The following is a 72,089-nucleotide window of genomic DNA, read 5'->3' on the forward strand; positions in this document are numbered from 1 at the left end:
ATCATATTGTGGTAAATAATTATATGTTCTTTTATTTCTTAAATATTTTTTTCACTCTGCTTTAAACCCCTGTTTTCAATCTTCTAATGCCTAATACAGCTGCATGGTGGTTAAACTGCCCTTCTGCCCCGCCTGTTTTTGGTTTCTATTTATTTAGGTTGGAAAAAAAATTATGGAATGCAGGAAGAAAGTTACGAAGGTGAAGGAAAAACTGTCATTTAAAAATTATTCAAGTTGGATCCTGTGACTTTTCTAAAAAATATTAACAAATATTCCAATTAAACTAATACTAAACTTAAATATTATATCTTAGCTAGAGTATATATAAATGTTAAAAAATTGTTTGCTTAGTGGTATTACGATTAAATGAATCATATTTCTTTTTATATTTTAAAATGAACTAAAATAAGTTTTAGTTCGATTTTTTTTTTTTTGTATAAATATATGTGGTCAAGTGATATGTTTCTATTTTATCTGCAAGATGATGTTATATAAGTTTTAGCCCTTGGCATCATTGCCTTTGCTGCTTGCGGTCTTGAGCCACTCATTCGACTTACCAGGGTTTTGTTCCTTCAAGTAAAGTTTCCTTTAATTTTTAATTATTCATTTATCCCAGATCTGATTGATTAATATGATTAACACTTTTTCTGATTATGAAAAAAATATTTTCAGAGAACCGACAACATTTGGAAGAAAAGTAGTTCGCGATGTATTATGACATCTTATTTTCAGCCATTGTTGTTATGGACTACGGCAATGCTCATATGCATGTTTGTTCTCAAGCATAGACTCAAGAGTTTGAACAAATAAAATAAAAGATTTTGTTTCGATATAGATATTCGAGATCGAGATGTGGATCTTGTTGGTGTGCCTTTGTTGCTTCTAAATATCTTGGAAACTCACTTCTCCTTAATTGATGTCACCTGTTCAACTTTCTGGAAGTCGTACACTCTCCTTCAAGTTGTACAGCTCGTCCACTCCAACAGAGGGGGTACCTGCAAGGATACTTCGACGCTCAAGTCAGACCTGGGTTATGGAACCTCAGTTTTTAAGGAAAATGATTTTATTATCACCGTAAAGTATTTTTTAGTATTCAATGGAACGTACCTGGCCTCCTGGTGCCTTCTTGTATTTAACCTTAATAAAATCTGCAACAGACTTACCTTAAACAGATTTGCCTTAAAATTCTATCAGTTGCCCGTAATTAGCGTTATTAATATCTTTAATCAGATATTTTTGACTATTTCGTCTTCTTGTGGACTATTGTTCCAATTACTTAAATGTTGGGCCGATTGGCCCAACATCGTTTAACTTGGTTGAGTGTTAAACCTGGTTTGACTTGGTTAAGTGAGTCTAGCTTGACTTTTAACGTGCGCTGAACTTGTTTGATTTGGTTGACGAGCGCTTCTAGCTCAGTAGATAGAGCGATCGTTATTGGATGCGAATACTAGCGCTTTATAACTCAATGGATAGAGCGATCATTATCGTATGCAAATGCTCACTGTTCGGCTTAGGTATCTTACTATACATAATGTCCCCCAAGTCTGAGTTAACCGTTCGGTTTGTATGGGTAGGTTGACTATAGGACTTCAGAGTGATGGTCGTCATGGGGAGTCTCTACTGCGCACCGTTTCATTTTGACGCTTTGTTTGCCAAACAAACCTTTAGGTTTTCCCGCTTTTGAGGCAATTGCAAAGTCTCAAAAACAGAGCCGTTAGATCATCTTGATCCTACGGTGCACATCGCTTTATGTCAGTTTCCCCTCATTAATGCGAAAGGATATTTGAAAAAACCTGATTGACTCAACCGTCACTTATCATTTCTGCATCAACTTCTTTCTTCTCCAAATTCTCTAGCTCTCTCTCTCGCGATTTGTCAGGTAACCATGGATCCTTGCCCTATTTTACATTGCCATCCAGAATCTGCGGAAGAAAAGGGGCGAAGTAGCAACGCCGAGGCGCCGAGAGATTCCTCTGCCGGAGTTCATCGTGAAATCACCACCATACTTAGCAGTGAAAGTGCTTTTTTATATGGTAATGTCGTCGTCGAGAACCCGAAAAACCCCTCTCCGTCGTCTCCCAATGTTATTGGCTATGATTGGGCTTCCCATGACGTAAGTGACTTTCATAGTCTGTTTAATAGCAAACCTGTATTATAGGATATGGTAGAGAGTAGTTGTATCCTGAGGACCTTAGGTTACAAATGTTGTATAAAACTGAATGCTTGTCGGGATAGTGAAAGGGTTTTTCATGGTAAAGAGAACTCTGCTGACGATTTTTCTACGTCTACTCTTGCCCGTTTTACGATATGTATGTGAGATTACCCTTTAGCGTGTTTCAGATAGATGTGCTGAAAATCCTAAATGTTGCCCCCACTCAGTTACACCCAAGTAGCCGGGGGTAAATCCAAGTCTTTGCCGCTATGTGCCAAGCTTTGGCCATTAAATCGACTTCATCTTTGTTTTTTCACTTCTTTAGAGCTCGCCCGGTCGCAAGGAGAGGTTGGTTTTCTTTGATTTTTGAACCTGGCAATGCCATTTTGGAATTGTATTCCCAATCTTTTAGAGGTTTTAAGGATAAGTTTTTTAGAGTAACAATCACTGAGTCGAGTCGCCCCTTCTTTTTTAACGAGGATAACAGCCCTAGGTTCCCTCTTTACTGGACCCAAGATCCTCTTAAATTGACTTCTTGATCGGAAAATAAAATGACCATTGATGAATGGACGCTTTAAATGTTTTGACTGCGCTGCCATGCCCCTTTTCTTCCCAGAAGATTATAAACTGCCTTGAGCATGATGATTTTGACTCAAGGGTATTTGGTATGTTCTTCTCACTGATGTCCTTAGTTGTTATCGAATCGTGATTGATTTGTGGATAATGTCTCTTATTTGCAGATATCATGGGAAGAAAAGGCCATGTTCGCGACTGGTTTAGGATTATGAGTGAATCCAAGCCGGGTAGCGTTCGCGATGTTCAGAGGGCCGCTAAGGGTGTTTCGGGGGAAAAGGCCACCAATTCTCCGCAGATCGATCGGTCATCCTCTCCGGACGTGACGGTCATCGAAGAGCGTCCATTTGTAAGGAAGCGTAAGGGAAAACAGGCAGTTCAGAAGCCAAGTAGTTCAAAGAAAATTAAAGACTCCCAAGAGCCGAGCGAACGCCCTATTCCAGGCGATATGTGGAGTTCAGCTTTTAATTTGGGTCACCAAATTGTCTTCAATATGGACGAATCTAAGAAAAAGGTAGTCGAAGGTATGACCGAACAACAAATGGTTGATATCGCCATGTAATTTGCGTGTCAAACGGCTATGGCAACCTGGCATCTGGCGTACGCTTCGGATAGAGGCGTTCTGAGGACTGAGTTGCAAAAAGTCCAAACACAACTGAAGGAAGTTGTAGCTACTCATTCTCAGTGCGAGCAGAGATAAAGCTAGTCCGAGGAACTGCTGACTGAGGTGCACATGCTGATTGGGAATATGTAGAGGACCGACGCTGAACTGAAGAAAGAGCACGATCAATTTGCGGATGAGTTGGAAATGCTGAGGAAGGAAGCCTTTGATCATAAGAGAGTTATTACTTCATTGAGGGAAGAAAGGGACACCCTGCTCCTGACGACCGCTGCAGATAATGGAGGAGATGGGTAAGGCTATTGTTTTAGAGTATACCCGAGGTTTCAAGAAAGCCTTGAGACAAGAGTCTCATTTCCTCAATATATCCACTGAAGGTGTCGATTTCGACCCAAGAAAAGATGTCTATCAGGGGCATTTGGTATCTCTGAGTGAGATTCCTGAAGGTGCTCTTCTAGAATCTAAACCTGCTGAAACTGAAGAAAATGTTGTCGCGGAAACACCTATTATTAGGGAAATCAGGAAGGAGGATCCTGTTGTTCCTTCTACCAACGTTGTTGATGTTGTACATGTTGAATAGAGTAGGCTTTTGAATGTTTGAACCCTATGCTTTTGCTATCTACTTTTGTATTTACTTAAGGTACTTGGTACTTATTGCTTCAATGACTTTTGTGTTGTCGATTTTGTATGTTTAAAGCATTTATTTGATGATTATTGGTTGTCGAATGCTATTATTTTTTCGGTATGATTGTGACCACCTGGTAGAGTTTGTACCCTTCACTTGGTTCCATAATAGTTGCCTTTATGTTGGCCTGACCTAGGTGTTCTTGGGCGAACGTAACCTAGACTAGGGAGGGTCCCCTAGGTTTGATGTTCTAGGTGTTCTAGGGTGAACATCTATTAGAGGGAGTGTATCCCTATATTCAATGCGTCTGGGTGTTCTAGGGCGAACATCTACCAGAGGGAGTGTGTCCCTATACGCGATAAGCTGGGTGTCTGAGGGCGAACATCTACCAGGTCTGGGAGTGTTTCCTTGGTTGGGTGCCTCAGCCTGAACGGTTCTCTAGCGTCCGTTCTTGTAGTTTGTATACACGGCATGATTATCTACAATATTAGTAATTAAATCACGTTTCAACAGTTTTAGGAGTCTTGTAGACTGAAAACCACCTGATTGTGCTTATCTTGAAGATAATATATATGACGGACGGCAAATGGATAAAAATTTATTACTGTAAACGGAGAAACAGTGTTTGATAGGAATAAATATGCGAAAACAAATTTCAACTGTAATAAAATTTAAGATGTGTCGCATTCCAGGTGTTTGGGATGGCTTGTCCATTAAGGAGTTTGAGGCGATAAGCTTCATTCATTAAATCATCTGTAACGTGGAACGATCCTTCCCAATTGGCTGCCAGCTTTCCATGAGCTCGGTTCTTTCTTGCTTTCCCTCTTTTTCGCCACACGAGGTCGCCTTCTTTGAAGGCTTTGGGTCTTATCTTGGTATTGTAGCGTCGGGAAAGCACTCTTTTCTGGGCCGCCGTGCGAATTGTGGCAACCTCTCAACGTTCGGGTAGCATGTCGAGGTTTATCTGCAACTGTTCGACGTTGAGGTTCATATTTTGGATGCCTCGCCTTAACGACGGCTCTCCAACTTCTACTGGAAGCATGGCGTTCGTGCTGTATGTGAGGTTGAATGAAGTTTCTCCAGTGGATCCATGCGGGGTGCACCTGTACGCCCATAATACTTTCGGGAGCTCCTCTACCCATAAGCTTTTAGCTTCACCGAGCCGTTTTTTTAATTCTGTGAGTACAACTTTGTTGGCAGCTTCAGCCTGCCCATTTGTTTATGGGTGTTCTACGGAGCTGGTGACATGTTTAATTTCCAAGCTCTTAAGGAAATCTTCCAGTTTCTTTTCGATGAATTGTCGGCCGTTATTAGTGATGATTTTCTGAGGCAGACCGAATCGGCATATCAAGTGCCAGATAAAATTATGTACATGTTGAGCGCTTATGACCACTAATGCTTCAGCCTCGATCCACTTTGTGAAGTAATCGATCGTCATCAGGAGGAACTTCGGGATCGAGATGCGGACCTTGCTGGTGTGCCTTTGCTGCTTCTAAATATCTCGGAAACTCACTTCTCCTTAATTGATGTCACCTGTTCACCTTTCTGGAAGTTGTACACTCTCCTTCAAGTTGTACAGCATGTCCACTCCAACAAAGGAGGGGGGGGGAGTACCTGCGAAGATACTCCAAAGCTCAAGTCAGGCATGGGTTATGGAACCTCAGTTCTTAAGGAAAATGATTTTATTATCACCGTAAAGTATTTTTTAGTATTCAATGGAACGTACCTGGCCTCCTGGTGCCTTCCTATATTTAACCTTAATAAAATCTGCAACAGACTTACCTTAAACAGATTTACCTTAAAATCCAGTTAGTTGCCCGTAATTAGCGTTATTAATATCTTTAATCAGATATTTTTGACTATTTCATCTTCTGGTGGACTATTGTTCCAATTACTTAAATGTTGGGTCGATTGGCCCAACATCGTTTAACTTGGCTGAGTGTTAAACCTGGTTTGATTTGGTTAAGTGAGTCTGGCTTGACTTTTAACGTGCATTGAACCTGTTTGATTTGGTTGACGAGCGCTTTTAGCTCAGTAGATAGAGTGATCGTTATTGGATGCGGATACTAGCGCTTTATAACTCAATGGATAGAGTGATCGTTATCGTATGCGGACGCTCACTGTTCGGCTTAGGTATCTTACTATACAGATTTTATATAAGAGTTTTGGGATTGAACCAGAGTTTGCAGAACATAATTGTAACATAGGCCTAAGCCTAACAAGAGTCTCTGGTGTCAAACAAACTTCAAAAATTTAACACACAATAATCTCGAAATTGTTGCACATCCTGTTTAAAAAAGCACACTTAACTTTTGTACTGCTGTCAAACACACATTATTGTCCTATCAGCTAACAATAAGTGTTCTCTGGATCAACTTATAAACAAGGAGAAATTGAAGTCGTTGTGATTGCCACTAGTGTGTAAACATTCTTTGGAAAGACAACACACTTAGTGGATAGCTGATAACAGTTGAAAAAATGTTATTTTCATGCTTAAATTTGATACTAAAAGAAACCTTTAACACTTAGAAACTAGCTTGAAATCATGCTTTTGGTTATATTTTTAGAAATAAGAGAGCTGGACAGGTTTATGCTTGATTTTAGTGTTTTATGCAGGTTTTAAGGTGAATTTGGTGAAATAAGTGAAGAAGGATAGGAATGGAATCAGAAAAGACATTAAAAAGTGCAAAAGGAGAAGTCGTAACCACCGCTCAACGGCAGTTTACCGCTGAGCGGCACTCAGAAACCTACGTTGGCTCCGCTGAGGGGTGAAAAGGCCGTTAAGGGGAAGAAACGAACTCGCGCACTTACCGCTGAGCGGTACTATTTTGGGCTTGGGCCTAATTTTCTGTAATTTTACGAATAGTATATAAGCTTTAGGGTTTCCTAGGGTTTGTATCTTTGGCTGGGACGAAGCAAACACTCTCTTTTCCACCCCTTTGAAGGAAGATCTTGGATGCTCAGGCTACCTCTCTACCTTTCTAGGGTTTTATCTTTCATTCTTTCATTATTGTTCATCTAGATTCACCATGAATATGGTGAACTAAACCTTGTATTGTTGTTGGGGGATCAATGTAATCTTGTGAAACTCTCATATATGGAATTTGTGTTTAAACATCTTATTTGAGATACATGCTTTCTTTCATCAGTAGTTAGGGTTTTTCCTCTTTGCTTAATGCTTGCATTGTTTAACTCATTCATTGTCATGATCATTGATTTTGTCGATATGGGAACGTACGGGGAAGTCTAGATCCGAGGAATTTCTCCCAATAGCATATTGGTTGCCTTTAAGCTCCTGCACTTCAAAACTAATTACTAGGAATGCTAGGAATTGTATGAACTCGTAATTAAGGATAGGCCTTCTTGACAAGGTAATTTAGAGAGTGGCATTAACATTGATGAAAAGATTGATGAATTCCTAAAGTATATGAGAGTGGATAAGATGAAATTGATAACCCCAACAACATACTCATCCATATCATTCATTACGTGTTTGTTTTACTCTTTTTGCCATTGATCAAATTCATGCATACATGTTTAATTACTGTCTTTCGCATTAAAAACCTACAATCAATCGTTCACAAGTCTTAAATAATCAACAAATCAGATAACTAACTAGGCCGTGAGTCCTTTGGGAAAACGATACTTGGTCTTACCTAGTTTTATTACTTGATACGATTCGGTCACACTTGCCGATTGTTAAACATGTTTGTGGCGCCGTTTTCGGTGTTCATAAATTTGTCATCAATAGCACCAACCAAGTTGGACATTTCCAGAAGGTTCTTCCTGCAATTGGGAACTAAACCTATCGCACAAGCTTAAATCCAACAATGTCCATTCTCACTTGCATTACAAACTCAAACCGCCATCACAGAAAAATCTTAAGTCACGTCTCTTTGTTCGCGATTCAACCTCCACGCACAGAACCAATCACGACCTCCATGAGCAAACCAATTGGAACTTTTGTGTCTTCTCCTTCCACAAGAAAATAGAGAAAACCCTGAACCATAAGAACCCTAGCGCAAAGAAAAACCCTAGCCTCAGCTTGAATAACCCGACATTCACGATTTCTAATATAAATTTCGCATAAATCTAATTTTACTTGATTGAAGATAAAACTAAAGAACCCTAATTTTGCTTGATTGATAAACCCCTCTTCTGAGTTTCATAAAAAAGTAGAAGCCTAGCATACAGTTACCATAAAAGGTGACATCGAACGTGACACACCATTAGCCATCTCAGCCCAAATGTAACGTTGTTGCTTTTGGAGGACTAAAAATTACAGTTTCCTTAAGGACAAGGATCAAAGTGTACCAAAGTTTGAAAGAGTGACTAAATCTAAAATCGCATGATAGTTGAAGGACTAAAAACATTTTAATCCTAAAAAAGTTATATATATATATATATATATATATATATATATATATATATATATAAATATATATATATATATATATATATAAATTTGAAGGAGTTAAACATGAAATTAAAATAAATGGTAAAATAATTATATTAAAGAAAAAAAAAGACATGATAATATATTGAAGAATAAGGTAAATAGAAAATATAAAATATTGTTTTTTAGTTATACAAATTAAAAAATAGTACAAATATGGAATAATGTAATTTTTTTTTATTACTTTAGGTTCTTCGCACTTCAAATAACAATTTCAAACTTTCTTCCCGTCCATGAGAATTATAAATCTTCTATCCACAGTTACTTATCATAATAGTTGTAATTAAGTTTAAAAAAACTGAATTTTAAAATAAAAACTAATTATAATCAACTAAACCTATGTTTCCAAAATGAACAACATAGGATAGAAAAGAAAGAAAGGTAAAAAGGAAATTTCATCAAATAATTAAAACATATTATATTATAATCATATAATCATATATAGTTGACTCTAGACTCAATTATTCGGATTCATGCTTTGACATATATACTTAATGTAAGTGTACACTCGTAGTAGTATTTATACTCTAAAGAGTTCTAAACAGAGAGATTATCATCCTACTACTAACAAAGTTAATATTTCCATACCTAAACCAAAAGGCTAGGCAAAAAACCTCTTGTCATTCTCTCCTAGGCTCCATTAATCTCTATATGAGTTGAATAGCTAGTAGAATATCATAATATCCACTTTCAGAATTTACATATGTTAAAGCATATAACAACCATCAAGACTTATATTTCTCCTTGAAATTCTATGAACGACCAAACAACATCCACATATTAAATTTGTCATATTCAGATCAACACATTCATTATAATCCTCAAAGCATCAAAAGAAGATAGATCAAATCCAAAACCACCAAAGATTTCAGCCAAGAATCATGAAATCTAAACTGATGCTCAATGGTAAGAATGGCGCTCAACACCATTCTTTGTCGCTTAGCGAGAAAGACTTAAAATAGTTCCAGACCTGTAATGAAAAGTGGAGCTTAGCGGTGTCATGTCGTCATTCAACGCCAAACCAGTCGCAAATGGTCGTTCAACAGGAAAAAGTTACGTTCAACAGCTTGAAGTTAAAATGCTTACACACCTAAAACACCAAGCCAACGCTCAGTGCCACACTTATCTCGTTTAGTGCTATATCAAAAAATCTCCACTTTAAATCTATGATTTGTGAAGCTAGAGGCGTGTTTAAATGATCAAATTGGTATTTTGGACTCAGTGATTGATTCAAAAACAATTATTAATGTTAGGATGAACATCAATTTGATCAAATGGTCACTTCCTCAGTTTTCTTAATTATTAAAGTCCAAGCACACACAACAGTCAAATCAACTCATCAATACATCATACAATTCAGGACCGAAACAACAATCAAGTTCAATATAGCGGATTCAACCAAAATTCTCTAATTCACACACACTAGAGTAATTATCGAAGATCAAAGTCCGTCGGTAATAGTTACGAAAAAGGATTTATCGATGGATGTTTGGTCGTCGATAAGCTGTCGAAAATATCGTATTACCGACGGATTATGACTGTTTCTGACAGAATTTGTCCATCGATAATACCTATTATTTTTTTGTAGTTATAGATGACCAATAATTGCAAAGTGACCCTAAAACAGCTCTACAAGCACAAAATATTCTATATTACGAACCTAAAAATCATGACTAGGGTATGCCTTAAAATCGTTGATCAATAGAGAGTTTGATAGAAGACACATGTAATTTCAAATAACTCACTTGCATGGAAAAACACATAAATTGAGAAAAAAAAAGTAAAAATCAACTTACTATTTTGTAGAAATTGATCGGTTGAAGTAGAAGATCTTGTCTCAAGGATCACTCAGGTGATCTTTGATCTTCGAACAAATGAATAGAGTCAAAAATCTTAGAGAAAGGGTAGGGAGCTTTTAGAGACAGTGATGGTATGTTTTAAGTAATGAAACTCATTAATAAAAAAATTCTATTTATTATATTTGAACCTTTAATATTAAAATAAGTGAATCTCGTTAATTAAAATATTTTATGTATTTTTTCTAGGCTCTTACACATGTGTCAATAATATGTTGAAGTTTGAAAAATTATTAAAAGGAGTAATTGAAAAAAATATTTTAGTTGAGTTCGAAATGTTTTGCTAACCTTTTGTACCACCTATAATGTTTTTATTTTATTTTATTTGTATTTCATATTTTGTATTCTTTATAGATGTATATTAGAAGGAATTTGAAAACATTAATATGTTCAAGGGTTTTCAGCTTAAGTGTGAGTGCTAGTCTCAAACACAAACTAGCCATGAAAAATTTGATTAAAAAATAAGTTAGTTTTGTGGATCATTCCAGAGAATGGACATGATAAATAAAGTAAATAATTAAAAAACAAAAAAATAAATATCAAATTTAATTGATCAAGAGATTTAAAAAATTGTAAGAAAAGAAAAAGAAAAATAAAACGTTTTCTTTTGGACAAAATTCTTCATATGCATTCTAAATATGTGGGTAATAGTGTTTTTTTTTTCATGGATTTCACACAATTAGAAAGTAATGCGCATTATGCTGGTAGAAAACGTTTTTCACGAATTTTACTTTTCATGGGTAATTTTCAATGTATATTTTTTCTAAGAAAATGTCACAACATCTCAATGGATAGGTTTTCAAGGATTTATTTTGTAGAAAACGTCACAATCGTTTTCAAGGATATTTCTCATTAGTTTTGCCTAATAAATTCTTACACCTATTTGCCAAAAAAAATGTGGAAAACATATACAACTTTTTTTGAAAAAAAAATCAAATAACCTACTTACTACTAGAAGTGAGAATGTCTTTGTCAAAACAACAGTAAAATGTCAAGAAGTAAAGTTCTTACACATGAACTTTGTTGAGTATGTATCAAGAGTCTTATAGTGTAGAATTTGCATCCAAGTGCTAGTTCATGATAGATTTATCCAATTCGGATGTTTTTGAAAGATATAATCTTTAGTCCATGTTGTAGTAAATGTTTTTTTTTATATAGTTTCTTGATCCTTTGTTGAATCATGGAAGAATTATAATTATAAAATTTCTTAATTCTTTGCGGTGGTATATATAACCAATGTGTAACATCCCAAAATATAGTAATTACCATATATTAGAATTAATTACAATTAACAGTTAAAACATGCAGTTTTAATACTAAGCACAAAGATTCCAAAACCGAACGTTCTCACGTACAGAAGTAAAATACCATACAGCAGTATTTCCAGAGTTAAAAGACGAACGGTTTTACAAACTTTAACCGAACGTCCAAAAGCTAACATAAAACGAAAGCTACAACTAACGAGCGCTCTAGGGCTCGGCTTTAACCTCTACTTCAACCAGATTGGCGTCCTCCAAATTTTCTTCTTCCAGCGCTTCTTCAAGCAACGCCTCCCCGTCTGCTCACATTCAAACGGATGATCATTGCATAGACAAGACGAACGTTCACGGACGAACGACAACACAAGGAAAGAGACACAGGGTAAGCTTAAGTAGTTTAATTCATACAACCCATATAACAATTTCACATAAGCAATTAACATACGAGACATACAATCAATACATCAAAGCATAAAATAATTCATCCAAACTCTCATAAGACCGACCGTCCGGACTGTATGAATCCATGTAACTACAGACGTTCTTGCACTTGGGTGGTGTGGTAACTGGAAACACGCATCAGCTGCCACCCAAGGTTAACCCTATCAGTCCAAAGTACTCAAGAGGACTAGGGCCTCCTGCCATTCCCACACATGACCTACTCCCCTCTACTTGAGGACGAGCACTCACGGAATATCAGAATGAACAGCCATCAGTAATTTTACCATGGTCATACTATACAACTCATCATATTCAAATTAGAGAGACGTTCCTCCTTGGAACGCTCGTTCAAATTCCAAACTCATAGTTTCGTCTCATATATGGTTCGCACATTATATACTTCCCTCAACGTCACATTTTCATTCTTAGTTCCACTTCCCTAAAAAGAAGAGCGTTCAGACCCCTTCATAATGAGGATGAACGTCATCATGATACCGAGAGACACTCGTTTCTGACAGAAGAAAAACGAACGTCTTTCCGAGAACGAACGTTGTGACCACTTGAATCAACTACATGGACTGACTCTAGAACGATTTAACTGATACTTAGAATAATTTACTTTCAAGGACATTAGATCGAATCCAAGTGAATAAAACATCATAAGACTTTTGGATATTAAAACGGATACGAATTTATAAGAGGTACTACCCGCCAGTCAATGACCGGACGCGGTAGCGGATATCAAATTACTGTTTGGACGAACGCTATTTCCATTCAGGACGAACGCTATTTAAATTCAGGACGAACGCTACTATCGCTCATTGTAGTTTACGGAAAGGACGAGCGTTCGGTCTGAGACGAGAGCCCATTTGGACGAACGCTCAGTAGATGACCGAACACTAAGTAAAACGAACGCTCGATATAAGACCGAGCGTTACAAATCTGAGTTCAATTATTTAAAAATCGCTGGACAGCACTAGGATGAGCCGAACGCTCAAACCTAGACTTTCACAAGAGGACGCTCGTTCTTAAGCCGAATCCTTTCCAAATGAAAGAACTCTTATTCTAAATCAATTTCCAGGAAAAGTCGAACGGTAGAAGACCGTTCGATGACGAGCGTGCATATCAAAGTAAGGACTATTATATTTTCCAGATTTTTCATCTACAATAACTTCACATTTTTCATACGATTCATATTATCATACATAACTTACAGAAATCATCCATTTTCCAATTCATACGTTTCAGACTCAACATACCGTTCATACAATATCACTCATACACAACCAGTACAACAGGGTTCGTTCAATCACAGTTAAACATCATGCATTTCATATATTCAGTACAATTCATGCTTTCACACACATTATACAGTATCAATTAAATTACTAAAGCTTCCCTTACCTGGATCAGTAGTGAACGAACGTCCAAACGTGAAAATCCGTGTTCGCCCAACTATCACTTCTATCCTCAGACTACTCAACTCTTGGAACTAAAATCAAACCAGAAATCAACATTTGATTCAGAGACAGAGAATGCATGTAACCATACTTGGTTTTTGCATGAACCCTAATAATGAACAGCTAAGGGACGAACGTACCAGAATTCAAAACTGGAACTTGTTCGGTTTGATGGAAAGCTTACGGCGTCTGGATTGCTTCTGTGGTCTCTGAAATTGGATCGGAGAAGAAGAAGGTATAAGATATGGTAGAGAGAAGATGGAGTTTCTAGAGAGAAGGCAGAGAATTTGGAAGCAAAAGTTCGGGGAAGAAGATGAAGCATGCAGAGAAATGGGAGAGGGTTTTCCAGAAAAGTAATTTCTCTCCCCACGCAGGACGAACGTCCATTCGCCTGGTGCCACTTGGATTCCACTAACGTTTTCGAACGTTCTAAAGTGACACTTGGCAGCTGCATGCAGAATGAGTGTGAGTGCGTTTTAATTGCACTGCACGTGTGACGAGGGTGCATTAAATGGCGTCAAGAACGAGAGGTGGGGGGTTCGTTTCTTAATTAAAATTTCTGGACAGGATTTGAGAGTAATAATTACGTGATTTGACAGGTGGCAGTGGTTAAATTTTCGAGACCTCACATTCTCCCTAACTAAAAAAAAATTTTCGTCCTCGAAAATTAAAGCTTACCAGGAAATAGGTGAGGGTACAAGTCCTTCATGGCGTCTTCTATTTCCCAAGTACTGTCGCCCGTCTTCTCATCCCAAACTATCTTCACAAGACGGACGGCTTTTCCCTTGTAATATTTAGTACGAACGTCTTCAACACAAACTGGCTTCATCTCGAACGTTCGGTCTTGACGAAGACGAACGTCCTCGAGTTCCAATATGTGCGAGGGATTGGCTATGTATTTCCGAAGTTGGGAAACGTGAAATACAGGATGAAGGTTGGATAATTGAGGAGGTAAAGCTAGCTCGTACGCTACTGGGCCAATCTTCCTTAGTATTTGATAGGGTCCGACAAACTTCGGGGATAACTTCTTTGGTCGCATGGCTCTGCCGACTCCTGTGGTTGGATTAAGCCTAAGGAACACGTGATCACCAGTTTGAAACTCTAACGGTCTCCTCCTCCTGTCGGCATATGATTTCTGCCTGCTCCTTGACGTCTTCAATCTCTCTTGAATTAACTTCACCTTTTCCGTCGTTTGTTGTATGAGTTCGGGTCCAGTCATTACGTTCTCTCCTTCTTGAAACCAGCAAAGTGGTGTGCGACACTTACGTCCATAAAGAGCCTCGAAAGGAGCCATACCAATGCTGGACTGGAAACTGTTGTTGTAGGTGAACTCTACTAACGGCAGTACCTCATCCCAGGCGCCCATGTGATCTAGGACGCACGTCCTCAGTAGGTCCTCGAGCGTCTGGATGGTCCTCTCAGATTGACCGTCCGTCTGCGGATGATACGCTGAACTCATTTGTAACTTGCTCCCCAATTCACCTTGCAGAGATTGCCAGAACCGAGAGGTGAATCTCGTGTCTCGATCAGAAACTATGCTTGAAGGCACTCCATGTAGACGAACGATCTCTCTGATGTAAAGCTTAGCCAAGTTAGTCATGGACATCTTCAAGTTAACGGCCAGGAAGTGAGCGCTCTTAGTTAATCTATCCACGATCACCCAAATTGAGTCATGGTTTCTGACCGTACGTGGGAGGTGAGTCACAAAATCCATGGAGATGCTATCCCACTTCCACTCTGGAATCTCCAACTGCTGGAGTAGGCCGCCTGGTCGTTGGTGTTCCGCCTTAGCTCTTTGACAAGTCAAGCATGACGCTACAAAACGAGCGACATCACTTTTCATTCCAGGCCACCAGAACGAACTCCGAAGATCTTGGTACATCTTAGTCATACCAGGGTGTATGCTAAGACGACTATGATGTGCTTCCTCCAATATGATTCGCTTCAGTTCGCCATCATTAGGGACGCACGTTCTTCCCAGGTAACGCAACATGCCGTCCGTTCCCGCATTGAACTGCTTAGCTTGATCTGTACCGAGCGCGTTTAAGATCTTCACCAGCTCATCATCCTCACGTTGCTTCATCCAGATTCGGTCGAACACATCACTTGTTATTCTCAAGGTGCAGCATTTAATACTGTTCGGCTCCAACTCGAACTGCAACCTTAGGTCTCTAAAGCTTTCCACCAGATTGAGTTCTTTCACCATCATAGCTGAAACATGAACCGACTTCCTGCTCAGGGCGTCCGCTACTACATTAGCCTTTCCCGGATGGTAAAGTAACTCAAAATCATAATCTTTTAGAAACTCAAGCCACCTCCTTTGCCTCATGTTTAACTCCTTTTGATCGAAGAGATACTTGAGACTCTTGTGGTCACTGAAAACCTGAAAGGTCGCTCCGTACAGATGATGTCTCCAAATCTTTAGTGCAAACACGACTGCTGCCAACTCTAAGTCGTGTGTGGGGTAATTCTTCTCGTGAATTTTTAGTTGTCGAGAGGCGTACGCCACTGCTCGTCTCTCTTGCATCAGTACACAGCCCAAACCTTGATGAGAGGCATCACAGTAGACTTCGAATGGTTTGGCAGTGTCTGGAATCACTAAAACCGGAGCGCTCGTCAACTTCCACTTAAGCTCCTGGAAACTCTCTTCACACCGATCGGTCCAAGCGAACGGGTGATCCTTGCGCGTGAGCTGTGTTAGTGGTGCTACTATCTTGGAAAAACCTTCAATAAAACGCCTATAGTAGCCTGCAAGACCAACGAAGCTACGCACTTCAGTAACCGAACGCGGACTCGCCCACTCCAAAATCGCTCGTACCTTTGACGGGTCCACAGAAATTCCTTCGGCTGACACAACATGCCCCAAGAACTGCACGCTCTTCATCCAAAATTCACACTTCGACAGCTTGGCGTACAATTCCTTCTCCTTCAACACTCCAAGTACGACCCGCAAATGTTCCTCATGTTCTTCATGGCTCTTGGAGTAAATCAGGATGTCATCAATGAAGACCACTACGAACTTGTCCAGGTAGTGTCGGAATATCCGATTCATGTAATCCATGAAGATCGCTGGTGCGTTCGTTACTCCGAACGGCATTACCACATACTCATAATGCCCGTAACGAGACCTAAAGGCTGTCTTATGAATGTCACCTTCCTTCACCCGTATTTGATGATAGCCCGATCGTAAGTCAATCTTTGAGAATACGCTCGCTCACTGCAACTGATCCAGTAGATCGTCAATACGCGGAAGTGGATACTTGTTCTTGATAGTAAGCTTATTTAGCTGTCGGTAGTCAATGCAAAGCCTGTAACTGCCATCCTTCTTCTTTACTAACAACACAGGCGCTCCCCACGGCGATACGCTCGGCCTGATGAACTACTTGTCCATTAATTCTTCTATCTGCTTCTTGAGCTCAACCAACTCAGCGGGCGACATTCTATATGGTTGAACCGAGATTGGCGCTGCCGTCGTCACCAGGTCGATTGTAAATTCAACCTCACGAACAGGAGGCAGTCCCGGTATCTCGTCTGGAAAGACTTCAGGAAACTCTTCTATGACCGATTGTCTTCCATACGACTCATCCTGTGACGATCGTCCCCACTTCACTCCTTCCATCTCCTCATCTGAGTGCGTCATTATCAGGAAGCAGTAGGCGCCCTCTACTATATCCTCCTTCAGCTGACCGAGCGTCACTGATAACTCCTCTTCCCCTTCATCTGGAAAGACTAACTCCTTCTTACCATAGTCTATGAGAATGCGATTGGTGGCCAACCAATCCATCCCCAAAATTACCTCTAAGCCTTGAAGAGGCAAGCATATGAGATTGACTTTGAATCTACGCCCCTCAACTTCTATAGTACATCTAAAGCAACCAGTAGATGTTCTAATCCCACCAGCCGCTGGGGTTGACACCACCAAGTCGAACTGTAATTCACTCTCCACTAACCCCAGCCTCTCAACGCACGCCTTCGAGATGAAGGAATGTGTTGCCCCCGAATCATATAACACGCAGCAAGGTTTTCCAAACAGCAAACAATTACCGATGATGAGTGTACCTGAACTAGCAGCTTCAGCACCCGTGATAGCATACACTCGCCCAACTGCCTGTGCACGTCCTCCCCTACCTTGCTGTGTTCTTCCAGCGTTCGGCGGTCTTGCTACCGCACGGCCTCCCATATTACACTCCTGATCCGAGTGTCCGCTCCTTCTGCACTTAGTGCAGTATTTTCCACCATTCAGTTGAGGACAAGCCCACCTAAAGTGCAGTCCTCCACACTGGAAGCATGTCAAACTCCTTGGCTGTCCAGATTGGCCGACAGTAGCCAAGGCTTGGGATCCACCAGAAGATTGACCTGGACGAATGTACGGGGGTCGTCTTACAGTAGAGTTATTCCTTGCTAACACCGGCCCCCTGCTCAACTGTTGCTTCTTCTGTTGCTCGGCCTCGGCAACGTTCTTCTCCAGTACCTTTGCCCTCTCAACCATAGCAGGAAATGATCTAATGCACAAGCTGGATATCAATACCTTCAAGTCGCTCCTCAGCCCGTTTTCAAACTTCCTGCATTGCCATTCTTCGCTCGTAGCCATGGTGTTAAAACGGACCAAATGCTTGAATCTATTAGTATATTCTGATACCGACATTCCCCCTTGCACCAATTGTAGAAACTCCACTTCTTTAGCATAACGTACGCTGTCCGGGAAATACTCTTCGTAGAATTTCGTCCTGAAAACTGCCCAATTCACGGGACTATGAGCGTCCGTCAAGATCGCCTTCATGCTCGTCCACCAGTGACTTGCTTCACCAGTCAGCAAGTATTCAGTAAATGCCAAACGGCTGTCATCCGGACATCTCTTAGCATTGTAAATCCGCTCCATATCCCTGAGCCACTGATCCGCTTCATCCGGAAGACCTTTCCCACTGAACTTGGCCGGATGGTGTTGGAGAAAGCTTTCTAAACTCCATTCAGCAGTAGGCGGGGCAGCGTTAGAAGAGGACGCTCCTGCCGCGCCCCTGGTTGCAGCCAATATCTCCATTAACTGCCGCTGCGTCGCCTCAGAGTTGGATCGAGAGGCTTCCAGACTCTACATAGCTGCCTGATTTTGCTGCATCAGTGTAGCGTTCTGCTCCATAAGGGTGGTATTTTGCTGTTGAAGCCTGTCGATCACCGTCTCCAACAACCTAGCGCTGTTGGACGTATCCGGTTCATTGGGTTGAGGTGGCGGAGGAAGTCTAGGTGCCATGTATTCTCTGGACACAGAGAAAACGAACGTTAGTAATGTTCAAAGAGTTGAGAATTAACTCATTCAAACACATATTAAGCACACAGCAAAAACGTAGTGCACTCATAATCCTACAGTGTCCTTCAAAAGAACAAAACTGCTCTGATACCACTAATGTAACATCCCAAAATATAGTAATTACCATAGATTAGAATTAATTACAATTAAACGTTAAAACATGCAGTTTTAATACTAAGCACAAAGATTCCAAAACCGAACGTTCTCACGTACAGAAGTAAAATACCATACAGCAGTATTTCCAGAGTTAAAAGACGAACGGTTTTACAAACTTTAACCGAACGTCCAAAAGCTAACATAAAACGAAAGCTACAACTAACGAGCGCTCTAGGGCTCGGCTTTAACCTCTATTTCAACCAGATTGGCGTCCTCCAAATTTTCTTCTTCCAGCGCTTCTTCAAGCAACGCCTCCCCGTCTGCTCACATCCAAACGGATGATCATTGCATAGACAAGACGAACGTTCACGGACGAACGACAACACAAGGAAAGAGACACAGGGTAAGCTTAAGTAGTTTAATTCATACAACCCATATAACAATTTCACATAAGCAATTAACATACGAGACATACAATCAATACATCAAAGCATAAAATAATTCATCCAAACTCTCATAAGACCGACCGTCCGGACTGTATGAATCCATGTAACTACAGGCGTTCTTGCACTTGGGTGGTGTGGTAACTGGAAACACGCATCAGCTGCCACCCAAGGTTAACCCTATCAGTCCAAAGTACTCAAGAGGACTAGGGCCTCCTGCCATTCCCACACATGACCTACTCCCCTCTACTTGAGGACGAGCACTCACGGAATATCAGGATGAACAGCCATCAGCAATTTTACCATGGTCATACTATACAACTCATCATATTCAAATTAGAGAGACGTTCCTCCTTGGAACGCTCGTTCAAATTCCAAACTCATAGTTTCGTCTCATATATGGTTCGCACATTATATACTTCCCTCAACGTCACATTTTCATTCTTAGTTCTACTTCCCTAAAAAGACGAGCGTTCAGACCCCTTCATAATGAGGACGAACGTCATCATGATACCGAGAGACACTCGTTTCTGACAGAAGAAAAACGAACGTCTTTCCGAGATCGAACGTTGTGACCACTTGAATCAACTACATGGACTGACTCTAGAACGATTTAACTGATACTTAGAGTAATTTACTTTCAAGGACATTAGATCGAATCCAAGTGAATAAAACATCATAAGACTTTTGGATATTAAAACGGATACGAATTTATAAGAGGTACTACCCGCCAGTCAATGACCGGACGCGGTAGCGGATATCAAATTACTGTTTGGACGAACGCTAATTAAATTTATGGACGAACGCTATTTCCATTCAGGACGAACGCTATTTAAATTCAGGACGAACGCTACTATCGCTCGTTGTAGTTTACGGAAAGGACGAGCGTTCGGTCTGAGACCGAACGCCACTTAGGACGAACGCTCGATACAAGACCGAGAGCCCATTTGGACGAACGCTCAGTAGATGACCGAACACTAAGTAAAACGAACGCTCGATATAAGACCGAGCGTTACAAATCTGAGTTCAATTATTTAAAAATCGCTGGACACCACTAGGATGAGCCGAACGCTCAAACCTAGACTTTCACAAGAGGACGCTCGTTCTTAAGTCGAATCCTTTCCAAATGAAAGAACTCTTATTCTAAATCAATTTCCAGGAAAAGTCGAACGGTAGAAGACCGTTCGATGACGAGCGTGCATTATCAAAGTAAGGACTATTATATTTTCCAGATTTTTCATCTACAATAACTTCACATTTTTCATACGATTCATATTATCATACATAACTTACAGAAATCATCCATTTTCCAATTCATACGTTTCAGACTCAACATACCGTTCATACAATATCACTCATACACAACCAGTACAACAGGGTTCGTTCAATCACAGTTAAACATCATGCATTTCATATATTCAGTACAATTCATGCTTTCACACACATTATACAGTATCAATTAAATTACTAAAGCTTCCCTTACCTGGATCAGTAGTGAACGAACGTCCAAACGTGAAAATCCGTGTTCGCCCAACTATCACTTCTATCCTCAGACTACTCAACTCTTGGAACTAAAATCAAACCAGAAATCAACATTTGATTCAGAGACAGAGAATGCATGTAACCATACTTGGTTTTTGCATGAACCCTAATAATGAACAGCTAAGGGACGAACGTACCAGAATTCAAAACTGGAACTTGTTCGGTTTGATGGAAAGCTTACGGCGTCTGGATTGCTTCTGTGGTCTCTGAAATTGGATCGGAGAAGAAGAAGGTATAAGATATGGTAGAGAGAAGATGGAGTTTCTAGAGAGAAGGCAGAGAATTTGGAAGCAAAAGTTCGGGGAAGAAGATGAAGCATGCAGAGAAATGGGAGAGGGTTTTCCAGAAAAGTAATTTCTCTCCCCACGCAGGACGAACGTCCATTCGCCTGGTGCCACTTGGATTCCACTAACGTTTTCGAACGTTCTAAAGTGACACTTGGCAGCTGCATGCAGAATGAGTGTGAGTGCGTTTTAATTGCACTGCACGTGTGACGAGGGTGCATTAAATGGCGTCAAGAACGAGAGGTGAGGGGTTCGTTTCTTAATTAAAATTTCTGGACAGGATTTGAGAGTAATAATTACGTGATTTGACAGGTGGCAGTGGTTAAATTTTCGAGACCTCACACAATGAAAATATATAAAATATTTTTGTAATTATATAAGTATTTATTAACATTCTATTTAACTTTCCTTTTATTAACTAATCTATGTAATTTATTATGATATAATTATAAATTAAAAAAATCTCATAAAACCGAGATAGGAGATTATATAATTTAAGATTTTTGTAAAGATTGTACACATATATTAATTTTGCACTGTCATTTCTTGTGCAAAATTTATAGTTTGTTAGAATTTGATATTTTTGTTGGCTTATATGTAATAGTATGTTACACTATTAACAGCAACAAAATTATGTCTGAATACTTAAGCAAATAATGTTGATTTCTTTTCCGGCTAATTTCCTTTTGAAATTATGAAGGTGGGTTGGTTTTTAATAAATTTACATGTGCTTAGCGCGATTTCGTTGCGTGATTTATGATGTAGAGTTTTGTAAATACAAAATGATTTCTTTGTAAATATTGAAGTCATTAAAGTCAATGACGACTTTAATTAAGATTAACTATACTTAATCAAATTCATGCACGAGTTAAATGACTTTTTCTAAAATTCAAAAACCGAAGTCATGGAGACATGAGATGACTTTACTCAAAATTCAAAAATACTAAAATGATTTCGTACCAAAAATAACTATTTCAGTGTAATTTTTGTTTACCTGAAATCATGTGTACGTCTGACGACTTTTTAGTATAAGCAGATTTATCAACTAGTGTTGTTGCATTTTATTTACGTTTTCATATTTTTACTTCTTTTTTTAATTTTAATTTTTAGAAATCGTGAAGTAACTACATGACTTCTAATTTGTTTTCTAATATTGTTTTTATCTTTGTTTTAATAAATTTTCTATTTTGTTAATATTTACGACAGTTCGATTAACAAAAATTTTAGTTTTTTGATATATTTTAAATTTTATATATAATTAATTTTTTTAATTTTGAGATATTTATTTAAATAATTTTATTTATTTTTTATTTTTTATTTTTTATTTTAAATTAATTCTTTGAATAATTTTATTAATATAATTTTTAAAATGAAAATAAATTAGAATTGCATAAATTTAAGAATCATATTACTTAACCAAATTAAAATTAAAATACTTGTTTAAAAGAATTAAGAAAAAATAAAATTTAAAATAAATGAAATTAGAAAAGCTAAATTATTTAAATAAATATTTCAAAATTGAAAAAATATGATTACATAAAAATTGAAAAAATATGATTACATAAAAATTGAAAAAGCATTAAAAAATAAGAAATTATTAATTAAATTAAATTAAAAAATTAAAAAAGCATAAAAGAAAAAAAATAGAAGTCAGATTTAAATAGAAAAGAAAATAAATGATGTAATAATTTCATGATTTCAAGAAGTAAATAAAAAGTAAAAGTATGAACATTTGAAAACTCTATAAATATAAAGTCGTTAATTAGCAGTAAGTACGAACTTCAATACAAATAAAAATTAAACTAAAGTCATTAGAGAGAATTTTTAACTTTGAAAAAAAAAATAAACAAGAATTATACTTAAATCGTCATTCTTGTATAATTTTGGTAATAATTTTGGTAAAAGTAGTCTTATATGCTTCCATGAATTAAGTGATTTGAATTTTGGAAAAAATCGTGCAACTCTTGTATGACTTTATTAAACGTTGATTGAGTGTAATTAATTGTAATTGAAGTAGTTGTTAACCTAAGTACTTTAATATTTACAAAGAAAATATTATATACTTGCACGATTTCACATACATATTAAAAATTGTCTAGTATAATGACAATTTTTTTTATAAGAAAGACATGTGAAATAGACACAACTTGTCTGTGTGTGATTTTTTGAAAAAGCAATCGAAATACGTAATTTGAAAAGGGAACTGAGAGAGATTAGTAAAAAAAAGAATAATGTTCCTATAAGAAAATATTTGAGTTTGTTTTGATGCATTGTGTTGGATGATTTTACAGCATTAAATAGAAAAATTGAAAGAAGGGGAAAGGGTGGTTGAAATGAAACATATCATATAATACCCAGCGAGAAGCGAGGTGGTACAGTGAGGAAGGAAACAATGATTGCATGTGGATATGACAGTTGGAAGGACAGAAATGAATGATGATGAAGTAGGGCACGTAAGAGAGATAATGTGGTAATATTAGATGATAATGAGTTGGGAGATGTATTTGAGAGAATGAGATAAGAAGAAAATAAAAGATGAAATGAAGTAGTAGAGTAGAGGGAGCGTGCAGAGATAGATGTCAGGGCTAGTTAGGTCTTACACTGCTTCACTGACCTCTTCTCAGTGAACTCAATTGACATCGCAGCAACCCTAACCCCACATGCTGCACCCGCACCACCACCACCACCACCACCACCACCACCACCACCACCACCACCACCACCACCACCACCACCACCACCACCACCACCACCACCACCACCACCACCTCCACCTCCCTACTTCCTCCACCTCGACACGACCATCATTCCCTCGTGTCATACTTTATTCCTTTGCATCAGGGAATGTCCAGACTTCCCTCTCAACTTAGTACATAAGCAACATATCTACCTACTCTCTAACTAATTCTTCTACCTCTATATGTTTTTTATATTCATTCCATCAAAATCTTCATCACTACAAAATCTCTACACCAATTCTCTTAATTAGATCCAATCCAATGGATCAACTCACCAAGACCACAACCCAAAAAAACATACTCCTAAAATCATCTATGTTAATATCACTCTTTTTAATTTTCTCTTTATATATATCTTTAGATTTTTGATAAATCAGAAACTGTTTAGATATAAATAATGTTGTTTTATTATTAGTATATCGTTACATTAAATTTGATATATTATTTAAAAATCGTTTATATAGATTTTCCTTTTCCTAAATATTAAGCATATTATTTTGGAGATAAGCATATTAGTTTGTTGAAAGTTTAATTTATAATTTATTCAAATCATTAAGATAATATATCATATCTTCAAAACGTCTTATCCCATATAAAAGTTATTTTTAACCTTTAAAATTGAGTCGAGTTATTTCATATGAAAACAATCTTTTGAGTAATTATAAAGTAATGATCGACACGCTTTAGAAAAAAAGGCTAAACCATACAAAAAACAAAACAAGCCATGATGAATGATGAATCAAATATAGGGTTTAATTTTTTTTTTAAATACAAAAAATCTATTTAAAGTAAACCTTTATTGACCTTAACCTAATTTCGACGTATATCATTCATACTAGATAAATACTTTGCACTTAATACATTTATGTAGATTACTTTTAAAGTTGATTGCAAAAGAGGGATATATATTCCATATGGACGATGATTATTCTGAATTTTCCGAGTTCCAAGTAGGGCACTGATGAAGAATTGAGGGTAAAAAACAAGGAAGTGATAAATTTGAAAAGGTGGTTCATAGCATTGATATCAAGGGTGTAAAAGTTGAGAAAACGACGAGAATGGTGAGTTTTTTTCTTTAGAAATGTACAGATATGAAATGAATAAATCAGAGGGAGAGCAGCGTCTTGTCACAACAGCATGTTACTGTAGGGCATGGGTTGTCTCTGCCAAAGGCAGTTTCTTTCAAAGCAGACTAATGTATGTATAGAGAGAGACAGGATATGGACAAGAGTTGCAAACCCACGCACACAGACACTATAGCCAAAGGGGCGTGCTGTAATCATTCTCTACAGTTCAAGATCATTCAGATTCAAATTCCTCTTTCTTTTATTACTGCCAATCTCTGCAACATAACTATCACTCTTTTACACTAATAAAATTTTATTAATATCACTTCTTAAACTTTTTCATATAAGCTCTTTATCATGTAAAATAGTATTTTCGTATATTAAACTGTATTTTTATCTTTATCATAAATTCTTAAACAGTGTTGATTCACTTTATAGTTGATGTTTTAAACTAGTTAGGTTTAAGAAAAAATAATCAAAAACACCACTCTCTTTTAGATAAATTTCTTTTATTGTTTACTTGTAATAATACATGTCTGTATAATATTAATAGCCTAAGAATATAATCTCCTTTTTTTTAAATAGATTTGAATATATCTACTATTTTTTATATTTTTTAGATTCGATAAAAAAAAGTATTTCGCCATATTGTACTTCCCTCGAACAGGAACTTCATTCTCATCACATGTGTGTCGATAAAAGTATGTATCACATTTATTTATTGATATATATATATATATATATATATATATATATATATATATATATATAATATCTGAAGTTTATTTTTCATATATAATAAAACAACCTGAATGAACTTTTTTTATGTGTGTTACACCTACTTTATATATAAATAAAAAAAATAAAATAATTGCATATTTATTGAGTATAAATCAGACGATAAAATTGAGAGAACGAAGCAGTATGGTTCCTATTAAAATCCGTTACTACATACTGAGATATATTGTTATAGTTACACTAAAATTAATTATGTACATGCCATGAGTTCATATTAAATATAAGAATTAGTTGGTAGTTCGAAAAGCATAATGGCCACCTATAAGCAGTGGCATAAAGAAATGATGCATGTTTGCCACTGCATGCCCTTTCTACAACTCATTTAGGGCTTAAACCAGAAAAGGAAAAGGCACGATCATTTAAAATTCATACATATGTGTATTTTTTCGGTCAGTCAAAGATAAAGAGATATAATTTAAGATTCATACATGATTAACAAAACAATTAATACAAGGGTTATATATAGAACATATAATTATATTAATCATATTATTATTACTACGTTACGTACACTTTATGACATCATCGCCACGTAACCCTCACGCTAGCAATACCATTTCACATAAAATTACCTCCTTTTGCCTACAATTATTTTAACCTTCTCTACATCAATTAAAAATATTAAATAGGAAAAAAACATTTAATATTTTTAAGTAATTCTAAATTACTATTATTTCAAATAATTTTATTTATTACCATTTATTTTCATTTTAAAATTGAAGGTCTGTTAAAATTTCAAAACTTATAATAAAGAGGTAATCCGAAAAGTCCAATTCTCTCAGTATTGTTTGAAATTTGTCTTAAGTAATTCTCTCAGTATTGTTGTTTTCTTTTCCCGAACTTTTTTTTACTAATTTTACTTATTTTCATCAGACAAATCTCACATTAAAGGTACTTTCGAAATATACAGTGATATATATATATATATATATACATATATATATATATATATATATGACTTTTACACTTTAAAGTCATTATCATTCCGGAACATAAGTCAATGAAAAAGAGTTTTTCTACGTCTTTGATTTACTTTTATCAATATTAGATTACTGAAATTACGTTATTAGTATTTTTTTTAAAATTATCAAAACAAAATTAAAGGTTTACAATAACGTATATATGATAGATATTATAACTACAATGTAATGGCATATATATTTATTTTCTATAATTTTTTTAATCGAATATATACTTATAGTTAAATTTTTGTACTATAAAAGTACTGATAAAAACAAACTAATTAATACATTTTATTGAAAATAAAAATGCTTTCATTTTCATGTTTAAGAGATTTTCCGAAGGTCAAACATTTTTAGCTATGCTTAACTTTCTTTCACAGTACTATTGAAGTTGTAAATTTTACCAAAACATTTTAGATATATATATTTTTAATTATTTTTGATAGTTATACTTCTTTTCTCTATTCCTTTTCTCTCTTTTTTTCTTCCTCAATTTTTTCACCTAAAAAATACACTGAGACAAACATTATCTTCAATTCCTTTTTTTTTTGTGCGTGCTCACACTACTGGAAAATTGGGATTTACAGACGGCATTTTACCGAAGGCCTTAAGGCCCTCGGTACAGAGGTAATTACCGAAGGCTTATAAGCCGTCGGTAAGGACCTCATTAAGTTAAGTCAGAAATTAGGTTCGTCGTGCCCCAAAATCATTTTCATCAGCCTCGTCGTGTTGTGCGTATCCTCCATCTCTTCACACGGTTGCCGAAGGTTGGTTCACGGTCTGTCACTTTATCGGTGAGTAACCGGCAGTGGTTGGTCACGGTGGTCAGTGGTGCGTCCATCGGTGTTGGTTCACGGTGCGTGGTGGTTTTCGGGAATTTTTAAGCTCAAAATGTAGCTTTTGATCTAGATGTTTTAGAATATATCAACTTATAATTTGTGGGTCTATATACATTTTTAAGATTAGTTTCGATCTATTAATTATCATACTTTTTAAAACTTTAATATAATTAGAAATCACTTTTAAGATAAAATTTTGAAATTTAATATTATTACATTATTAATGTTAATAACAATTTTGTTATACGAGAGATTATTAATTTTAATCCTTTTATCAACAATCATGAATAAAACAGGCAACCTGTGGACAACTACAATCATAGTATTATATTTTAGAAAAAATGTTGTTTGTGATATTTGTCATGGGATAAAGCTGTACATTTTCCTTTAGTATTAATGCATATCAAATTGTAAAATATGATAATTGAGAAGTTGTGTTGTGTGTGTAAGATATATATTACTATTAATGATTAAAATTAAAACATTCTCATCATACGACTTTTTTAAACAGTCACAAAAAATATTCAAATATTATAAGTTCAAACTTATTTTTTTCACTTTTTTACGTGTAAGACTAGACACCAAAGACTCTTGAAGTAGCCAAATGATAAAGACATTAGAATTTGAATTTGTATGGTGTTTGTTAAAGTTTATCTCTAAGTGAAAGCGCAAATAAATATATATTTTGTCTTTGGAATACCGTAAATGATTTTTTTGTCACTAAGTGAAAGCGCAAATAAATATTTTCACTTTCGATGTTAATTGACGTCGTAAATCGTCAACGTCTTTTTTTGTCATTTTTTTGATGTTAATCAACTTTTTTTTTTTAATAAATAGTGATCTATTTGTACAGTTTTACAAGACCTGAAAAACAAAAAATTCACAAATATAGTCCAGTTTTGATATTTTATATATCTAGAACTGAAGTATGAACTATAAATAAAAAATATCATAAGTGAATAATGTTAAATTTTTTGTTTTGATAGCTAAGCTTATTGGTTTTTGTTGGAATTTTTTTTACCACTCCTTAGAACTCTTATTCCAGGAAAAAATTATTTGAAAGGTCAATTGCGATAAATCTTTAAACGACCATAATATATGCTCTGGTTGGCCAATTTGGTTTTAATATATATGAATTTGAGGTAGACAAAAATGTCCAATTACGTGGCAGCCGCGGAGCCGGTTGTTCTTTCTAGATTTTTAAAAAAATGTCCTTTTCTATTTTTTGTCAATTTGTTTTTTGTTTTTTTTCAAAATTTTCAAAAATATTATACTTTGAATTTTGATCTAAAATTTTAGTGGATCTCTCATGATATTTTGGTGCTTTGAACAAATTTTCAAGTCATTTGAAATTGTTTTGAATATACTCTCATATTTAACCTAAGTTTGGATGTATAACATATAGTATGAACAATAAACAAATTCAATAATACAACAAACAAGTTCAACAATATAAATACCAACAAGTTCAACCTTCTTGAAAACGAAAACGAAAATTAACCTTCTTGAAGGTGAGTTTGTTGGAATCAAGTGTTGTCACCAGGGAGGGAGAAAGGGGAACATGCCTATGCTCCAAAGAGTACCTATGCACGAGAGCAATCAGTAAAAACGAACGAAAATCATACCTAAAGTAGTTAATCAACTTGCATTTGTATAAAATGAAAGAAAGATTACATGTGTTGGTCACCAAAAGCTTCACCGAGAAATGTTTGAGCAAAGAAGAGGGTCTCGCGCAAATATAAAGTGAATGAATTTTCAACCCCCGCCCAAATTTTTAATGAATTCATTAACATATAATGTTTGGAAAGTGATATTGCGACGTCTTATAACCTTTTGATGTTTGAAACTAGTGCATTCAACATTATATGTGAGTACATTTTTACATTCGCGCCAAAGATTTTCGCAAAATTTATCCAATACGATGTCAAAATTCTCAATTTCTGATGTCTAATAACTAACTTACAAAAATTTCACCGATCATTTTTAATGTTGACTTTTTTGTTTTCTGACGTTGAATGCGAGACATTGAAGCCTTATTTTGCACTAGGGATTATGAAAAACACATAAAAGTTAACTTTTTTCTTTATTGGCTTAATTTGTTTCTTATTCTCATATTTGTTAACTAGGTTCAATTTCATCCTCTTATTTTTTTTGTTCAATCAAGTGGTTCTTTTCTTAACAAGAGACCCAATTTTGTCATTTCTATTAGATTAAAAGAGATCCAATTTTGTCATTTCTATTAGATTAAAGTTAATGTTGTGTGTGTACATGTCACCTGTCAATTCATGATATTTTTAATTTTAATTTTTTAACTTTTGATAATATTTTGAAATAAAAAAATAGTTACATGACAGATCCGTATTGTGCCACATGTATTGTGCCACATGTCAGTGTCACGTATTAGTCATTATCACGTAATAATATCTTATATTCAATTTAGTCTTTATATTTTATATTTTAACACAATTCCATCCTTCTACTTTTATATTTTGACTCAATTAGATCCCAAATTTATTTTTCAATTTAAATTAAAAAGATACTTATTTTAAAAAAATATAAATATAACGTGGCACTTGTAATTTTTAATGTGACAAATGTAAGTGATAACTTTTCCACATTTTCATTTATAATATTTTTAAAAATTTATAAGTTTAGAATATGAATTTTTTATTACAATTAAGGGCAAAAAAATAAAATTATTTTGAGTATTTAGGTAGAGTGATTTGATGTATAACTTCTAAAAAAATATTTTAATATAAATAAGTTATAATTAACCTTAATTATTAATTGGTATCAGATTGAAGAAAATCACTCTATTTTAAAGAAAATGAAAACTAAATTAGATAAAAAATTTAAATATAGAAACTGAATTTAATACATACTACTGTGACGTGACACTAATACGATACTAACATGTGATATTTAAATTATCATGTGACATTATCACTCTTGCAGAACACCACATTGATGTAGGTGACATTTTTTTTAATTAAAAAATAAAAGAAATACAATAAAGTGTCACATGACATATATAAATATGGCGTTAGCGTCAGTCTAGCTGAAGGACCAAATATAAATGAAATTGAACCAACCTATTAAATAGGAGAAGCAAAGGATATATTAAGCAAAAAAAATATTCTATAAAAGATTCATGAAATAAAAAAATAGTTTAGTATGCGATAAGATAGATTTAACATTTTATTTTTGAGAATGGAACATAAAACTTGGAAAATAAGAGTAGGAATAATGGGCTTGTGTTTAACTTCTTTTTTTTTCTTTCAAAAACAAATAAAGAACATGTAAAAGATTGGAAGATGAACAAAAGTGGTAAGTAAATCAAGAGACATAGAGAAAATACAAAGAATCTTAATAATTTTTTTATTCTTTATTATATTTAATTTATGTTTTACTATTTATTCATATTAAATGACCTGCTTTATAAAAAGTTAAAAATTTATCTAATTTAATTCTAATATATTCATATTATACATATACAAAATTTTAAAATTTTGGACGGACAATGTCGTTTCTATATTAAAAATGATCCACCTAAACAAATGTGAATTTAAGTTACATGTTGAATAAAAATGATAAGTATTCATTTGGTTTGGAGGTGGTGTCCTAATTTTTAATATGGATTTGTTCATAACTTATTATGTCTGAATTTTGTTGGTGTATCACTACAAAAATTATATTTTATACAAGGGGTTTTTTTCCGACGGTTGGAAAAACCTCCAAAAAAATTCTCACGGTTTCAATAACAAATCGAAATTATGTTTTAACCTTTTTTTAAATTAAAAAATTTCAACGGTTTTTATGAATAACCGCAACAAAGTTATTTATTTATTTTTTTAAAATTTTCAGTCTCTTGAAACACTATTTTCTCCATCTTCTCCACCGTTCCTGTAATGCCTCGTTTTCCATCTTCTCCACTGTGGCTGTCGTTCCCCAACATTATTCTCTCCTTCGTCACACCTTTGCATCTTCTCCACTATAACTCTCGTTTCCAACCCTAATTTCGCCTTCACCGCTAGTTCATTTGGGATTTTGCATCTTTCGAAAACATACCCAACCCTAGTTTTGTCTTCACCGCTGGTTCATTTGGCATTTTGCGTCTTCTGAAAACACAGAAAGGGTGAAAAAACATCGTTTAGATCCTAATATTAGTGTTCCCCACTTCTCTTTTCCATCCAGAAATCTTGTTGCACAAGTGAGGAAAACATGGTTGCCTTGGACACTTCTTTCGTCATTCTCTGGTATGCCATCCCTTCCCAGGTGCTTTTTGTTTGTTCTTGTAGTGTTTGATCCATTTTTTAGATTCATAAACGTGATTTTTGTGTGTTGAGTTGGGTGCATTGTGAGACCTGAATGGATTTTGACATTTTGGGGTATTTTGGTGATATTTTAATGATATTTTAAGCCGTAAGGTGTTTGTAAAATTGCTCCAGTGAAAAATCACATTTAACCTAAACATCTGACACATTTCTTATTTTATCTTCTTGATGCTTTACGAATCATCATTTCAATGATTTATTTATGCAAGTGCAACACTATCTCATTTCTCTCTGAATCATGGACACATTTTACTTCTTTGTATCAAGCTTTGTGTTTAGTGTTAATAAAGATGATGATTAACAGGTTGGTGTAGTTGTCTACGAAATATATAACTTTGGTAAATTTGAATTAATGCTTAATTTTCCAAATTAATATGGAATCCAGGAGAGTGAATCCCTTCGAAGTCAGGTCAGTGTCACTAAGTTCACATGCAGGGCTATATCATACTATTTACTATTGAAAAATGGAAACACTCCATTGTTGCATATACGATTTCGTTTCAGTAACAAATTGAATTTACATAACAGTTGAATTTGGTTGTTGAATATTCCCTTCGAGCTCACATGCTGCTGAAAATTTGGCCTATATGACATGTGTCACATACTCTGCCGAAATATTAAATTTAAAAATTATATTTTGCGGCTTCAACATGACTCTGTCACAACACTAATACCCCACATGTGAGTATTGTTGTGTTAGTTTAGAAATGGTATTATATTATCTTGTTTCTTCTTTTTGGCATGACACAATATGCATTTTGTCTCCTGGAAATCTAAACAGCGAACTTTGTCTCTAATATTTTATGAATCAAGTTAACATTCTAAAGGTCATCATCCTACATGTATGTTCTATAGGACCTTTTATCTGTATTTGTTACCTCTTTACCAGTGGCAGTTTTTTAACATTTTCAAATATTTCTTTCACGAGTCTTTTTTCTTGTATTTGTGATACATTTGTTCATAGGTGCCTCTTTCCTCAGTGACATCAACAACTAATATCTTGAAGAGCCTCTACCTTGACAAGTCAATAATTGATGGCTTGAAGAGACTCTATCGTCAGAAGTTGAAGCCGTTAGAAGACACTTACTGTTTTGATGATATTGTATCACCATTACTAGTGAGAAAGTTATTTTATTTATGTTGTTGCTACGTTTTGAATGTATACAAAGATACAATTAATTTCTTTTGTTGGTTGTAATTTTTTACATTATGTAGATAGATAGTGACTTTGATGCCAAACCAATGGTTATGCTTTTGGGTTAGTACTCAACTGGTAAAACAACATTTATCAAACATCTACTTAAAAGTAGTTATCCAGGCACGTGATTCTTCTTTCTCTAATATATCCTTATGTATCTCTTACGTCTCTTATATGTGTTTTATGAATACATAATTTTGTATCTCCCTGCAATAGTGTCCAACCAATCCTTCTGATTACTACATGAACAAAGTATTGAATCTTTTCAACGTTTGTAAAATATGAAATGCATTTATTTATTTTGATATTCTTTGTAAAACTTTAGGATGTTTAATGGGATGGTATATCATTACTTTTTAAATATATAATTGCTAATCTCTGTCATGTTTTTCCCATAAATGTTGATAGGAGCCCATATTGGACCTGAGCCAACAATTGATAAGTTTATTGTTGTCATGGTATGTCTACGCGAAGCTAATTCCTTTCTGATGATTATGTTATTATATTCAATGTTTTCTCAACTTTAAACATATACATCAATTTGGCTTCTAAATCAATGCAATATTCAACATCTTGGCAGATGCTATGAATCACAACACTGCTATTTCTTGCAGTGTTGGAGTGCCAGTCATGTACAGTCTTTTCTTAGTAATCCTTTAAAACATAGTTTTGCCTTTTATTAGTAATCCTTTATCTTTTAATAGGGAAATTATACTAATGTACAATCTAGATCTGACAAGAAAACTGTTCCTGGAAATACTGTTGTTGTCCAAGCAAACCTACCATTTAGTGGCTTTAAAACTCTTGGCACAACATTTTTGTCAAAATTTGTGTGTTCACAAATGCCTCATCCTGTAAGTTGATCTATATTTGTTCAAAATATTTACAATATTTTCTTTTATGGCATTTGTGCTTGACTCTTTCAATTGTCCAAAGCTACTAGAACAGATCACATTTGTTGACACTCCTAGAGTTTTGTCTGGAGAAAAGCAAAGGACACAACGAGCATATGATTTTACGGGTGTGACATCTTTGTTTGTTGCCAAGTGCGATTTGATACTTCTATTGTTTGATCCTCACAAACTTGACATTAGTGATGAGTTCAATAATGTGATATCATCCTTACGGGGACATGATGACAAAATCCGATTAGTTTTGAACAAGGCAGACCAAGTTGATACCTAACAAGTAAGAGCTTGAATGGTCACACTTATGTTGTTTATCTTTAGAATCTTTCACAACCTACTCCAGTGAAATCTAACCTATATTTGTCGCTTTCTTATAGTTGATGAGGGTTTATGGCGCCTTAATGTGGTCACTTGGGAAGGTGCTGAAGACATCTGAACTAATGCGTGTGTATATTGGGTATGTCGCATCATTTATGTATATAATATATTTATACTTTTCTCTCAATGTTCAAATGTTGTCTTTGTTATAGATAGCTAGGGAGAGACTACTTGTTGCTACAATTGTAAGGTTTTTGAGATTGTTTTGTATTATCATGAAGTTGTTTGTCTTAGTGCCATTTTAGCTCCAAAAGATTTTTTTCCACACAACCAGCCCCATGTTCTATGTAACATATACGTAATGAAATAGTTGAATTTTTGTTTTCTTGTTGATGAGATTGACATGGGCTCATTTGCTCATAATCAACCTTCTTTTGCAGCTCCTTCAATGAAATGCCTGTAAATGATGCTGCCACTGGTCCACTTGGTAAGGAACTATTTGAAAAGGAATAGGATGATCTTCTTTCGGATCTGAAAGATATACCAAAAGCAGCTTGGGATCGAAGAGTGAGTTATTTCACCACTTTTTTTTTTTATCATAAAAGTTGTTTTCAACTAAAATTAGGGTACTCAGGTTGTGTTTGGTTGTTCTTTAGTGCCATTATGTCCATACACAGGTTTATACAATATTCTCCTTTTCCTGATACATAAATTCTATAGTTGCATTATATCTGTATTATTGATTATTGTAGATCAATGAGTTTGTAAAACGAGCCCGAGCAGCCAAGATACATGCCTATATTATCAGTCATCTTAAAAATGAGATGCCTTTTATGATAGGCAAATCTACAGCTCAACAAAGATTCATTGATAATTTGGCAGCTGAATTTGGAAAGGTATGGATCTATCTGTATATCCACTTTGTTTAAATGGTTTACACATGACTGACACATTTGAAACAGGTGCAAAGGGAGTTCCATTTACCTCCTGGTGATTTCCCAAATGTAGAAGATTTATATTGATAAGTTTGCAAAATTCAAACCATGGATGATACAAGCAGTTGATGACATGTTAGCTTACGACATTCCTAACCTCTTGAAGAATTTTAGGAATTCTCATGATTAAATTTTTGAGCTATTGAGTCAATGCTATATTAGGTTTGTCAGATTGATGTGTATAGCAGAAATTTTTAGGGATCTTTGTGCACTCTGTATTGAATATTGAAAAATTGAAACACTCCATTGCTGCATATACGATTTCGTTTCTCTGTGGGACTAAAGATAATACTATTGATTTCATTAGTTGGAAACTTAAGTTTTCACACAAATATTTGTAAAATCACTACAAAAAATATTAATATTACCGACGGATCAATATCTGTCGATATATCTTAATTTCCGACGGAATTACCGACGGTGTTTTTATCTTTTTTACTGACGGTCAAAACCCTTCGGTAAGGCCATCGGTAAGTGACATGCACATTACCGACGGATTTACCGAAAGCTTTTGGTCGTCGGTAAGTGACATACACATTACCGACAGATTTACCGAAGGCTTTTGGCCGTCGCTAAGTGACATGCACATTACCGACGGTTTTACCGAAGGCTTTTGGCCGTCGATAAAAAGAGCGGGAATTTTTCCACCGATTATTTCGCTGAACGACATTACCGACTGATTTACCGAAGGCCTCTGACTGTCGGTAAAAAAACGGAATTTTTCGAGACCAGCTTCGCATCCAGTGCCAATATATGTGGCAAACACTCATTTCTCTCTATCTCAGTCTAATACTTCTTCCTATCGTTGCTCTCCACCGTCACTGCTCTCCACCGCCGCTGCCCTCCACCGCCGCTGCCCTCCACCACCGCTGCCCTCCACCACCGCTGCTCTCCACCACCGCTGCTTTCCACCGCCGTTGCTCTCCACCGTCGCTGCCCTCCACCACCGTTGTCCTCCACCATCACTGTCTTCTACCACCGTTCTCTCCACCACCGCTGCCCTCTACCACCATTCTCTCCACCACATTTTTACGATTAGGAACATTTCTCTTACAAATCTGAGAATTGCAGAAAAACTCTCCATGATTCCTTATGATTTTAACTATTGAAAATAAATTTGTTGTTTGATACTTTGGAAACTAGTTTGTTACTCGTGTGATGTCGTTTTGGTGGCGGAGTTCGTGTAAATGAAAAAACAAATTGACACAGCGACGAAGGAAGAGGAAGAAGATGAACCAGGTCGTGACATTTACCGACGGATTTACCGAAGGCTTAGAGCCTTCGGTAATTACCGAAGGCTTTACCGACGGCCAAAAGCCTTCGGTAATTACCGACGGACGAAAGATCCGTCGATAAAGTTTATCGACAACGTTTTTACCGACGGTATGTTGACCGTCGGTAAACCGTCGGTAAGCCGTCGGTAAATGCTAATTACCGACGAATTTTATACATTACCGACGACTTATGACCGTCGGTAATCTCAATCATTCTTGTAGTGAATCTTTGATGTATAAAACCTTAAAATCTGTTCATAATTTTCTCTTAGGTTTTTATTTTTGTAAAATATTTCACTTTCAAGGTTTCTTTTTGAGAGGTGCCCTTTAGTCCGTGCATATGGCGCTATCCGTTTTTTATCAGGCAGTATGTGAAAGAGTTGTGATAAAGCCAGAGAAATGATAAGAAAACCTCCCAAGATTCAACATTTGTTTGCTCAATTATCTGGAAGGCTAAGAAGAGAAGAAAATGAGGTAAACATAATATATTCCTTTGGTTTATTTGGCAAGTTTTATATGAATAATTCAATGGACTTAACATTGTCATAATTAGCTCCTTACAAATGTAATGCACTTGTCTCTTATTTTTATAAATTGGAACCTTGGATTCTCATTTTTTTTTCTTATAAATTTGGGTTAATATTGAAAGTGTTATGACAAGTTTTCTAAGTTGGCTATGTAGTTTCTATTATATCACATTTTAACATTTTTCAAACATCAATAATTCTTAAATTTGTCTTATAATTTTTTTAATATATTATTAGCTAATTATTATTTTATATTGTAGGTATATGAAAAAGAAAGCTTATCAAATGATGAAACAATGAAGAAGTACCAAATGATGAAGACAATGAAGAAGTGATAACATGTTTATTTTAATTTTTAGGAAACATTAATTGTATTTCTAATGTTTACAGTTTATATAATAATATTCTGGTTTATATTTAATGTTTACATTTAATTTTGGTTTCATAATATTTAATTTTGGTTTTATATTATTTAATTTTGGTTTATTTATGAACATCTTAGTCATATTTTTAGTATTTTCATTTAGAATTGAATATCTTTCTTTTTTTAATATATGAACAATTAGTTGTATGATCATATTAATATGTTAAATAATGTAGTTTATTTTATATATAATATTCAGTTTTAGTTAATATTATTTAATTGTCTATATGATTAATAAAACTAATTTTATTATGATTCCATTTTATTACAATCAAAAGTTAAAAAAGGAAAAAATTTGTACACATTTCCGGCGGTTTTGGCAAAAACCCTGCTAATACCGGCAGTTTTGGAAAACCCCCGCTAATACCGGCGATTTTGGAAAAATCCCCACAATACCGGCAATTTTGACAAAACCCCCACTAATAGTGACACAGCTTTCTCCAGTGGAAACCACTGCTTATCCAGGGGGTTTTCTAACCCCGGGTAACATACTTTCCGGGGGTTAAAACCGCCGGAAACGAAAAAAATAACCCTTCATAAAATTTTATATTTTTATAGTGTATCACTCCTGAAGAATCCAATAATAATATTAAAAAAGTAGTTAAAATCAAAATTATGATTAAGATGAAAAAGAACTCAGTTTCAATTGAAATCCTATTCACTAACAAGTGAATAAGTGTCATGGCTTAAAAAATATACCAATGCTAATTGCATCTTAATGAGGTGGTATTATAGCTAACTCTGTATTCCTAATATGGTTAAATTTTGATTGCATTAACTTTTAATTAGTTTTAGGTTTTATTTGAATGGTATTCATCCAAAAGATGAATAGGTGATGCAACGGACAATTTAGAAAAAATGACTATCAAAATAATTTTATACTTTTGGTTAAACGATCATAATGATTCTACTATACTGTGATCATGCATAAGATCTGAATAAAAAATAATATGTAAAATCATAGTATCTTATTACAATTTTATGAATTAAATCTCGATTTTAACTATAATAAGTAATAATAGTTTTTCTTTACAATCATTTGATTCGATACAATATAAAGCTAGTATAAAAAGTTTTTTTATTAAAATTTTAAACAAATATATTTGATAAATGATTATACAAGTAATAGTCCTCGGATATATTATTATCATCATAATATTTATATAGGTTAAACTTATAAGAAAATTTGTTCATAGAATCTGAATTAATGAAAATAATTAGTCATTAAATTATTTAGAAACTAAATTAAGATATAAATCCAAAGTAGTTAAACCTTTTTTCTAATTTTGAAAATGAATTTAGTTCATAAACCTATTTATTGATAATAAACATAATTTGAATGCTAGCACCCTCAATTTCTATAGCAGTTAGTAGATTAGTTTATGTATAATGATTGAAAATTTGTTTTCTCTAAATCATGTTTCTATTTAATAAATTTCTTATAACATAGATTGTTATGAGGGTAGATGTTTCTTTAACCTAAAGCTAAAAAAGAGATTAGTATCCAAAGGATGTGCAACTTTTGATTTCAAGTAAAAAAGATGAAAAGAGATATATGTATTAAATGCAAAAACCTAAATTTTATATAAATGAATATTCAACATTTTATCTAATCATAAATTGTAAAGAAATAGTCATATAAACTTCAAAAAATTAATGTGACTTTTTACGTAATAGAATGAAAATTTTAAAATATAACCATAATATACTCTCTCACACTTACAAGTTTTTTGGATTAATTACGAGTGTTATCTTTATTTATTTATTTTTTATAAATTTTACTTTTAACTACAAATGTTTTTGAAACGCTTACATGACTTGCCTCATAATCAAACATTATGACTGGATAACTACGCATAGTTTTTGTTTTGGTAATATGTGTTTTCAATGCCTTATTTGTTTAGAACAGTCATTATAACGTCATATTAATTGTGAAAGATTAGATATATAGTTTACAAATAAATATATTTTATTGAAATCTTACTAACATGACAATAGTCATATAGTTATCACATAATCATTAGTTCTATCAATAGACAGTACAATCTAAAATTGTTGATATTAAATAATATTTGATGAAAAACACTAAAATGTTCCCTTTGGGCGTAAAATAAAAATTTAGTAAAAGTTTAAGAACAAACAAGATAATTTTATAGTGCGATTCAAATTTTATTTCATTTTTAATGATTTAAGCCATGCAAATTGTAAAAATTTAAAATAAAATAAATTTTAATTGTTTAAATTTTCTGACTTTAGAAAAAAAAACAGTGGGCCAACTTTATAAAAATCTTTTCACTCCAATGTTGTTTTACCCTAAAAAAACAGAGCTAAAGAAGGTAAGTCGGTGCTAAATCCGTCGGACACGACACGAGCTCTTATCTTGAAAGATTCATTGTTTCTTGAACCATTCTTTGCAATCAGTAATTACTTAATTAGTCGTACACAGTGGTGCAAGTAGTTAAGTATTTTGTCTGATATCACAACTGACGAAAGGGTGACCCGTTTCAACAGCAACCTTCTTTCCGTTTCGCGTTTTCTTTTTTCTTCTTTAACTTTTATTTATTAACATCCCATTATATGCTAATACTTCATTAAAAAAAAACTTAGCATGTCAAAATAAATTAATATAAATTTTAATGACAATTTAGTTAAATATTGTTACAAATAAATAAAATCATCAAACCAAAAAAATAAATAATATAAGCTACAGTTAACTATCTTAATTAATCTTATTCTCATTAATCATATGGTATATTCATGATAAGTAACTGGAAAAATATGATTTCTTCTAGAATATATCTTCCACCCCCACCGCCGAATCAAGTGGTTATCTAGCAATAGTAGTGACAAATAAAACAAATGCAGGATTTTTTTTCACTCTAAATGAACACAATAAATTTTTTCAAGGATTGCGTCTATCATATAATAACTTTTTACTGTTTCTCAACAGCTACTCTTTTACTTGGTTCATTAATTTCTACAAATGAAGTTCATCATTTAGTTAAGCAAGTAGATAAAGTACAAAAAGAACACATAATTATTGAATTATGGGTAAATTTTGAAGCGGTTAGAGAAAACTATGCTTTCAATTGGCACATTGGTCCACGTAGTGTTTAGACATACAAAATGTAAAGTTAATGATGAATGTTACAGAATTAATTCAAGACATTATATGAATATTATAAGGTTGCTGTGGAGGAATTTGAGGAAAAAGGTTGGTGGATATGTGGGTTAGTTCGAGTTTTTGTAAAGTTAAATATAAGAAAAGGCACAAGAGAAAGGCAATTAGCTTTTTTGCTGCAAAAAAGTCAAATAGGGCCTCTATCACCCATCATAATGATATCTTCCCCGTCGATGCAGAGAGTGTGTGATAGATTTGCACCCAAGATTCATCATCATTGTCCTCTGATATTTCTTTTTAAAATATATGGTGCCCCGAAAGAGATCATGTGTATGATGAAAGATAAAAAAATAACCCTACTAAGAGCAAATGATGTATATATGTATCACTCCCTCTGTTTTTTACTTTCTTTTGAGGGAATCAATGGTGAATTGGCGAATCATAATTTTCACTCACACTTGATTATGCATTTCTCGTTCTATTATTGTGCACTCAACAGGTTTCGCTTTTGCCCATATGATAATTATTACCTACACTGATGGGGTTGTTGCATGAAAGTTTCATAATTTTGGGGAAATAATCACATCCTTGGGGGTGTATATAGACTTATAAGGAAAAGCAGGAAAAAAAAAGTAATTGATTTTAAAAAAAGTTCATATAAAAATTAGGGTGTAACAAAACTTAAGCTTGGTGCATTTTTCTTTTCTTTTTCCTTTGTCTTGTATTGTTGACTTCCATGCCACAGTGAAGTTCCACTAACCACGAAGGACATGGAATTTGCAAGCTTTATAGGACAAACAGTACCATTATCATTTGAAGCAAACCGCAAGGTCAGGTTGAATTGTTACTATAGTCTCACTTTTTGCATATTCTCCCACTACCTTTTTTCAACATTCTGTCCTACCCACCTTTATTTCTTATTTTATTTATTTCCTTATTTTTCCTTTTCAATTTAGATGGTTAATGAATCTTCACACGAGATGTGAAAGAAAGAAAGAATTGTTTTAGAAATTGACACATATCCTTTGAAGAAATTTAAGTAAAAAGAGCCAAAAAGAAAAGGGAAAGTTGGTTGAGCTACGATGTTATAAGATACACTTCCAGATCATGGTGTAACCTCGTCGCCAAACTTTGAGAGAAACCCTCTTTCGTTTCTGTAAAGGAAACTAACCACTTTTTTCTTCTGTTACTACTATCATTATGATCTTCTCTGAGTTTTGGTAAAGGGAGATAGCTAGAGAGTAGAGATTGTGTTGGATCACAAAGGCTGGAGAAGGGAAACGAGAAAGAAAAACATAACAAGAAAATGATGTCAACAACGTCTCAAACTAGTGTTAACCATAGCTTGTTTGAAGAGCAAGATCAGATCCCAACGCAGATGGAGTTCAATATTCCTTTTCCATCAACCCAGGCCTTCCCTCCTTTGGGTTGCCATCAATCTTTGAAATCCATCAGTGCACTGGTTCCTTCACTTTCATCTGAACCTGCTTCTTCTTCTGCGAATTTTGCAGAAACCCTATTTTCAACCGCTGTTCAAAGACAACGAGAAGATCTCACTTCAAGTTTGATAGGAGGAGGAGGAGGAGGACAGCTACTTTCCTTGAACAGATCGAGACTGAATCCATGGTGAGACAATTAACTCTACTTAAATTTTCGCACCTCACCATGCATCCTAGCAATTTTGATTTCATAATTGATTCTATGACCCGTCACCTATGTTTTCTTTCTTTTTGTGTTTTTCTATAACAAGACTTATTCTCATTTTCAACTATGGGAGAGAATTCAAGGACTTTTTGTATTTATTAATCTCTATGACAAGACTGATAATCAAGATACATGTCTCATGTATGGTTTATGATGTTCTTTTGCCTTTGTAACTTTGGGTTATTGTAGTATCTGTTTCGGTCGGAAAGCCTATGTGTTATCAATGATATTGTTTTGCTTATGAAAAAGGTCTTATGTATGATTGCATATCCTAACATGAATTTAGGGCATGGGAAGAAGTAACCGATTGCTTGATGAGTAAAAGAATGGGAGGAGGTGATAATCATCATCTAGGGGTTTCCGCCATGAAGATGAAGAAAATGAAGGCAAGGAGAAAGGTGCGGGAGCCAAGGTTTTGCTTCAAGACTATGAGCGATGTGGATGTGTTGGATGATGGCTACAAGTGGAGGAAGTACGGACAGAAAGTGGTAAAGAATACACAACACCCAAGGTATACTCCCTAATTCAAATCGTTTCTCTCTTTTCTGTTTGTCTTTTATTACTAAAAAGTGACTGCATATACATAAAAAAAAGTTGAATTTAAAGCATATTTGTTTAAATTACACATGTTCTCTCTCTTCAATATCTCGACTCCTCTCATTATTGTTTCATACTTTTTCTTCGGAATTGAATATTTGGTTCTCTATACTGGTTTAGGGAAGGTTTAATTTGGGTTAGTAATGCGGACTTGATTATAATCATTAGCCATATTAAAGCTAGATAGCTATCACTTTATGCCTTGTGGGGTGAAAATGCGATCGTTTATTTTTAGTAAAGGAGAGGATGTAAACTTGCCAACGTTAGAACTGAATAACGCAGATGTTATATATGGCATATATTACGACAAAAACACAGAAATTTGTTTTCCTCTACGGCATTGCTAAGGTTTTCCTCCACAGAATCTTTATAGAATGTTTTAAGAAGGATGCTTTACTTTTTAGAAACATTAAATATACAATTAGAGAACATTTTTGTGCCTTTTCATTGTAAGAAATGCAATGTTGATGTTTGGTTGCTGATTTTATCATCAATATTTGCTCAACAACGACTTCACGGTCATTTATGTAGACAATTATTAGACGGGGTAATTAATTACAGCTAAGGGATACTGCGAAATTGTGACACTTGGTCGTACTGTGGTTATCATTTTTAATCATGGGGTTTGAAACTACAACTGGGAGGTTGAAAATTTTGTCAATTGACGTAGACAAACATCTCTCTCATAAACGAGTGCTGTTCTGTGGGAACCAACTCTATGAACTTCCGAAGTTTCATGTATTTCAAAAGATGGATTTGAGAAAACCAGAAAGCCATTGCAATTTCAGCTAGGTTTGTGGGCTTCTAGGACCTTATGGCGATCTTAGGCTCAAAATTGTATGTTAGATTACATATATAAAAACATGGCTTGGAAAATTTGCAGACTATGAAGTGTAATCAAAGGATTAGTGGTGAGCTTGTAACAGGTGCAAGTGGTACCTGCATTGGCACATTACATTGAAACAATTCAGATTCTCTCCTTTCATTACTCTAGCAATTGAGGCTATCAATTGTCCAACATAGCAAACTATTTATATAGGATTATCTGAGAATAAATTTATAGTAAGTGTTGAATTTATATTTCAAATTTGTATAAAAATAAAAAAGTAAAATATCATATAAAAATTAAGACTAATAAATTTATTATTTTAAGATTTTGGATTGAAAATAATATAATTTTTGAAAGTAGAACCGGACCAACATATCTCTACAGTTTGTCATAATTTAAGTTGGATAACATTGTCTCGAAATACGATGGAATAAAATTATAAATACTTTTTTAAGTTGTCCAAAATCATCTATCAATCAGTTATTAAATGTATTTTAAACCAACCTTCAGAATTGTATCGGTTTTCAAATATTCTATTTTAGTCACACCACATAACATATTTATGCAAACAATCTAAACTTATTTATAATGCAACATGCTGCAGAAATTATATACTTCTTTTTCGCTGGAAGAACAGACAAGTAGACCCAAAAAGCTAGGTTGGAGGCAGGTTAACGGGGACTGTGTATAAGTGTGGGGCCAGAACTAGAAAAATTTAAGAAGGAACGCTGAATTCAATATCTTTTACAGATAGACTATAATACTTTTAAAAAGTGAGTAAATTTTATCTATTTGGAGGGTTATGCTCTAAAAAATTAACACGCATAAATAAAGTATTAAAAGAACTGTTTTACTGATCCATGTTTTAACAAATTTTAAAATATTGACTGAAAGATTATATATTTATGTTTCATTCTGTCAAAGTTACTAATTAGAATGGTGTTCACTGCACCGACAACTCGAGTTTTCTGATGATGTGTTTTGGGTACACTGCAGAAGCTACTACCGTTGCACCCAAGATAACTGTCGAGTGAAGAAACGCGTGGAGCGGTTGGCGGAGGATCCAAGGATGGTGATAACCACATATGAGGGGAGACATGTGCACTCGCCATCAAATGAACTCGAAGACTCACAATCTCCTTCTGAACTTAGTAGCTTCTTGTGGTAGAATACAGTGCCAACATAATGTTCACATGTATATTTTTATGCTAGCTAGAGACTAGAGACTAAGAGGGAATAAGTAGAGAGGAATGAGTATAAATTGACAGTGTATCTAGGAAATGATGCGTGCATGCTTTGGTTCATTGTCAATTTTCACTCCTTCCATCCATTTTCACCCTTCTAAAACCACAACATATGTGGCTGCGTTTACTACTTTTTACATCGTTTAGATCATTTCAGAAGTGTACTTAGTCTTGGTGCTGTTTCATAAAAACTCAGCAGCAAACCAGTATTATTGTAAGTTGCAAACTGGGCTTAAGTTTTTAATTCTTTTACGTAAATAGTACCAAAATATTTTGATAGCTTATGCTCAAACAGTTTTTAGGTCTTTATCCAGAAGAATATGAAGGCGATCGAGTCTTGAAATGATTATCAAATCCCCGAACGTACGATACTCCTAATCACGATGTTCTTAAATCTAAAGCTTGCTTCAAATCATAACAACTTTATTTATTGAATATAATATAAAATGAATCTTGAAATATGTTATTTAAGTTTCTTAAAATGATAAATAAAATTAGTGTGTTTTCACATTATGTGATTTCTCCCAAATCAAGGAAGCGAAGTTGTAGTGTGAGAGTACTAAAAGTCCTCACCCCAGATGGTTTCAACTTCAGATTTGTTACAAGTCTCGAGAGATCATAAAACACAAGGAGTTAACTACTTCCAAAATGAGCATGCCGCCGTGTAAAACATAATTTATAATCCTTATACTTAAAACTTACAATGCTACTGGACTAGATTAGTATAAACCAATATATTTTGTAAGATGTGTGTATAAGATTATATTCTAAGTATTAACTAATGGATTAAAGAGTGTTATTGTAATATCATAAATTGTGATCAATCCATATTTATTAAGGGGAGATGTTAGCATTGATAGTGGTGAAAGAGGTCGATGCAAAAAAGAAATGTTTAATAGTTAAGGTGGACTCACTAGTAAAAAATTGATTTATTACCGTGGACATTATGCATCGGTTCATCAGAACCCAAAACATAATATTGTGTGGTGGCATTTTTGAAATTATATCGATAGTATAAGCTTCAGTTGCAAAAGAACCGCGACAGTATTTGCCTTTCGGCCTCGGTTCTGAGGGAAATCGCGACCTATTGTCCCTGCAAAATTTTGACATTACCGCCAAGTCACTCCTAAAATAAATTTGCAAGGGAATAGGTCTCGGTTCTGAGGGGAACCGCGGCCTACTGTCCCTGCAAAATTCTGACATTCCCGCAAAGTCAATCCTGAAATAAATTTGCAGGGAATAGACCTCGGTTCTGAGGGGAACCGCAACCTATTGTCCCTGCAAAATTTTGGACCGTCACGGAATAGGCCTCGGTTCTTAGGGGAACCGTGGCCTATTCCCTGATCTGAACAAATTTTAAATATTTAAGAGAATAGGCCTTGGTTAGGCGGGGAACCACGGCATAAAGGTTGAAAAAAATTTTAAAATTGCCATTTCAGATCAATTTTAAATTTTTTGTTTAGGAAAATAGGCCTCGGTTAAGTTGGAACCGAGGCCGTATCCCCTCTATTACCCCGGTTTTCTAATGAACCGAGGTAGTAACATTTGATTTGGTTAAAAAAATATTACAAAGAGTGAACAATTTTGTCTTCCTCGAACGCGAACAATTCTTCTTCTCTAGCAATTTCTCTCTACAACTTCTTCTTCTACGCCGCCGCGATCTTTCTCTCTTCTTCCTTATGCCACCGTTGCGCCGCCGTCGTCACTGTAGAAGGACTTCCTTCCTCAATTTTCATCTCCTACGTTTGTATCCGATCAAATTTGGCTTTGGTCGCCGGAGTTTTTTCGTTTTTTTTTTTAGTTTTTGGGTTGGTTGATACGTTTTTTTATTGATTCGGATTATGAAACTTATGTTTTGTTGTATTTTTTGTAGGTATTGTGTTTTTTCTTTTAAATTTGTTTCGTTTCAGATCGCGGATTGTTCCATCTTGTCCATTATTGTGTGGTTTTTCACGCTCCGAGGTTCGTATTATTCTATTTATTAATTTTCATTTTGTTAATTTTTAATTTTTTGTAGGTTGAATATGAATAATTATGTATGATTGAATGTTTGAATTGATAATTTGAATGCTTATTAATTGTTTGATTGTATGATTGTATTATTCTGTTTATTAATTTTTATTTTGTTAATTTTTAATTTTTTTTGTGTTGAATATGAATAATTATGTATGATTGAATGTTTGAATTGATAATTTGAATGTTTATTAATTGTTTGATTGTATGATTGAATTGATTGTATGATTAAATTAATTGTATGTTGAATATATTGTATAATTGTATGATTGTAATTTTGTAGAATAATTGTATGATTGTAAAAAAAAAAACAGGGTTTTGGACGCGGTTCAAGCAAGAACCGCTGTCATATCCCTAGGTTATTACCTCGGTTGTGGTAAAATTGAGGCCAAAGGTTACACGTAAATTTTTAAAAAAAATAGGGTTTTGGTCGCGCGTTCAAGCAATAACCGCTGTCATATCCCCAGGTTATTACATCGGTTGGAACTGCGGCCTAAAGTGTCAGACCTTTTTACCTCGCCTGTATATGCTGCGGTTCTAAAACCGAAGCGTATATTAAAAAACAACCGTTGTCGTTTTCCTTTGCTGCACTAGTGACTATGAAAAAGTTTATGACTAAGTGAGATGAGATTTTCTTCGATACATTGTGTGGTAGATTGGATGGATACACGAACGTTTGGAATCATACACCATATCAATTTTGGTCATTAGTAGTCTAACTTAGGAATTCAAGCCAACAATTAGAATTGAGATAGAGGACTCATTTATACCTTTTCGGTTTTTGACAATTGTGAAAGTGTTGGTTGGGATAGTAAGACAAGTAGTTAGAGAAAATTTGTTAGAAGGTGTAAAGGTAAGGAAAGACAAGACAAATATATGCTTTAGTTTGCTGATGATTTAGAATTTCTTGTTCTAAAAAGTTTACTTATATGATTTGAATTCGTGTTGGACCTAGGGTAATTTTATATAAGAATAAGATTAGAGGTACGGAGAATGATGGACCACGAAGGAATGCTTGTGAAACAATTCTATAAACGAAACTTTTGACATCATATTGCAAACAAAATTAAGAAAAAGTTATATAGGTGGAAAGACATGTATTTGTCCTTTATGGGTTGAGATGTGTTGAAAGATCTTTTTTTAGTCGCATCGAAGCCAACAAAACCTAAGTTCTCCACTAATATAGTAAAAGGGAAATTCTGTGGACTTGGTACTTGGTAAGACTAAAATTGTAAAATTAAGTCCTAATTACTATTTATTAAAATCTAGGTGAGGAAAAGAAAAAATTAATGAAATCTAATGTATAAAACTAACTAATAATGCATATGTCTACTAAAGCTAATGATTGAATGAATGAAAAGAAATGAAATATGCAAGGTGTAATTCCCATCCTACACTAATGACACTAACATAATATGGACTAACAAAACCTAAAGTAAGAATTCCATTTACAATGTGGAGAACCATTACTACAAAGAAACCCCAATTCGGTATTCCACTAAATGAATGAAACAAAACAATATAGAATTGAGTGTTTTTATAAGAAACTAAATTGTAAATGTAAGATAAAAGAAGATAAGGGAATTTGTTATCAATCAATTAATAGCACCCATAAACAATAACTATGAACAAAACTGAAAAAGAAAAGAAAAAAAAAGTTGAAGAATATGGTTGTATTGAAAAAAAAAAGAAAGAGCAAGTTTGGAAAAAAAGAAAATACTTGAGAAAAATGCAAAAGAATTGAAAACTAAGACCTGAACAGAGTGTGAAAACCAGAGAGAAAGAAAGAAGAAAATTGGATTGGCCAAAGTTAGACAAATAGTGCACTGAATTCTAGGTTCATCACTCTTCTTCACATTTCTCTATTTCCATTTAGCCTTGTCTTTTCTGACTTTTCATACCATTCACAATACAAGCCATTAAAGACCTATTGATCTAAATGAAACCATAAGCTGAGCACTATCATTGAGAGTCTTTCCAAAGTTAAGAATTGAAGTTAGCATGACATGAGTGAGTGAAATATGATAATCCTAAACAATTGAGTGAATATGAGTGCAAACACTTTTTCCTGTGAGGTTGAAACTGACTATTGCTTTTTTGATTGTTTTCAATGCTAAATTGGCTGAATTTAGTTTTTTTTTTCAAATGCTGAGGTTGTTGAAACTGAGATTTAAAGTTGAGAAATATGATTGTGCAATTCTTGTTTGATGATATGATTGTAAAATGTTTGAATTAGCAGGGTTGAATGAGTTGTGATTAAGTCTAAAGTTCCTTAGTTTTCATATTGAGTCTTTTACTTTGTAGATTGAGTCTTTGCTCATTTCTTTCATTATTAGTTTTTTTTCATATTGAGTCTTTTACCTGTATTTTCAATTCCAGTTTGCAATAAGAACTTTTATGTTTAAGTTTCAATTTGATTCAATTTACATTCTCGCTTGTTCTTTTAATTTCTGCACATGAGTTTACTTTCCCAGTTTTAGCATTCATTGATTTTACATTTCTTTATTGGATTCTAAGTTGCTTTAGATTTGTTTACTATCCTTTATAATTTCACCATTTGAATTAGATAATATTTGACTAGGAATAGTATTTTAGATAATTTGTTAATGTTCTGTTTCATTATGATTAGTTTTGATTTTACATGCCTTTCATTACAGTTTCTGAATGATTTCAATTTAGGAGTAGTGTTAATATTGTTAGAATCGCTGCAGCGGAATTATTAGCGTGGTAACAAACCAAGAGGGGGGGTGAATTGGTTATATACTTCTGTTTTGCCTTTTTAATATTTTTCTCTTAATTCTTACCTACTAAGCAGATAATTGAATGTAAATAACAGAGTAAGGGAAAGAGAAAAATTGCACAGGTGATTTTATCCTGGTTCAGATCACTAGGATCCTACGTCCAGTCGCTTATCTCAAACAAGATAAACCTTTTTCACTATCACAAAACAGTTACAAATATTAGTCACACAGAAAAACAATTTGTAACAGTTTAGAAATTACCACCTCTCTTGAAACCACAAGAGATGAACTTACACCTCCTTTGAATCTTCACAAAGGATGACCACCTCCTTCGAATGCTTCACGAAGGATGAATCTCTTCCAGACACTTCCTCAGACACACTAAGGATGAACAAGCTATTCCTCTGTCACCACAGTACCACTTCAGGACTTTGCAGACAAGAGTTTCCTTAACTTCAGCAAATTCACAGAGTTCTCAAAGAATTCAGAGATCTTTTTCACAAGGGAAGAGTTTTTTTTTTTTATTTTGAGAGAAAAAGTGAGCCAATTTATAGACTCAGCCTAATACCCTTCCATTCTTCGAAAACGGGCCATCTAACGCATTTAATCGATTAACATAAGTATTAATCGATTAAAATGAATACAACGGCTAGTTTTTCAAATCTGAAATCCCCAACGGTCAGTGTTAATCGATTATTCTCAGGATTAATCGATTAGCTAATCGATTATTATACACTTTAATCGATTATTCCAGTGGCACTTGGGTTTTCAGGGCCAGCCTCGGTTTTAATCGATTAAAACTAGGTTTAATCGATTAAAACAGAATGAGGACGAAACTCAACAGCATTTAAATGTAAATTACAATAATCAGTCCTAATACATTTGTGAGTACTACTTCATCAACTTTGATTATTACAAAAGCTTTATAAAAATACATAAATCTTCAATTTGTCTTGACTTGTGCAACTCTGTTCATCATCAAAACTTCATAGTTGATTTTTGCCAACAAATATGAATCTTGAATGTATGTTGTTGTGTTGACCATTTCCAATAACATTTCTCAATGCCCATTTCATTTGAAGTTCATTTGCTTTGTTTCTTTAACTGGTATAACATAAATAGGAAATCTGTTTAGGCATTGTAGATGTGTTAGAGTGCATATTTGTAATTAAATTTGACTTGAGACTTAAAGAAAATCATGCACATCATTAGTGTCTAGGTTAAATACTATAGGATCCCAAAGAGGGCCTAACTTTTCAAGATGTCTTCTTGAGATCATGAGTTGCTTTAAGGATTCAGGTTTAATTAAATAATCAATTTGTGCTTAACATTTACCTCCTCTTTTCTGAGTTATTTGATATGTAATTAGGATTTGTTTTCAATTCTGTTTCTAGGTGCTATTAGAGTTTCAACCTTTCATTCACAATTTTAAGTTTTTTCTTCTTCAATTCTATTAACAGTTATTGTTTCTGGGTGTTATTAATTGATTGATAACATATTCGCTTATATTTTTTTTATCTTACATTAACAATTTAGTTTCTTATAAAAGCACTCAATTCTATATTGTTTTGTTTCATTCATTTAGTGGAATACCCCACTGGAGTTTCTTTATAGTAATTATTATCCATATTGTAAATGGAATTCTAGGTTTAGGTTCTGTTAGTCCATATTATGTTAGTTGCATTAGTATAGGATAAGAATTACACATTGCATATTTAATTTCTTTTCATTCATTCAATCATTAGCTTTAGTAGATATATTCATTATTAGTTTGTTTTATAGATTATATTTCATTAATTGTTTTTCCCTACATAGCTTTTAATAAATATTAATTAGGACTTAATTCTACAATTGTAGTCTTACCAAGTACTAAGTCCACGAATTAAACTCGAGGTTTTCGCTTTTACTACATTAGTGGGGAACTTAGGTTTTGTTGACTTTGATGCGACTAAAAAAGCTCTTTCAACACATCTTAAGGAGCGACTGAATACCCTAGTGAAAGAGAAGAGGTGGAAATTGAAACCCATAGATTTGAAACCAGTCGAGATCAACAAACTTTGTAGAAATCAACTTTCTCTCCTTCCAAAACACAGTGAACTCATGATATTTTTCTTTAGCTAAAATCCACCCACTAATATTGTTCCCTTGAGGCCTTGGATTTGTAGAGGTAGATGAGCGACACCTCCTTCTAGTTGGAAGCTTTCTTCTATCAGCCTTGTAGAAGGTTGAAGCTATGAAAACTAAGGGGTTGAAACTTAAGATGCACAATAAAAGAATAAGATTTCACAAAATGCTTCATAAATGCATAGAACACTCAAAGTATTCGAAAACAATCGATTAAGGACCCCTATATATAGTGTATGAATGAAGGATTGATAACAGTTGAAAAATTGTTATTTTTATACTTAATTTTGACCATAAAGACAACCTTTATGACTTAAAAATTAGCTTGGAATCATGCTTTTGTTTATGTTTTGGAAATAAGAGAGTTGGATGAGTTTTATGCTTGGTTTTCCTTGTTTTTGCAGGAATTGAGATGAATTAGATGAAAGAAGTTGAAGTAGTAAGGAGCTTGACTCAAGAAAGGAAGTGAAAGTGCTTAAAAGAAGAGCCGCAGTCACCACTGAGCGCAATTCTACCGTTGAGCGACATTCTGAAGTCCCGCAATAACCGCTGAGGGCCAAAACTGCAGCTGAGAGTTAATTCTGAAGACCTGCACTTACCGTTGAGCGGCAAAAGTGCCACTGAGCGCCATTTATTTGGGCTTGGGCCTATTTTCTGTAATTTTTAGAAAACTATATATAAGGTTTTAGTCGAATTAGCGTTAGTATCTTTGGACAGAAATAGGCGAAATCACACTTTCTTCACCCTTGGGAGGAGGATTTTGGATGCTCAAGCTCTATTCTTCAACTTCTAGGGTTCTATCTTTCATTCTTTCATTGTTTTTCATCTAGTTTCACCATGTCTATGGTGAACTAAACCTTCATTGTTGTTGGGGAACCAATGTAATCCTTTGAAACTCTCATGTATTGAATTGATTCTTTAATTTATATGCTTTCTTTCATTAATTGTTAGGGTTTTTCTTCTACGCTCTATGCATGCTTTGTTTAACTCATTGCATGATCATTGATGTTAGTTGTATGGACACATATAAGTACATCTAGAACTGAGGAAATTATTCCAAAAGCAATATTACCTAGACATAGGAATAGGAGGATTGGTTGCTGATAACAGTTGAAAAACTGTTATTTTCATGCTTAAATTTGATACTAAAAGCAACCTTGAACACTTAGAAACTAGCTTGAAATCATGCTTTTGGTTATATTTTTAGAAATAAGAGAGCTGGACAGGTTTATGCTTGATTTCAGTGTTTTATGCAGGTTTTAAGGTGAATTTGGTGAAAGAAGTGAAGAAGGATAGGATTGGAATCAGAAAAGACATTAAAAAGTGCAAAAGGGGAAGCCGCAACCGCCGCTTAGCGGCAGTTTATCGCTGAGCGGCACTCAGAAACCCACGTTGGCTCCGCTGAGGGGTGCAAAGGCCGCTGAGGGGAGGAAACTAACTCACGCACTTACCGCTGAGCGGTAGTTTAACGCTGAGCGGCACTATTTTGGGCTTGGTTCTAATTTTCTGTATTATTACGAACAATATATAAGCTTTAGGTGATCCTAGGGTTTGGATCTTTGGTTGGGACGAAGCAAACACTCTCTTTTCCACCCCTTTGAAGGAAGATCTTGGATGCTCAGGCTCCCTTTTCACCTTTCTAGGGTTTTATCTTCCATTCTTTCATTATTATTCATCTAGTTTCACCATGAATATGGTGAACTAAACCTTGTATTGTTGTTGGGGAATCAATGTAGTCTTGTGAAACTCTCATATATGGAATTAATGTTTTAACATCTTATTTTAAGATACATGCTTTCTTTCATCATTAGTTAGGGTTTTTCCTCTTTGCTTAATGCTTGCTTTGTTTAACTCATTCATTGCTATGATTATTGATTTTGTCGATATGGGAATGTACAGGGAAGTCTAGATCTGGGGAATTTCTCCCAATAGTATATTGGTTGCCTTTAAGCTCCTGCACTTCAGAACTAATTACTAGGAATGCTAGGAATTGTATGAACTCGTAATTAAGGATAGGCCTTCTTGACAAGGTGATTTAGAGAGTGGCATTAACATTGATGAAAAGATTGATGAATTCCTAAAGTATATGAGAGTGGATAAGATGAAATTGATAACCCCAACAACATACTCATCCATATAATTCATTCCGTGTTTGTTTTACTCTTTTTGCCATTGATCACATTCATGCATACATGTTTAATTATTGTCTTTTGCATTAAAAACCTACAATCAATCGTTCACAAGTCTTAAATAATCAACAAATCAGATAACTAACTAGGCCGTGAGTCCTTTGGGAAAACGATACTTGGTCTTACCTAGTTTTATTACTTGATACGATTCGGTCACACTTGCCGATTGTTAAACAAGTTTGTGGCGCCGTTTTCGGTGTTCATAAATTTGTCATCAAGTTTTTGGCGCCGTTGCCGGGGACTCGTGGTTTAACTAGTTCATTTGTTTGATTATTGATTATCTTTGATTTGTTTTCTGATTTTATTTTATTTTATTTTATTTTATTTTTCTGTTTTTATTTTATTTTATTTTTCAATTATATCCGTTGATTTTTCTTTCTCTATCTTTTTGTGCTAACACATATTTTCTAGAGTTTTGTGCCTAATGTTTGCAGGATGCAATTCGGACAAGAATTTAACTATACAGGCACTCAAATTCTACTAAGGTAATTTCAACCACTGGTGGGAACCTCACTCAAGCATGGACTTTTGGCAAGCTTGCGAACAATTTAAGAATCAATCACCACAACAAAGGCAGCAACGACCCTCTCTATCAGGAAGAAGGATAACGTTGGAGGAGGCAGTTCAACACTACATACAGGTACCTAATTGTCATCACAAAATCACTCAAGCTGTCGAAGAGTTTGATAGGCCATCACCACAACAATGGCCACCACCACAACAATGGCAGCAACAATCCTTTCTATTAGGAAGTTTGGATAGTTTGGATGACACCCTTCAACGATTTTTGAAAAATTCTGACGCTACTCAGAAAAGCATTGAAGAATCATGTAAAAGGATGGAGATGCACCTTCGTTACATTAGTCAGAGATTGAATGATGAGGTTAATACTGAAGTTAATCCTAAGGAGGAAGGGCAAACCATTATCACTGAAAGTGACAAGATTCTTGATGAGAAAAAAATAGGGGGCGATGAGGAAAAGATAGAGAGAAAAGAAAAAGAAGAGTTGAGTGAGAAAGATAAAGATGAAGAAAAAGAAAAAGAAGTGGTTGAGAGAGAAGAGAGAAAGAAAATTTGTGTGAAAATAAAGAAGTTGAAAAGAAAAAGAAAAGGGAAGAAAAAAATAAGAGAAAAGAAAAAGAGAAAATTTATGGAGAGGAAAAGGAAGAAAAAGAAGATGAGAGGAAAGAAGAAGAAATCATATGAAAAATCCCATCCTCATCTAAAGAAGAATCATAGGAAGGAAAAGAAATTTAAGTGCTTTATGGAAATCTTCAAGAAATTGGAGATTAAAGTTCCTCTGATTGAGACACCGCAACAGGTTCCTGGTTTTATCAAATTCCTAAGGAAGTTCAGTAGAAAGAAGAAAAAGAAGAAAGAACATGAGCTTTATTGGGTCAAGCTAGTGACGTTAAAAGAGCGCTTGTTGGGAGGCAACCTAGTGATTTAAGAACTTTTAAATTTTTGGTTTGGTGATGTAATTTTGAACTTTTGGGTATTTTTGTTTTTGTTATAAGTTTGTTACAGGGTTTACATCTACTGATGGATGTTAGGCGGAAGAGTATCTACTGAAAGATACTATGTGTGTATATACCTACTGATGGGTGTTGGATGATTTTGGGTCAGACTCGTGACGTTAAACAAGCGCTACGTGGGAGGCAACCCAGTTGATTGCTTTTATCTGTATTGTTTGTTTTGATTCTGCTTTAGTTGCATAATAGGGTTGTGCATGAGTGATCTGAGAATTTTATTGCAGGGAGCCAGTGAGGGGTATGGTTAGGACGCATCTAGGTCAAGGCAGGAAGAAGAAGAACACTTCCCGAAAGTGCCGCTGAGCGGTAGTGTCGCAGACTGGGCTTAGGTTGCCCCTTAGCAGAACCCGAGCCCATTAGGGTATTTTTATACCCTAAGCTGCGCCTTGGCTTCTCTTTTCATACTTTTCTCTGCACACACACTCCTACATATTCTTTCAAAGGATCTCTACAATTTTTCCCTCATCCCTCTTGAGAAAATCTCCCTTTCACTCACTTTCCATCTAAGTTTGGGGTTGGAAGAGAGCATCATAGCTTGAAAGCATTCTCCATTCATCTAGCATCTCCACCCAAGTAAGTAAAGCATTTTTCATTCTAGGGTTCTTGAGTTTGAATTGGATTGTTAAAGCATGAATTCTTATGGGTTTTGATCTTTATGCATGATTTGATGATTTAATTGATGTTTGAACCGATTAAACTGAATGATTATGATCTGGAAAACTGAAAAGTGCATGTGGGTGGAGTTAGGATAAGCCAAAAAGATTTTTCAAAATTCTGCAGATTTACCGCTCAGGGGTAAATTGCCGCTAAGCGGCACTCTGACAGATTTTTGGTTTTTGCTGAGTTGTGTTCTGGATAGCTGCACTGGTGGCGTTGAAGGGTGATTTTGACCCTCAGTGGTGGTTTAGCTTCGAAATAATGGGGTTGTATGTGTTTTACTAATGATTAACAACATGTTTGTGGTTTTGTATCTGTGTTTGATGTAGGAATGGCATCCTCTTCAGGCAAAAGAATGAAGACCATGACATCCAAAAGAAAAGAAAAGGAACCAGAACAACCCCATTCTAGTAGGTTCCTATCTCGCAAACATGAAAAGCACTTCAAGGTGGTCCAAGATAGGAGACTACTTATGGAGAAAAAGGTTGGAATGATACCTAACTTTGCTCCTCAATTTGGAGAGAAATTGTTAGGGAATGATTGGGGGAAGCTAGCCACATACCCTACACCTGCCAATATAGCTGTGGTGAAAGAATTCTACACTAATGCAAGAAAGATTGGTGATTATCCAGCTGAGAATTACCTAGGCTATGTCAGAGGCCATGCTATTAGGTATGATCCTGATTCCATCAACAACTTCTTGGATACTGTTTGGGTTGGTGAGCAGTGCCAGTTTGCTCTCTGTATGGAAGAAGGCGCTGATTTTGATGACATGGAGAGAGTTTTATGTATACCTGGAGGACATTTTCAGAGGAATAGAACTGGCTCTGTGGTTAACATTAGGAGAACTGACTTGACTCCTCTTGCAAAGAATTGGATGGCATTTTCTCATGCCAACATTCAGCCATGTTCTCATGTGTCAGACATCACTCTTAGCAGGGCACTCCTCCTTTACTGTGCAATCAGGAACTTGAATGTCAATATTGGACAGGTAATAGTTGATGAGATAAGGATGTGCGCCAACACAACAAACAACAAAGCACCCTTAGGACATCCTTTTTTGATTACACACCTCTGCAAGATAGCTGGAGTGGATACTTCTGCTCCACCATTTGAAAGGCCAAGGAAAGCAATTGATGAGGCCTATTACAAACAATACTGTGGAGGTGAGGAGGCGGCTCAGCCAGTTCCACCACGCCGTACTCGCAGAGAAAAAGGGCAAGCATAGCGTCAGGCATCTGCTGAGACACATGAAGCAGAACCTTTCCAGATGAGGGACATGTACATGTCTCTTATAGGTGCACAGTTACAGTCTATCCACAGAGGGCAGGTGGCCACTGCTGAGATGATTGTTGGAATGTATGATACACCTCCAGCACACAGGTGGACTATGGAGGAATTTCATAATGTGTAGCCTGGCCAGAAGAGCAGGTACAAGGAGACAGAGCTGAAGCAGCTGAAGCTTCAGCTATGGAGATGGAAGAAGATGATGCTGATGATGTTGAGGATGATGCATTTGAGGATGCTGAAGATGAGGAAGAAGAGGAGGATACAAATGACAACTTAGATTGATGAGGAGCTAAGATAGCATTTACTGATGAATGCTATCATAACTAAAGCAGGACTTATGTTTTTGTTTGGTTTTTGGAACTTATTTATTTGTTTTTAGAATAGGGTTTGATGTACGCAATTGGAAACTTTATCTGTTGTGATGGTTTTCTGATGATTGTGAATGTTTGATATGTAATGCTTGAATGATGCTTTGATATAGATTGATGTTGAGATGTGCATATTTCATGCTTATACAGGTGGTTCACAAGATTTGTGAACAAATGCAAGTTATTATGATTGTGATATTAAGCAGGATGTGTATGTCAAATGTGAATGAGCTTTTATGTGAGGTTTTGAGCTCCAGAGTTATTACTTTGAGTGTTATTACTTTGGAAGCATGACTAACTTTGCCCAGGTTTTCTATGATTGGATTACTTGCTTGTTTACATTATATGATCAAGGTCGTTAGTTGGAAACCCTTATATTAGCCAAATTGCATGAAATAAGCCATTAAAAGAGAACACTACGTGTTCTACCCTTTGAACCCCTAACCTTGAACATAAATTTAAAACCCTTGTTGAGAGCTTTACCTTGAGTTAAGTAGAAAATATTTTGTGGTATTGACAAATGTTCAAGTTTGGGGTTGTTGGAAAATAGAAAGGGAAATTGAAAGCATTGAGCTAAGAGCTAAGAATTAAGTATGTGAAAAGAGAAAGAAAAGAAAAGAAAAGAAAAAAACAAAGCTCAATGCAAAGGAAAGTTGGGAAAAGTAAGAATGATTGTGTTTATATGATTCTCTTAACTCAAGGGTTTTGTGATCTAGAAAAACCAATTTTCTTGTTAGCTCAGCCACATTATAAGCCATTGAAAGTCCTTGTGATGATGCATGCTTGTGAATTTATTTGATTGTGGTTAAATGAAAGGCAAAGTCAATTCATGTGACACTGTGATAGTAGAGTGAATGAGTGATTAGCTATTATACACTTGTGTTTGAGAGAAACACTTTACTTAGTGAGGAAATATTCCATGAGCACATGAACATCCATGCTTAGTTGATTGATCATTCATGAAAAATAGCATTTGATTGGATATTAAGTGATTTTGTGAACACCCAAATCATGTGCACATCTTGATTGAAATCTTTGTCATGAGTTTAATTGAAGTTTTTACTTATCTTGAAAAGAGGATTTTTGAATGGAGTAACTCATTGTACAAATTAGTAGAAGATTGAGTTACATTTTGTTTGGTTGAGGACAAGCAAAGTTCTAAGTTTGGAGTTGTGATAACAGTTGAAAAACTGTTATTTTCATGCTTAAATTTGATACTAAAAGCAACCTTGAACACTTGGAAACTAGCTTGAAATCATGCTTTTGGTTATATTTTTAGAAATAAGAGAGTTGGACAGGTTTATGCTTGATTTCAGTGTTTTATGCAGGTTTTAAGGTGAATTTGGTGAAAGAAGTGAAGAAGGATAGGAATGGAATCAGAAAAGACATTAAAAAGTGCAAAAGGAGAAGCCGCAACAGCCGCTCAGCGGCAGTTTACCGCTGAGCGGCAGTTTACCGCTGAGCGGCACTCAGAAACCCACGTTGGCTCCGTTGAGGGGTGCAAAGGCCGCTGAGGGGAGGAAACCAACTCACGCACTTACCGCTGAGCGACACTATTTTGGGCTTAGGCCTAATTTTCTGTATTATTACAAACAATATATAAGCTTTAGGTGATCCTAGGGTTTGGATCTTTGGTTGGGACGAAGCAAACACTCTCTTTTCCACCCCTTTGAAGGAAGATCTTGGATGCTCAGGCTCCCTTTTCACCTTTCTAGGGTTTTATCTTCCATTCTTTCATTATTATTCATCTAGTTTCACCATGAATATGGTGAACTAAACCTTGTATTGTTGTTGGGGAATCAATGTAGTCTTGTGAAACTCTCATATATGGAATTAATGTTTTAACATCTTATTTTAAGATGCATGCTTTCTTTCATCCTTAGTTAGGGTTTTTCCTCTTTGCTTAATGCTTGCTTTGTTTAACTCATTCATTGCTATGATTATTGATTTTGTCGATATGGGAACGTACGGGGAAGTCTAGATCCGGGGAATTTCTCCCAATAGTATATTGGTTGCCTTTAAGCTCCTGCACTTCAGAACTAATTACTAGGAATGCTAGGAATTGTATGAACTCGTAATTGAGGATATGCCTTCTTGACAAGGTGATTTAGAGAGTGGCATTAACATTGATGAAAAGATTGATGAATTCCTAAAGTATATGAGAGTGGATAAGATGAAATTGATAACCCCAACAACATACTCATCCATATAATTCATTCCGTGTTTGTTTTACTCTTTTTGCCATTGATCATATTCATGCATACATGTTTAATTATTGTCTTTTGCATTAAAAACCTACAATCAATCGTTCACAAGTCTTAAATAATCAACAAATCAGATAACTAACTAGGCCGTGAGTCCTTTGGGAAAACGATACTTGGTCTTACCTAGTTTTATTACTTGATACGATTCGGTCACACTTGCCGATTGTTAAACAAGTTTGTGGCGCCGTTTTCGGTGTTCATAAATTTGTCATCAGTTGCCTTTAGGGTTCTGTGCGAATGTAATGCATGAATAATTGCTAGGGAGACAAGACATTGTAAACTAGTGATTAGGAGTAGGCTTTCTTCACGGAGACATCGGGTTTAAGGTAAATTAGAAAGTGACATTAACATTAATGAAGAAAGATGAATTCTTGAATAGATGAGAGTGGATAGGATGAATCGGAAACCCCAACAACATAATCATTCATATTTTTCATCAATCACTTTTGCCTCTTTCGATCCCATTGATCAACACATGCATTCATATATATTTTTCAGTATTTGCATCTAAACATACAAGATTTCGTTCACAAGTCAATTTTAATCAACAAATCACATAACTGTTTAGGCCATGAGTCCTTTGGGAAATGATACTTGGTCTTACCATTTTATTATTACTTGATACGATTCGGTACACTTGCCGAGTGTTAACAAGGATGCAACATAAATGCAGAAAAAAGTCGTTTATATCCGTTACAACTACTAGCTTTGAGCTCCAAAGATCATAAGACACCTGATAATCGATTATTCCAAGTGATAATTAATTATCATTTTAAAACCAGAAGCCCAAAACAAAAATAATTGATTATGACTTCCTGGTAATCGATTTTCGTTAGGGGATAATCATTATTGCATGTAGTTTTTTGACAATATGAAAAATGCAACAAGCAAGACCCTCAAGTAATTTATAGGATCCTTGAGTTCCTCCTATGTTCATAAAATCTCTCTTTGGGCAATGCTTTGGTGAAAATATCAGTTAATTGGTGCTTAGTATCAACATACTCTATCTCATAATCCCCCTTTTGGATATGGTTTTTAAGAAACTGATGCCTAATCTCTATATGTTTGGTTCTAGAGTGCATAATGGGATTCTTAGTAAGATATATGGAACTGGGGTTATCACACTTAAAAGGTATATGGTCAAGGTACATATCAAAATCCTCTAATTGTTTTTTCATCCATAAGAAACTAAGGAACTAAGGAACTCAACCTATGTGGTGGAAAGGGCTACATAAGCTTGTTTCTTAGAATGCTAAAAAACTAAGGAACTTCCCAAGAGGTGACATGTACCACTGGTGCTTTTTCTATCTATCTTATAGCCTCCATAATCTGCATCTAAAAGCCCTACAAGACTAGGTTCGGCCCCAAAAGGATACCATAACCCAAAAGACACAATTGCCTTAAAGTACTTAAGGATACACTTAACTGCAGTAAAGTGAGACTCTTTAGGACTAGCTTGATACCTAGCACAAATAAACACACTTTGCATGATATCTGGCCCACTAGCAGAAATATATAATGTTGCCAATGAGAAGTATTGATGCTTTGAAGATATTTTGATGATGATGCACTTGAAGACTTGAAGGAACTTTCACATACATTGTTAAAGCATCTTTTGTAGAAACATTTGTATTAGGTTTTATCTTTCAATTGTAAGCACTTAGAAGTCCTGTAACTTATTCTTTTTTATTGATTTTTCTCGGCAATAATCAATTATTATAGGGGATAATTGATTATCATAAGTAAAAGTATAAAAGGCTTCGTCTCGGCAATAATCGATTATCACTAATAATAATTGATTATCTCTGCCAAGTTAAAATGGTCCAGGGTTCGATAATAATCAACTATCATTAAGGATAACCGATTGTCACATTTCTCGTAACCCATAACAGCCTAAAATAATCAATTATCACTTTTGATAAGAAATTATCACTTTTTACTTTTCATTTTCTGACCCTTGGCCTATAAATAGAAGTCTCATAAACCTTTCTAAGGTTATCAAAACTATTGAGAACACATAATTGGTTCTGAGGAAGTTCTTGAGTTTAAGTGTTAGCTCGATCAAAGTCTTGAAGAAGGAGAAGCTTGGTTTTGGTGTGTCTAAAGGTGCAAGCGGTTCTCTACCAAGTTGTTCAAGCTGGTGGTCATTCCCTCATGTGTCGAAGGAAGGTGTTTTCTTTATTCATCTTGTAAACATTAAAGTGATTTTTAGTGAAAATTTAAGCACTTTTTTATAGTGATAATTAACTGGACGTAGAACCTTTTGATTTGAACTAGTATAAAAGTCATCTGTGTACTTTTCTTTATCTCTGCATCTCTTAACTCTAAACTGTTTGAAGAAATTTCTAAAAGAAACAACAAATTTTTAATAGAACCAATTCACCCCACCCTTCTTGGTTTTGTGTCCGTTTACACGCTCTAAAACATTGCACTACGCGATGCCAATTTCTACAATTGGTATCAAAGCTTGCTTTGATAGTTTTTCAAATTTTTCGAAAATGCCCGGACACAATCAAGTGTATGCTGAAGGTGCTTCCATCAACATACTACCTCTTTTTACTGGTGATAACTATGCTTTCTAGAAAGTCAGAATGCAAAATTTATGGGATTTGTTGACAGAGACATCTGGAAAGTTATTGAAAATGTTCTTATAATTCCTACTCGAAATGTAGATGGTGTTGAACAAGAAAAACCATATTTGTCTTGGACTATTGAGGAAAATAGGAGAGATCAATATGATATTAAAGCTCATAACATTATTTCTTCTACTGTGGTGCTTGATAAGTTTTATAGAATTTCAATGTGTAAGACAACTCAAGAAATGTGGGAGGTCCATCGAGTAACTCACGAAGGTACTAATGATGTGAAACAGGCAAGGAAGAACACTTTGATACATGAATATGAAATGTCAGAATACAATCTAGAGAAATCATAGAGGACATGCAAAAGTGTTTTACTCACATCATGATGACTTGCTCCAACAATGTAGAAGTCATGGATCCGTGAACTAGAGTGAATATGTCTCAATGAATCCAAGCGGCAGCAGAAGAAGATGAGATCAGTGGAAGATTTGGTGGATGATGAGCTATCTATGGAAACAGTACTAGCTTAGACGACCTTCCATCCTTGGAAGGAAGCTAGAAGAGGTTAGGAGGAAGCTCATTGAATGGCTTTCGGATAGAGTATAGGCTGGCAAAAAATGTAGCAAAGTTTTACTCATATAATCCAAAACTATGAATTAATATGTAGAGTGGGTGAATTTATAGAAGATTCAACACCCTTAATTGAAGAAGATTACAAAGCTGATAGTCGGCACAACATATGGATCTCTTGCCCTATGGATGGGTTCAAAGCAGGTAGAAGCTTCATGTGCATCTCTAACACGCCCTGGGTATGCGCTTAGTGCTACCCTAATTGGGCTTCCTTGGTCATTGAAGCTTTCTACCCTTCTCCTTGTGTTGGTATGGGCTATGATGGGCTAATTGGATGCTCCTAGAGGTTCCATATGAAGTGGATAAGTAAAACTTGGCCTTCTTGAGATATATCTTCACAAATTTGTTGGATCCTCTTAGCCATTCCACGATTAATGGGCCCTTGACTAATGGATGGGCTTGGGCCCAAGTCATCATCCCCTCCCTCTTGAGAAGGATTTGTCCTCAAATATGATGGTTTGACTTTATTATGAGGACTTATTTTTGTTGTGAGCTCCACAAGAATTCCTTAGGGATCAAATTTCAATATGCAATAAGCATGAAACATATCTTTAATTAGGTTTATTTGACTCAATAAGATATAAAGAAAAATATGTTTAGAAGAAGACTTCTTAATATTGAAGTTTTCAATTTTAATAAAACTAACAAGGTTTAAACCCTCGGATCGTCCTCATATATTTATTGGGGAATCTCAAGTGGGTCCTCGTATTTGCAACAATCTCAATTGAGTCCAAATATTTGAAAAATTGAGCCAATTAAGCCCTGTAGATTAAATTTTCATAGACGGTGATAACAGATGTTGACGTGGTGCACATATAATATGTTGATGTACAAGTGTTATAATACGTGGAATTTGTTATTTAAATTATCAGCGTTTGACGTGGCATAAGACAAAACCTTCTACTCTTACACCACCGACGCTTTCACCGTCTATGGCCTCGCTGCCTTCGGTCTCCTACTTCTCAGCCAGGCCGTTCTCAATGTCGTCACTCGATGCCTATGCTGCGACAAAGGGCTTATTTTCGGTTGCTCGGCCACTTGCGCTGTCGTCTCCTTCATCGTCTCCTGGTAACCCTCACTACAAAAAATATTAATATTATCGACGGACTTTTACCGACGGATCAATATCCGTCGATATATCTTAATTTCCGACGGTATTTTTTTTTAAATTACCGACGGATTTACCGTAGGCTTTCGACCGTCGGTAAGTGACATGCGCATTACCGACGGATTAACCGAAGGCTTTTGGCCGTCGGTAAAAAGAGCGGGATTTTTCCCGCCCATTATTTTGCGGATGACATTATCGACGGATTTACCGAAGGCTTTTAGCCGTCGGTAAAAAGAGCGGGATTTTTCCCGCCCATTATTTCGCGGATGACATTACCGACGGATTTACCGAAGGCTTTTGGCCGTCGGTAAAAAATCAGAATTTTTCGAAACCAGCTTCGCATCCAGTGCCAATATATGTGGGTAAAAGAAGTATTTCTTCTCTCATTTCTCTCTATCTCAGTCTAATACTTCAATCAGTAAAGAAATCTCCACCGTCACTGCTCTCCACCGTCACTGTCCTCCACCGCCGCTGCCCTCCACCACTGTTGCCCTCCACCACCGCTGCTCTCCACCACCGCTTCTTTCCACCGCTGCTCTCCATCATCGTTGCTCTCCACCGTCACTACCCTCCCGCCGCTGCCCTCCACCACCGCTTCCCTCCACCACCGCTGTCCTCTACCACCGTTCTCTCCACCACCGCTGCCCTCTACCATCGTTCTTTCCACCACATTCAAACGATTAGAAACATTTATCTTACAAATCTGAGAATTGCAGAAAAACTCTCCATGATTCCCTATAATTTTAACTATTGAAAATAAATTGGTTGTTTGATACTTTGGAAATTAGTTTGTTACTCGCGTGATGCCGTTTTGGTGGCGGAGTTCGTGGAAATAAAAAAAAAAATTTACACAGCGACGAAGGAAGAGGAAGAAGATGAACCAGGTCGCGACATTTACCGACGGATTTACCGACGGCCAAAAGCCTTCGGTAATTACCGAAAGATTTACCGACGGCCAAAAGCCTTCGGTAATTACCGACGGCCAAAAATCCGTCGATAAAGTTTACCGACAACGTTTTTACCGACGGTATTTTGGCCGTCGGTAAGCCGTCGGTAAATGCTAATTACCGACGGATTTTATATATTACCGACGAATTATGACCGTCGGTAATTTCAATCATTCTTGTAGTGCCTCAATCAAGTGTTGTGAATTGATTAAACATTTTTCTGTTAAAGGATAAAAATTGGTAAAGATTGGAAATTTTTTGATTTGTTTTTTGAATTATTTGTACTGTGAAATCAGGATTAGTTTTATGGGTAACTATTCACTGTCGTCTGCTTCATAGACGCAAGAGTCTCTTACAAGAATCCAAAAACAATAATACCTTTGTTCACCTTTCCCTTCTTTCTCTCTCCTCTCTTTGGAACAAGTTATGGTATTTGTGATTCATTTCACATGAAAGTTTCTACTATGGACCCATGGATTCTGATCATCCTAGTGTTCCTAGAACTGCTCTTATTGTACTTGTGAATCCAACCAGAACCGTTGTGTTGCTCATCCCAGGTTCGGTTGCACATATCTTCATGCTTACCTTCCCACCAACTCTCCCCCTACTTCACGTCGTTACCATTTGGATCAAAGTTTTTGTCCCATTTGTCACCCCATTTCTCCCATCCACCCTCCACTGATCTTTCAGCCCATTTGTTAGTGTATGTTTTGCTCCCACCATACCCATCATATTTCCCACCCCACCTGCCAAAACAATTTTTGTTCATCAAAATCTCAACATCGAATTCTCAAACCACACACCAGATCCCTCAAAACCACGCCACTCATAAATGCAACCAAATAATATATTCTTTTAACTTTTAATCTTCTTAGAAAATCAAGCTTCACGAAAAAAATAAATTGCATAAAGCTTAAACATTTTGTTTGAAAACTAAGTCTAAAATACTCTGATGAATTCATAAGCTTAGACAAAGTTGACGTTTTGACTTTGAAGACGTATTTCCATTAATTTATACAAATATATTATTGTAGATTAAAAAATTTTGGTAGGATGGCATGAAACACACAAACGAAGCTCAGAATAATTTAGTCCATGCCACCATTTTCTAAGTTCTTAATCCTCCCAAAATTGTGCAACGTATCATTTGTAGTCGAAGAGTCTTGAACAAATATACACTTCAATTGATTATTAAACATTTTAAACAGTAAGGTTTAAATACTTTAAAAAGAGCATTCAAATTCCAATATTGACAATTACCTTTCATGCCAAACATGGGAGTGCTCTGGTTGAAGTGGTGTGTTTGGGCCAATACTGCACCACTTGTGTGCCCATTTTTCTGATTGACCAGCGGCATTATAGCGTTCCCCCAGGTGATAAACCAAACAAAGGAGGCATAACTTTTACTTTTATTTTCATTTTATAAAAAAGTTGAGGTAGGTGAGGAATAGATCGGGAAGGAATGTCACAACATTTGACCCTAGCGTCGTTTTTGACGAATAACGTTGAGGATTTGCTTTCCAAATACTTCAAACACAACAATTTCTCCAGCATGCTCCTTCGTTTTCATCGTGAACACCATCACTCTCTCTTCCGTGCAACATGAGGTTATAAGCCCGTCGATTGCGACAAAAACCTTATCACGGCCAAAGCCTAAGCGATTCATTATTGGGACAAAGAGATCTGCAACACGCGGAGGAGTCGGCGGCGTTCATGAAACTCGCGGTTCATAACCCTAAATCGCCCATGAATCTTCTCTACAGAACCATAATTTGAATGGAGAATTGCTTTTTTTCTTTTTTCTTTTCTTTTATTTGATCAAATTTCACGTCATAATTTAAAATTTATTTCCACATAATAAAATTTATTTCAACATAATAAGATTAGACAGATCAGCATGACCACATCAGCAGACTTTGACGCTGTTTGTGAAAACTTAACGGACAAGGCTTAATTAGTCAATTTTTCAAATATTTGGACCTAATTGAGGCAATTGCAAATACGAATACCCACTTGAAATTCCCCCAACAAATACGAGAACGATCCGAGGGTTTAAATGAACTAAGAAACCTTACTTCATTTAAAATCTTATTTTTATCTTGAGTTAGCTATAACCATAAATGTATCAATAATTTAAGTGAATTGCCACATTTTGAAACTTGTAACATTTTAAAAGATGAAATGGCAATTTCTTTGAAAGAAAAGTTGAAATTTGAAAACTCAATGATAAATGGAGAAAAGTTAAAGGATTGAAAACCTCCCTTTAAGAGTCCCGGTTCTATTGTGATTGTAGGAGGAGATGTTGCCCTTGGTTGCTTTTTCTCCTTTTCTTCCATTTCTTTTCTTTCAATTTCTTCCTTCTCTCTCTTTTCGTTTTCTTCCCTTCTTAATCTCTCTTGATTTTCTCTTTTTTTTCTCTTCTTTCTTCCTCTTTTCTTCTCTTCCTCTTCTTTTCTATTATTTTCTTCTCTTTTTTTCTCTTCTTTTCTCCGCTTCTCTCTTCTTCTTTCTCTCTTATTTCTTCTTCTCTTCTCTCTTTTTCTTTTCTCTCTCTCTCTCTCTCTCTTTCTCTTCTCTTCTTCTCTACTTTCTTCTTCTCTTCTCCTCTCTTCTTCTCTTTCAATCTCTCTTTCTCTTTCCTTATCCATAAGCTCCTTAAGTATGGCTCCAAATTCTAATTCCCTACTAAGAAAACCATAATAATCTATACTCTTAAGAAATGTTTTTCCCTCTTGAAGACTATCTCACATTATTTCTAGGTTTCTTTTAATTGAAGGAGACACAAACTTTCTTCTCAAGCAAGCTCTTAATTCATACAAATCACGAATGGAGGATTTTCTACCTTGCCTAACTCTATATTGTCTTTCATCCCACCACTCACTTGCATGCTCTTCTAGCTTAGAGAAATATATGCTAAAAACATAAGATTCACTCTTTCTATCAAACAAATGATGTATTTTATTAATTTCTTTTTCCTAAGCTAGGTATGTTAATGCACCTATGTCCTTGCCAAAAAATGGAAGATTACTCCTAACTTGATTAAACATTTCATCATAATATTCTATCTTAGATGACCTATGGTATGACATCTTTGTTTTTTAAAAGTTTTCTTAATCTAAAAGGTTACAAGCTTCATACTTAGACAAATCCCAGGTAAGAAAGGTGAACCACAAGGGTTGCTTAAGTACCAAGTCTTGCCTTGCCAAAAATGTCTTATGCTAGCTAATGACCTCTTAACCTAAAATTACCTTTAAAAACAAAGTTCATGACTCACACACACAAACAATTAAAGACAATTAAAAGATTGGACTCCTAATTTCGTACTCTAATGTGACAAGGCTTAAAATTTAATCTCTTGTAGCCTTAATCACTCCTGGAAATGCAAAACACAAATTCAAACACAAGCACAAGAAAAATCCTAGGGCGAGGCTTGTAGCTTTGGCTATCAAGAAACACGCACCGTCTAAGTAAAATTCAAAGAAAACAATTGCCAAGAGTTGAAAGAGCACCAATGACTCTTCCAAACCACTTGAACTTTTAATGTCCTTTTACAAGGAACACAAAAGGAATTGGGAGATTAAAACAAATTACAATTATTGTACTCAAAATAGCTGCAAAACTATGACAGTTGTTGGAACTCGTTGAATGGCCTCTTCATGTGCTGGCTCTCTTCCTTGGCTACTGCAATTGGTTGTTACAAATGCTCTAGTGTTCATTTGGTCTCTTAACCTTTTCACTCTAAGGTTTAAATCTTCTAGAGCATTATTTTGCTACTACATAACGTATCCTACTATTGTTTTTGCTCTTTGACGGCGTTGAAAGTCATAGTTGTTGTACATTTAGTTTCCTTTTCATTGTTTGCACATTGTGTCTCACAAGGAACTTGAGGATACTACTAGAGCTAACTATAAGATACTTTCCAGATCAACTCTGCATAGCTGCAACTAACTATAATATACTTTCCTGATCAACTCTGCATAGTTGCAACATGCCAAAATAGCAAATACTCCAAGCACTAATAATTGCAATTGTATATTAAACAATGCTAATCAAAATTAGAATTTGGGAATTGAGTGTAATGACCACTTTAGTAAATTGATTCAATGCAGAACAAGTTAAGGACAAATTGATTCCAAATTGAAAGAAAATTAGGACTTAATCCACACTATACAAATCAGTGAATCAATTAGCGAAATATTGGTGACTTAATCAACTACGAATATAAAACCAAACTGGTTAATATGTGTAACTAAATCAGCCAAATTTTAGAAAATCATATTGGTCCAAGCAAGGCTTTAATGAAAACTGAAATAGGAGAAGGAATTGGTTTGTAGATGCAACTTTGGCTTCTCTCAATGGAAGTTGTTGTTATTGACCAACACTAATCTCACAGTTGCAGGGTGTGGTGTTTTCACTCTACCATTCCAGCACTCAATATAGGCAATTCAGAATGATGCAGGTCAGGGAATGAAAATCTGCTGCACCGAAACAACCTTCAATCTTGAGGTTTCTGCCTACACTCCACTTCCTAGGAGGATACTAGTGATGCAAAGGTGTCTGGCTAGGCCGCACCCACAAGATATGTCACACAGACCACCCAAACTCAAGAATTAATTCATAAATGCAGCACGAATACTGCCAGCACATTTAGGAATCAGAATGCACCACTTCACATTTTATCGAATAGTTTGTGTGCAAGAATGCTAACAATTAAAATCAAGCAATTAAACGATATTCAATAACAGAGGCGCTCAAAAGAAACCTATGAAATACTCTAGAGTGAATTAAGAAAGCAAGAAACTAGATACAAGTTGCTTTGACATCGAATTCAAGCTCAAGTAAAAGGAGGCAAAATTGTTTGACCAAATGCCTGAAAGAAGTGCAGATTTTGGTGCATCAATTTTAAGAAAATGAATGGCACTGGTTTGGTCAGTTTTGTATAATGGTTTAAATGTTGGTTTTGCATTGCTTATTTCATATAACACAACTGTACCAAGCTTTTACTGCAAATTCATGCAAATAAAGATGCACTAAAAAGAAGTGCCAAAAATTGGTGGTTTGAAAAGTCACTTAGGACAAGACTATTAAAACACACAATTCTATAATAGGACCAAGTTTAGTTTTGTTGAGATTGTTGATGATGACAACGCATAATTAATAACACATGTGTATTATGTGTTACATGTTCTATGCTTACATGTTATATGCGTATATGAGAACATGATTGTGTTGTTGTTGTGTTGTTCATTGCATTTCACTGTGTTATATATGTGATTTTATACATGAATGCATGACACATGTTTTTGGATGAGAAAAACCACAAGCACTAATGTTGAATTTTAATTGTGTGGCAAAACAACAATTTTAAGTCGATTACATTATGGGGTGATTCGATTCACTAGTGCAGAATTGATCTTTAACGTCACCCCATAGACGTCCGTCCACCAAAACCCCAACGTAAATAATTGACCGGTGGCATAAATGTAAATAATTGAGTGTGGAGACGTCCGTCCTAGAGGGGGCCGGACGTCTATAATATAGTAGACGTCCGACCCCTCTAACGGACGTTCAAAAGCCCAACAACATAATCATTCATATTTTTCATCAATCACTTTTGCCTCTTTCGATCCCATTGATCAACACATGCATTCATATATATTTTTCAGTATTTGCATCTAAACATACAAGATTTCGTTCACAAGTCAATTTTAATCAACAAATCACATAACTGTTTAGGCCATGAGTCCTTTGGGAAATGATACTTGGTCTTACCATTTTATTATTACTTGATACGATTCGGTACACTTGCCGAGTGTTAACAAGGATGCAACATAAATGCAGAAAAAAGTCGTTTATATCCGTTACAACTACTAGCTTTGAGCTCCAAAGATCATAAGACACCTGATAATCGATTATTCCAAGTGATAATTAATTATCATTTTAAAACCAGAAGCCCAAAACAAAAATAATTGATTATGACTTCCTGGTAATCGATTTTCGTTAGGGGATAATCATTATTGCATGTAGTTTTTTGACAATATGAAAAATGCAACAAGCAAGACCCTCAAGTAATTTATAGGATCCTTGAGTTCCTCCTATGTTCATAAAATCTCTCTTTGGGCAATGCTTTGGTGAAAATATCAGTTAATTGGTGCTTAGTATCAACATACTCTATCTCATAATCCCCCTTTTGGATATGGTTTTTAAGAAACTGATGCCTAATCTCTATATGTTTGGTTCTAGAGTGCATAATGGGATTCTTAGTAAGATATATGGAACTGGGGTTATCACACTTAAAAGGTATATGGTCAAGGTACATATCAAAATCCTCTAATTGTTTTTTCATCCATAAGAAACTAAGGAACTAAGGAACTCAACCTATGTGGTGGAAAGGGCTACATAAGCTTGTTTCTTAGAATGCTAAAAAACTAAGGAACTTCCCAAGAGGTGACATGTACCACTGGTGCTTTTTCTATCTATCTTATAGCCTCCATAATCTGCATCTAAAAGCCCTACAAGACTAGGTTCGGCCCCAAAAGGATACCATAACCCAAAAGACACAATTGCCTTAAAGTACTTAAGGATACACTTAACTGCAGTAAAGTGAGACTCTTTAGGACTAGCTTGATACCTAGCACAAATAAACACACTTTGCATGA

The 72,089-nt window shown here is 35.2% G+C and overlaps 2 protein-coding genes and 1 pseudogene across 4 annotated transcripts; 2 read left to right on the forward strand and 1 right to left on the reverse strand.

Annotated features, from left to right (window-relative positions):
- Positions 1 to 16,820: 16,820 nt before the first annotated feature.
- Positions 16,821 to 18,479, reverse strand: LOC108320307 (uncharacterized). The gene is made up of 2 exons (XM_017551688.2): positions 17,501 to 18,479; positions 16,821 to 17,344 (listed from the first exon to the last, which is right to left on the reverse strand). The coding sequence occupies exons 1-2, from the start codon at positions 18,477 to 18,479 to the stop codon at positions 16,821 to 16,823; spliced, it is 1,503 nt and encodes a 500-aa protein (XP_017407177.2).
- A 13,254-nt stretch (positions 18,480 to 31,733) lies between these two features.
- On the forward strand, positions 31,734 to 35,395 carry LOC108320306 (EH domain-containing protein 1-like; annotated as a pseudogene).
- Positions 35,396 to 41,540: 6,145 nt separating this feature from the next.
- On the forward strand, positions 41,541 to 45,264 carry LOC108320309 (probable WRKY transcription factor 13). Of its 3 annotated transcripts, none has more exons than XR_001831376.2 (4): positions 41,541 to 42,237; positions 42,602 to 42,826; positions 44,346 to 44,514; positions 44,738 to 44,874. XR_001831376.2 is itself a non-coding variant. In XM_017551692.2 (4 exons), exons 1-4 carry the CDS (start codon positions 41,918 to 41,920, stop codon positions 44,907 to 44,909), a joined length of 633 nt encoding a protein of 210 aa, XP_017407181.1. In that variant the 5' UTR covers positions 41,565 to 41,917; the 3' UTR covers positions 44,910 to 45,264. The 3 variants fall into 3 exon arrangements, 2 of the variants coding, with proteins under 2 accessions (XP_017407180.1, XP_017407181.1); XM_017551692.2 differs by lacking the exon at positions 44,346 to 44,514 and having other exon boundaries at positions 41,565 to 42,038; positions 42,123 to 42,237; positions 44,738 to 45,264; XM_017551691.2 differs by lacking the exon at positions 44,346 to 44,514 and having other exon boundaries at positions 41,564 to 42,237; positions 44,738 to 45,264.
- The last annotated feature ends 26,825 nt before the right edge of the window (positions 45,265 to 72,089 follow it).

The sequence above is a fragment of the Vigna angularis genome, chromosome 4 (genome assembly GCF_016808095.1).
Source record: "Vigna angularis cultivar LongXiaoDou No.4 chromosome 4, ASM1680809v1, whole genome shotgun sequence".
In the NCBI taxonomy this organism is placed as follows: Eukaryota; Viridiplantae; Streptophyta; class Magnoliopsida; order Fabales; family Fabaceae; genus Vigna; species Vigna angularis.

Coding starts and splice junctions, on each gene's coding strand:
- LOC108320309 (XM_017551691.2), top strand. CDS start 41,918: ATGATGTCAACAACGTCTCAAACTAGTGTTAACCATAGCTTGTTTGAA. Junction 42,238..42,601: donor AGATCGAGACTGAATCCATG/GTGAGACAATTA, acceptor ACATGAATTTAG/GGCATGGGAAGAAGTAACCG. Junction 42,827..44,737: donor AAGAATACACAACACCCAAG/GTATACTCCCTA, acceptor GGTACACTGCAG/AAGCTACTACCGTTGCACCC.
- LOC108320307 (XM_017551688.2), bottom strand. CDS start 18,479: ATGGAGATATTGGCTGCAACCAGGGGCGCGGCAGGAGCGTCCTCTTCT. Junction 17,345..17,500: donor TGCTGAAGCTGCTAGTTCAG/GTACACTCATCA, acceptor TGTCAACCCCAG/CGGCTGGTGGGATTAGAACA.